Here is a 72,089-nt window from a genome sequence, read left to right as displayed (position 1 = left end):
CGAGTGAAACACCAAAAAATTAAGCCACCTTTAACAAAATTATTCTAGTGAAATCACTCATATCGAATTTTCTTAAAGGCAAACTGCACCCTACCTCCCTCCTGCCCGCCCTCAATTCGTTCTTTTCTCCCTCCCTTTCTTTCTGCCTTCCTCCGCTAGAGCAGTGTGGTTTAAACTGCATCTAGGTATTTCGTATGAGGAAGAACAGCCTAGTGCATATAAAATGCACTATATTTTTCTTTTGTTTTTAGGCGGACGTGTACATATTTGGAGAATTCACGCGAAAGGGAGCCGCTTTTCCGTAAACACTCTTTGCACATGAGAACGTCACCAAACAGACCACAACACCAAAAAAAGGAACAAAAGGTACCCTCTTATAATCTTGGTAAACAAGGCAATAGAAAGAGTCATGGTGACTTCAACTGGTACAACTTAAGAGAGGAGAGCTCGTAGGAATGCAGGTACTTTATCCTCGTCAGTAGGGAAGAAAGGCAACAGCAGTCTCGTCTCCTGATGCTGCACGTTCGACGAAGCGCTCCATCGGGGTTGGAGCGGGAACGCTGTACACACGCTACTCGAAGCTGCAGATTGCCGCTCTTCACAAAGAAACACGTGAGCCATCACAGACACGGACGGCAGCCGTAGCTGCTCTGTTTGCCTGCCGCAGGCATACTAGACGGACATGACAAATTTCACGCCGGATCCAAGATCTTCCTCACGTATCGCGCAGACGATGACTTCTTCCGTTATCTTATTTTGTTTCCGCCTCTTCTCGGCTTACATTGGGATATGTTTACGTGACGTTTTTCTCCTTACCGGGCACCGGATAATTTTCTCTGCTGTGAAGACTGTGACAGCGGACGTGCGCGTGTGCGCAAGTGTGTGAGCGGATTTGTTGGAGTGTACGCTCAGTAAATCAGGCAAGATCGACGACGGTTTGTAGACAACGCACTAAAGGAGCGGCGCCTGTTCATCTGCAATGCTTGAAGAGCCACATGTCCTTTTCTTTTTGCGGCTGTTCTAGATACAGTCCTTATGTTTGTTTATGTGTATGCTTCTCTCGGCTTACTTTTTCTCCTAATAGGAATTCTATGGGTACCTTCTCATCGCTCGTCAAGACTCCGCAACAAATTTTCGTTGAAATGCTCAAAATAACAGAAATGTCGCCATACCCTCTGCCTTGCTGGTATTTGTATTATCGCTTTCTAGCCTCTGCAGCTAGCTGCTAGGGTGCAGGTGCGAACAGTAACCAGAGGAAAAAAAACGCGTCTGGTGATGGTCCATGGTGTTGAAAAATTTCGGAACAATATTTCGTTTTTTAGAACATCTGAATGTTTTCTCCTTTGTTCACCACCGTTAAATTATTTTATATTACAGACATCTGAGGCATTAAAAGTTGTGCAGCTCTTTGAAACCGTATCGAAGGGAGTTTTTCCATAATGGGAAGAATGAAACGAGTCAAGACGCTTGAGGGTGTTGCGACCGTGAGGGCGCACCCGAGCCGAGCTCCGTCGCCTCCGACATACCAGTGGTAGCGTGGTGTAAAGTGAGCGGCCAGCCGCTGATGCAGCCGTGAAGAAGTCCAGAAGCTGTAGGCTAACGTAACTGTTTACTTCATAGCGAGAGGTGAGCCGAAGCCAAAAAACAATGCACCGACGGGCGAGGATACAATACAGGACTCGAGCAGAGTGACAGCATGGATTCGCTGCTCCAACAGGAATGGATTAGAGCGCTTGGGCGGCTCTATTTATACCCAAAAGCGGTAACGGTCAAAACAGCCTTCCCTCTACATTTTGCGCAAGCTACGCACTTCACAGACACACAAAACGCTCTTTCCATAGTTCGTGAGCAGTCGATAGCGTCGGCGCATGCTGAGTCCGAGAGAGGGGAGAGAGCAGGACTCCGCTGCGATCTCGGGGCCTCTGTGTCCTTGGGCGGGTTGCGACGTGCCTCGCCGGGCCGGCAACCGTCGAAGTTTGAAACGCGCCGAAAGCGAAGCGTCTGACCCAAGCTTGTCGGAACTTGAAAATGTGAGTCACCGACACGGTGGCGCCTGCCTGATGATGATGATGATGATCTCTATTGGTTTCCCCTTTGTAACGGGGTGATGACATGTCATCTGACCAAAAAGGACTAATATACCTATGTTTTACACTTTTGGTTCAATACTAGCGCTGCTTAGGGCAGGCACAAAAAGCTTATTAGGTCCAAAATACTTTTTTTTTCCTGTTACAGGTGGTAACTGTCCTAGGGAATATTCCGCTCTCTGCTTTTCGTCCACCAGCATTCTAATCTTCTTTTCGTCCCCTCGACAGCATTGAAGTTAACTTCCTCTGTGATACCCTTAAATCCTAGGGCTTCTGAAAGCCCAATATTCCCTTCATGTAGATTTGGATGGATACCCTCACATTCTAACACTATGTGCCGCATAGTTTCTGCTTCTTTTCCGCAGACCACGCATACCCCGTCATTTTGTGAATACTTCCCCACAAAACTCTTAGTTCGCAGGCAACCTGCTCTAGCCTCAAAAAGCAAAGCACTGCCGTGGGAATTATCGTAGAAATTTTCCTTTCTGATGTTCATCTTCTCAGCCCTGTACATCTCTAACGACGTTTTAGCTTCCATTTTTCCCTCCATTTAAATGGAGGGAAAAAATGGAAAAATGGAAGCGTGCGCCTGAAAGGCGCACGCAGTGGCTTCGCCGCACAGCCGAGGAGTGATGCGGGAAAGTACGGCGGTGGGTCGATTCGTAACAAGAGCAAGTGCGATCGTACCACGAATTGACAAGCCAATCGTTTTTGTCGATCAACTTGGATGCATGCTTGGTCATCGCGGCCCAGGCGTTCATAACGTGTTATACCCTAACGTCCTTTGCTTACTTTTTAGTGCGAAGCACTTTGGCGCCCGGTACAGGTGTTTGGCGGCGGCGGCGGTGAAGGCGAAGGTGATGTCGGCGTTATTGAATGAGCGAACGAGACACCCCAGGCAGAAAGAAAACAAACGAGGAGCAGCTGGCAAAAGTGCGAGGAAGAGGGTGGCCCGCGCGGCTATCGTGTCATCTCCCAGCGCGTCACCACGGTTCAGTATGTCTCACTGCCTCCCCCTCACATTTTTTCCAAACACTCGTCCCCCGTTTGTGGCTCATCCGAACCACGGGACATTTGCGCGGGAGGTTCAAACACGATTTGCCACAACATGCTCGGAGGCGGCGCAGCGCTGCGAGATAATGGCAGAGTAGCGCGTCGTTCACTGATCATGCGATCGCTTCCTGAGACACACAAGATATGTGCGGTGACCGAGAAGATAGCAGCTCGTGTTGCGCACAAATTTTGGATTACGGATTATAGTAATCGTGAGTTTTTATGGATAAGCTCAACACCACACAGACGAAGCATGATACCTGGTAAAAGGCCAGCAACTCCATAAACCCTTCAACAGAAGTGCCACTACGGCTCCTAAAACGAAGCTCGTCATTTTCCTGAGTAATACACTGTTCAACGCATTGTAGCAGCCCATTGGTTAGGATAGAAAAAACACCTGAGTTCTACTTTTGTAGGTTGGCAAGGGCGGACCCTCATTCAACGATCAGGTGTGTGTATCGGCTCGTGCGTCGCGCCCGTTTTGTACGAGATATTTTTAGCCAAAATTGATCGTTGTGTGCAAGAATGTCTAAATGGAGCCGTGAAGCGCATCTTTCGATACGTTGATGACTATTTGGTGCAGGTTGAACAAAGCGTTGTACTGTCTGAAGCTGTCAATCAGGTGTTAGGAGTGTTTAAGAGCAAAGGAATGGGTCTGTCTTTTACCTCTGAGGTGCCAAAACATAATTTCCTGCAGTTTCTCGACCTTAGTTTGCATTTTAACAGTAGCCACGTTTGCTTTTGTTATATGCCCCGTTCAGCAAAACCTATCCTTAATTTCAGGTCAGCCCACTCTAAAATAGTAAAAAGGGGCATCGCTTTTTCGTGTTTAAGATCTGCAGTAGAAAAATCCTGCAAACATTTATTAGGTGCTAGCTTTGCGAAGCAAGTAGCCCGTCTACAAGACGCGGGTTTTCGTTCTAGTGTACTTGTGGGTGTCACCGATAAGTTAATAAAAGTTGTTAAAGATCGTGCTAAACGTGACTCGAGTGGTGATCCTTCACAGAAGAAAAAGAAATTTGCAGTAATTCCGTACACCCACAGGATTGCCCACGGGCTTAAAAACGTAGGTTTCCGCTATGGTGTTAACGTCGTATTCAAAGCTCCAAATAAATAATGAGAAATTTGTCCATTGGTTGCCAAAAAAAGACATAGCAATATAAAGTCCGTTGTCAGCAAGTGCACTGTCAACCACAAGTATAAGTATGTTGCGTGTGCAGTAGGCGTTGTCCATCATATCCCGTTAACTTGTGGTTTTTGCTACATACCTAGGTCAAACTGGTCGTTGCGTCAATAAGCGACTGCGCGAGCATTTTGTGTCCCTCCAGAACTCTTCGCTTGCTAACTTGGCTTCTCATCGCCGCACGTGTACACGTGTACACAAGTGGGCACTGGTTTTACGTGACACAACTGTGCTTTTCAAACACCCTAATCAACATACTAGGGAAGTGTCTGAGGATTTTTTTCATATCTAAAAATTGCGATACTTGTGTTAGCCAACCTTCTGTGTCCTTGCACAAAAGCGAAATGTGTTATCTTGCAGAACGTGTGACTTGACGAGTTGCAGGCTTGCGCAGTGACTCATTCTTGAATTCAACTGTTTTGACATGCGCGGTTTTTGGTGTATATATGTTTTTCCTTTTCCAATAAAAATTCAGTTGTGATTGCCGCGCTGTGTCTGTTACTTTCCTCGTCCTCGTCCTCCTTGCGCTGGCTATTTTCTATCACCATGAACCAATACCAACTCGCCCAGCTTGCCATCTTGGTGCAGAGTAGTTGAGGCTGAGTGAGACACAGGTACTTTGAACAACTCTTCAAGGTGTGTACTTAGGAGTTGTATGGAGGGCTATTAACTGATTTTGGTTTGAAACTGACGCACAGTGAGAGAATCAGGATGTTTTTCTTTCATTTGCCCTTTCGGCATGCTTTAGAACTGCTTGAAAATGCCCAACTACTGTCCTCGTCATACAAATCTATTGGTAGACAAAAAATCACGAGCTGCACAGAATTGTAGGGCAGTACACAATGACGAGTCCAAGAGTTAAGCCAACACCCTAGATTGCCGATTGGCAATAATTATTAGACCTCACTCTTGGCTGTAACACTAGTTTATCTCTCAGTATCTTAACACAATCAGTGTGTAGCTTAGATGGTCTCAGCTGCAACCAAGTGCAAAGCTGTCGCTGTTATCTATACACGAGTAATTAGTTCCCTTTTTTAGTTGATCATTCTTATTCAAAAACGTCTAAACTCGCCCAGAGAGAACGACAAATTCACTTCAGTTTTTCATTCACAAATTCAGTCAGATTTAATGTCCGTTAATCCCTACGGCTCTTGATGTAATGTATTCATAAATCTCTATGATAACCAGCTTTATTTCATTATCCCTGTTTGATATTGGACTTTTGACGGCTTTTGTTGGAATTTTCAGACTTTTTATGGCGGCTTCGAGGAAACGCAAAGAATGCAGGCATTGCAAACACTTTTTGTTGTAAAAGGCATGTCTGCCTTATAGGAATGCTATTTCCAACGCAGAACGTACCATTATGGAAGAAACATTACTCAACGGCTCTCATACGGCCTACCATCTCTGCGTTCAGTTATTTTAGCTTTTTTGAGGGAACGTATATTTCAACCCTGGCCAGCCTGTTTCCTCTTCAGTACCCCACGCTATTCTTAGTATTAATATCCTCGTCAGTCGCGTTCTGTGTTTTTTTTGTTCTTTCTCTCTATTAAACTGCAGCCCTTGTTTTCTCTTTCTCTTGGCCGGCTCTTGCCCCTAGCGTTCCACCGTCCAGCACGGCTCTTTTAAAGTTGGATTCCGACTTCTTTTTCTCAAGCCATTCTTCTCGCTCGCTGGCATTGTCCCGATAAACGTTTTTTCTTTGTTATTTTTTTCTGCTGTCTGAGTGCACCTACTTTGTGTAAGCACTCGTACCCCGAAAGAGATCTCTCAGCTCGCTTAAAAGCAGTCCAGCAAAGCAGTCCAGTCCAGCTTTGGATTCCCTCCGACCGGTACTGTCTCTTTTGTTTCCTTTTTGTGGGAACTCTTCCTTCAGGCCTTTATTTTCATCGCCTCTCGTCCCGTCTCTTCGGTATCCTACTCTTCCGAATGCAGGTGTATTCTGGGAATGTTATCGAGTGCACCATTCTATTTCTGCCCGGATGTGCCAGCAGGCTTGACAGCCTATATAAAAGGGCTCATCCGTAAAGCTTTCGTAACGCGCGCCTCCTGGGCACATGTCACTTGACGTAAAGTATATAGCTCCCTCACAGAGAAAAAAAGGCTTTTAAATAGGAAGAGGAGGAAAAACTCTTTTGTGTGAGTGGTTCCTCAGTCCAGGAGACCGTGGGACGACCGTGCTGTCTCAGCCCTGGACGCCAGGAGTTGCTGTTCATCCAAGCCGGCGCTGGTCGTCAGGTTCTCCCACAGCTCAGGGAGGGGAAGGAAAGTGGGTAAAGGTGGGAGGGCTGGGTTGTGTGTGAAGTCTAGGATCATGTGCATGAGGATACATGGGTCAGGGCAGAATTTGCATGTGGCAGGGTATTGGGTTGGGTACATCCGATATATCTAAGTTGGGTGAGGACAGGTGTTTGTTTGAAGCCTCCGGAGTATTAATTCTTCTTTTTTAGTAAGCTGCGGGTGAGGGGGAGAAAAATGTTGGCTTGATGTGCGGTAATGTTGGGTGATGTTTTGAAATGGGACCAGGTGAACGTGACTCGGTGTTTCTTCAGAGGCTTCGGAGGGACAGTTTACAGGCTTGTGTATGGGCAAAATAATTGCCCTTTAGTGAGGAGTTTCCGGGGTCCACACATTTCGATCTTCCTGTTGTGGGCATGTTGAGCCAGGTGGTTCCACGTAGTTGAGGCCACGTAACCTGATATGAAGCTGCGACAAACGGCTTGACAGTCCGTAATTACAAGCTTTGCGGGTGTTTGAGTGACGGCGAGAGCCACAGCAAATTCTTCCGCTTCCCGGATAGATGTGGTCTTGGTTGAGGCGCAGGTGATGATCTCGTCTTTAATGGTTACCATGGATAAAAGATGGGACGGATTGGAGTAAGGGCTGGCGTCTGTGTACGAAATGTTAGGATTGTTCCCGTAGACTTGTTCTTGGGCTTGGCTACGAGCGGGGCGACGATCAGAGTGCAAAGAGGGATGCATATTTTTGGGAAGAGGGCGGATATACATGGATTGACGCCAAGTATGGAAAAGCGGTTTTCTTTCCGTGGTCTGAGGAGTTGACATTCTCAGCTCCTGTAAAAGTGCCAGTTCTGTTGGTGTTTGAGTTAGGCGGACGCGTTGACTGGAAAGATACCCTTCGATGAATTCTGAGACCGAGTTGTGAATGCCTGATTGGAGCAGTTTAGTTGTCGCGGTGGACATAGAAAGATTACGAGCTTTTTTTTTGTCGTTTTGAGGACGAGGCGATCAATGGCTTTCGTGTAACTTTTGCTGAGAGCTAGGTAGGGGGCGATGCAGATGACCCGTGATGTGAGGAAGGCGTGGATAAGGCTTTTAAAGAGAGAGCACTGGCATCGCGAAATGCTGCATGTTCACCGGAAGGTCATGATCTGTAGGACGACATTATTATAATTTTTGCGTCCTTAGGACGAAAAAAGCCCCTCGTTCTTTCACCTCCCGGAACGGCGTTCACTGCACGTGCCTTGGCTGACCGCTCGTGTTCTCTCGCACCCTCTCTCATCGGCCGCCTGTTCACCTCCGGCGCTTGATATTTTGATATAAAAGGGCGTATATAGCTTCTGAAAAAATGTTTCCCCAAAAATGCGTTTGTGTTTAGAATTAAAGCTATGTTTCGGAAGATATTGTAAGCTTGGTCTTTCTCAGCAGGAAATCACCGATGATGATCCGGCCGCGAAGCTAAGCGCCAGCGCTATGGCCGTCGGGACCTAAATGCCGCGAGGCGGAGGACGCGAAACGTCGGTGTGCTTACAACCCTGCAGAACGTGTTTCCGACGCGACGACGCGGTTTAAGCGCGAGTTTGTGGCTGATCAATTTTGGTGTCGCTTGTTCGGTGTGTGATCGTCAGTGGTTTCTTCGGTTCGCCTCATCGAACAGCCAATGATTGGAGCGATAACAAGTTTACTAGAAAATAAGAAATTTTTGAGGACAAGTGGATTTAATATAGCCGTTCGTCAACTGCGCACGAGTGTTTTCTTCTGTATATGGCACCAAGATAAATTGTTAAATACCTAAGACAAACTGCCGTTAATTCAATCAATCCGACCCGCTCCCGTGCTTTGACCGTATTTTGCTAGCGCTGTAACACTAACATGCATGCTAAGCAGTATCACACCAACTGCAGCAGACCTTTCCTAATCACTGTTTCCTGGTTACAACCAAGCGTACCGCAACCTCTGCTGACTTCGCATGACCAAAAACCGACCGTATCAACTGTCATTTTTGGCGGAATGTTTTTGCACAGTTTGGAATGTTGGCGAGCTGGCGCATTTTGGAACTGAGCCATGCACTCGTTAGTTTCTTCATTTCCTGTCTTTTTCCCACCTCCCAGCTTTCTGGCTCGCTTCCTACGCCGTGCCTAGCTGCGTTTCATCAGTGTTGTATAGCTCCCAACGATGCGGGTGTTCGCCTTATTGCCACACTACGAAGAAATTCGCTCAGTAAGCGAGCGCACCCCTTCTGAGCATCTGTCATCGTTATCGGGCAGCCTACACAAACACTGCAGGATGGATGGCCCGTAAGCAAGTCGCACACCACCTCGCCTTGGGCTCTAAGTTCATTCCAAAAGCTAGGCGCAGCACTGTGGAGGCTACATTGTTGTCAACAGCCCGCCCCCTCAGGGCGCCTAACTCACCGCGAAGGAAGCGACAGAAGGCGCCGGGGCCTTGCGGTTCCACTTGCCGAGAGGGGAGAAAGGAATGTCCTTTCAGGATCCCCTTCACGACGAGTTAGCCGCCCTCATTGAGCGCACTGTTGACAACAATGTAGCCTCCGCAGTGCTGCACCTAGCTTGTGGTATGAACTATAGATGTTGACTGAAACGCGTGGCTTCTACGACCTGCTGTACGCCTTGGTGTAACGACGGCTTCCGTTTCGGGAGTCGGCAGTTCTCGTTGAAGGGTGCGCAAGGCTTGGTTGGCGTGATGAGTTCTTAACAATATTTGTTGAGCCAGTTGGTTCCTTGATTCACTGGAAAGAAAAAAAGGGCGCTAAACGGACTAAGACGAATAAGACGCAAGAGACATATAGACGTAGACGAACATTTCTCTCCTTCGTCTACGTCCGTTTAGCGCCCATTTCTTCTTTCAAATGAAAGTGATGGGTTCGGTCGTCCTACCAACAAACAACAAATGCCCAACAAACAACAAACGCTTAACATGGTCTCAGTCATGGATGGAAGGAACGTGGCAGTACAGACTACCAAGCAATACGGTGCGAATGTTACGTTACTAAATTACTTTTTTAATCCGAAGCCGACAGGGCTCTATGATTCTTACTGCTTAATCATGCAACAAGACTTTGCGTGCGTAGCAACGCCTTAGCTGCAGTAAAGAAATTTGCCTAGAGGCAGAATAAATATCATTGATTACAATGCAAGGATTACTAGAATGCACGAAATTAGTGCTTCGAATGAATAAAATACCACGAACATATAAAACGGCGCTAACACACAATAAAAACAATAAGGACACGTGCCGCTGACGCTAACTGAAGACTTAATCTTGAGTTGCTGTCAGCACCGTAAGATGTCTTTTGTCTTTCCGTGTGTTAGCGCTGTTTTGAATAAACGTAGGAACCAACTACCCCAGATCCCCACCTTGAATCAAAATGATCAGTCTACAAGATTTTAAGCAGTTTTCTCGTGGTGCGTTTTTTATTACGTTGATTCAGTCCCAGTGTCTTTGCTCGAAACAAAATGCCCAGCCCAAGATCTAGCAGCAGCAACGGCGCCGAAAACGATCATGCGCTCAAACATTCCTTGGACTGACCGCACATTTATCGCGCCATTCGGTCCCGTTTGCAGAGCCCAGCGACTCGTAATTACTAGCCTTGAATGAAGGATATCACAGCTCCGGATTCCGCCGAGAAGCGCGGGTTGTGCAAGAACCCACAGATTACACCGGGCGAACTAAGCTTGCACAAAAGGGTCGCACAAAGTTGAAAAGAAAAATATAGACAAAAACAGGCCGTCCACGATGAGCCGTCGGTTCGAAAGAGCTAGATGGAGCCTATATGCGATGGGTTCAACGTGATCAAATGCATCTGGGGATGCGCCGTGAAGGGCACTCTGTTTTTATGACACTGCTAACTTTCTTTCTCCACCTATTCTGTTTCTGCGTCACGTGGATAACAAAAACAAAGACAAAAGACGGTGAAGGAACAAAGGGGGTGATAAGGTACGGACCAGGCATGTTATTGTTGGATCGATGCACCCCTTTTATTGGATAAATATGGAGGGGCGCTGCTCTGTCATCCTTGGAATGTCCCAACACTCTGTCAAATAACCTATATAGGGTGATTTCAGGTACAACAACTGCATAAGCACGGCATGGAATTCACAAGACCCCTGAAGCCGCTGTGCCTCAGAATTCTATCGCATCTGTTCTCTCACGTCTACCTCTTCTCTTCTTGGTCGATGAACTTATAGAGCAGCGACGAGGTATTATCAGTTAGCATGTCGAGATCTAGACGAATTGGTGGGAGCAGAAAGCTACCTGAAATAGAAATGGGCTTTTCATGCGGTTGTCGGTGCCCCTGGTCATAGGCTCAAGAATTTTCTCTACAACCTTTTTACACCGGCCTTCATATTGCCATACATTTCGCCCCTGCTTCTTTGAATATTCATATCGTCTCTTTAATCTTTTTGACGCTTATCACAATGTCCATAAAGCAGTGTCAAGAACGCGAAAAATGTTCAACACATTTTTTTAAGACGGCTTGCCGTCACACACGAGGTTCCCGAATATCATAGCCTAGGATTTTCGGATCAAGATCTTCATTTTCCACAGCACGTACCTGCTGGAAATAGAAAGCAGTCCCATGCAATGAAACCACTACTTTAAAACTTATCAGGCCACTCCAGACTAGTAAGGCGTGATTGCACTTACGTGTGCCTGAGAACGCCTGAATAAAATCATGCTTTCACCAATGCGAGCAGCGCCTTAGGAGGCGGAACATCGGTTAAGAAAGGCCGGATATTCATCACTTCTTGTTACCACCGTTGCGAGTAAGCTTTTGCGGGACGTGAAAAAATGAACGTCCCTCCTTTAAAAAGAGAGTGACGGCTACAGGAAAAATGGAATCTATAGACTCAAGCCGACTGGAGCCCGCACCAACGTGGCAACGGTACTTTCCGCTCCCGAAAAGCTCTCAAAGCTTTCCAAATACACGTGCACCTGGTGTAAACAGAAAAATAGCTGCAAAATAAACGACAAGAACAACTTCGTTGCGAAAGCCAATGATGTAGGATATGTAATCCCTTTTTCCTGTGGTCGTAAGTACGTACTCCGGACTTCGCAATGTTTCAACTTGCGATTGTGGTAGCATCTTTTGAATGTAAAAAAGTAAGAAGACAAGGCACTTCCGCTCCGATTGCCGAGATTGGGCAACCACTCCTGTTGTGACGAAACTGTTATAACAGTGAAACATGGCAAGAAGCTTACGAGGGGGGGGGATAGTTGTGGATTCTGAATTTGTACACCTGAGTAACCTCTGTGTACGGCTGCCTTCCTAGAGGTTATCGTCAAAAAAAGTTCGTATCTGACCTCTCCGCCGACGCACAGCTCAAATTGACCCAATAGGCCGTTTTATGTGTTTTGCTGTTGTTTTTTGTGGTGTATCAGGACACAAGCTGTGTCGCACAATTGTTGCCAATTGTTCGCACGTGAGTTAGCTTTGTGCGCTGCGACCTGTATTTATATGTTTGTTCTTTACCCCAAAAAATCTTAGTTTTTACTAGCGCTTATCCGTGTCATTCTTTCGGCGTCACTCGTTAAAAATAGTGTGCTTTACAGGTTGTGAATGGATGAAGAGACGGTAAGCAACACTGGATGAGATAATAAAGATGGATTCACTTAAGAGTGGTGGTAATGGTTTAGTATAAAAGCTCGCCAAATTATTCCCATAATGCTTGAAGACATTAAACCACCGCTAGGCTGAAAAAACTCCCACCTCCTCTCGCGGGAACCCCCGTGTAGATGCGACGCATAGGGGGTTCACGTTGCAGCGTTGGACAGCGGAGGAACGGCGCTGGAACGATGGAGCGGAGCGGCACAGGCACCGCGTTTTATAGCGCGCATAACGGTGAGCGGGCGCGCCGGCGCCAGGGCGTCTGCCGCGGCTATGACGCAACACAATCCAACACAATCCACTTTAATCCAATCCAATCCAAATACAATCCAATCCAAGCCAAGCCAAGCCAAGCCAAGCCAAGCCAAGCCATTCGAATCCAATCCAATGCCCCTCGCGAGAGAGGGGCATCGGGGAGGAGAGGGGGTGAGCGGCGGAGAGCGCAGCTCGCGCGGCGAGGAGAATGGGGGAGGGGCGGACGACAACAACGCCGACGACGCTGCATGGACAAGGCGAGTGAATGAGATGCAGTCGCATCGAAAAATGCAACCTAATGCTATTCAGAGCAGCAGAGTAACAAAATGGACTAGTTGGAAGATACTCATGTGAATCAGCGCAGACAAAAACCTCTGTACCCGTTCCGTATTTTTTCGTCTGCGCTGACCATCGTGCTATTACGAGCATGAGTGAGGTAAAACCCTTAAACTCTCTGTTTCTGTTTACCAAGCTGTTTTCCATCGTTGATGCAAGTCGTTTACCAAGGTATTAGTTAATCTCATAAATGACACCCTAGATTTGCTAACCAAAAGGAAGACACGGGATTTAGGAAACACTTCTCTACAATGCAGACAACATTTGTGTTATAAACCTCTTACATTGAATAAATCCTCAAACCATTACGAAACTCTTTAAATGACCTTGATAGACAACGCAAGTTTTGATTTGGTATAAACTTCCGCAGTAATAGAAGCATTGAAACAACAAGACGCGAAGGGAACGCACGCAAGGATCATGGGGTTATATACAAGGAATGTACGGGCACATTAACCATTCATGAATGCGATGGGAAGTTTGACAAATGAAGGGTACGGATATGTAGAGAATATATAAGCCACTTAAAATTTTTGGGATGCCTTCTTCTTATTCAATGAATCGTGAGAAAAACGGAAGATAGGGGTTTATAGCGCCTTTCATAGCGCCTGCCCTGTCAACTTGCTTGTGTTCGTTCATTTTTAGCGCGAAAAACATGTCGCAAAATGGTTCAGCAATTGCATCCACGAGAGATATTCCTCGTTCGGATAATCATCAATATGTATGCATTAAAAGCAGTGTAAGCCGACACTTAGAAAGTGTACCTCTGAGCCTGTCTCGAAGAAATCGGTGTCGATCCAGATTATCAAAGGAAAATATATTGGCTGTGATGCTTTCGGTAACCACTCCGAAGTAATTAACAGCAGGCTACCTGGCTACTTCTGCCACTACGAAAGATCGAAGGTATACAACCAATGCGTACCTCGGTGAAGAATCCAATTACTGGCAGAAACTTTAGAACTTACCGAACACCTCGAAAGAAAAGTTGGGGTGGTTTAATGAACCATGAATTGAGGAATGATTGGAGTAACAGTGAGGGATTGGAAACAGTCATGTAGGTGAGCTCGGGTAGAAGGTGTTAAGAGATTAAGGGCCGAATGGAGTTGCGATGCGCAGGTAATGCGGAAAAGTAATAAGAAGTGGACCACCAGCGTAACGGAATGGATACCGAAACACGGGGTTGAAAGTAAGAGACCGATTACTGGATGTTAGAGTTTTACTTACTGGAACTTGGAAAGTACCGCCACCCTTTTCTATCTGACGCCGCGCGAATCTGCGCCGTTCATTTGCTCGTTTTGGTCACGTGGTCAGTGGCGACCATTGTCCGTTCATCTTCTCGGTTCTCTCCGTGAGCGGCTGCTGTGATCGTGCGGCAATCGGATTGCATCATGCTTCCGTGCGTGTTTTTTTATTGCATTATGTGCTACAACGCAATGTAAAAGATAACAAAATTCCAGGGTGTACCGCTTTTGGCTGCAGCAACAGAAGGAAGTCTGGAAAGACACTTTTTAAATGCGGAGCATTTCTTAGGCTCGCGATGTCACTCGTCGATGTTGTCGGCGCCGTCCACACGCTCACTGCGCATGCGCGTCGCGTCGAGGCGCAGGTGCGCGTCTCTCTCCCGTACCCTCCTCGCTCTCAACAACAGGTGCGGCGGTGCGGGAGGAGCGCGTGTACCCCGTGCGCTCCGTCGCTCTCAACAACAGCTGCCGCGGTGCGGGGGGAGCGCGTCTGTGCGCGCATGCGTCGTAGCTACCCGTGCGCTGCGTCGCGCTCAACAGTAACGGCGGCAGGGCGTGTACACGTGATAACGGCGTGGTGGGTGCGTGGAAAGTTCGCGCGCTTGTGTATGGAAGTGTGCGCATGCGCGTCTCTCCCCCGTACTCCTCTCCCTCGAACGCGGGCGGTGTGTATATAAGCGGCGCAGTACGCGTTCGGAATTCAGTCAAAGGCGTCTTTGCTTGGCTTTCGCTTGACTTGACGCTTTGCTTGACGGCACCAAGCAATAAAGACAGACTTTACCTTCACACTCCTTGCCTTCGCATCTCCTTCATTCAATAAATAAGAATAATAAAGACGAAATAACAATTAAGCATTCCCAAACCATACCCAATTACGCAACATTCACGCGATACCCCCCCCCCCCCCCCACTCTGCGACGCATTTACTCGAGTTCCCCCCGTGGGAAGATGTGCGCGGGTTTATTTTTCGATTCAGGCTGACTATGACAGATATAACTTTTTAAAATTTTTGAACATTGAAATTGATTTCTAGTTTAAGTTGTTACATTTGCTGTTCTAAGTTTTCAAATTTTTGCGAGTACCCTCTCCGCCGAGAAACCCGGAAAGAAATTCAGTGTTCGCCACTGGAGCCTAATCATAACGAAAAGGATCGCTGATATGCGCCTTAAGCACCAGTGCATGTTTTAAAACTGTCCCGATAAAAGTAGTGGGACTTGGCCCCATTTGGTAAAAAAAAAAAAAACAGCTTGTGAAAAAGATTATGTTCATCCAAACAGGGCGTGGAATTCTGAGCGCTGGAGAGAGAGAGAGAGAGAGAGAGAGAGAGAGAGAGAGAGAGAGAGAGAGAGAGAGAGAGAGAGAGAGAGAGAGAGAGAGAGAGAGAGAGAACAAAACTTTATTTAAAAAAAAAAAGAAAACCGGGTAAGCGAGGGGGGGTGGCGGAGGACCAGAGGTCCGCCGCGACCGCCAGAGCTCGGCAGGTGACCAGCACTTGGCTTGACTCCTCGAAACTGCCCAGGGCCTGCTCCCAGTGGGAAGAGGAGGGGAGTGGGGAATATGGGTCAGCAGGACATTCGCAAAGAGAGTGATACAGAGTATCCAGCTGACCGTACTTGGGGCAGTGGGGTGTGTGGAATTGATGTGGATGTGTATGTATCAGTTGAGTACGATGAGGGAACATGTGCGTTTTTAGTATCCGCCACATGTGGGCAGCCTCGGGGGATAGGTGTAGATGGGGAGGGGGGGGGGTGGCAGAGTACCGCGGAGGAGGCGGTAATGACGTGTAATTTCCCTGAAACGGAGGAGAGACTCGGAGGTCTCGGTCTCGGGAGGCCCGTGTATAGGTGTGCGAGAAACAGCGGCCCGGGAAGTAAGAGCTTTGATTGATTATAGGGTTTAACGCGCCGACGCAACGCAGGCGATGAGGCGCGCCGTAGTGGAGGGGTCCTGATTAATTTTGACCACCTGGGGATTTTTAAAGTGCGCCGAAATCTCGTACACACGGGCGTTTTTGCTTTTCGGCTCCAGCAGAAAAGCGGCCGTCGCGGCCGGGAATAGAACCCGCGACCTCGTGCTCAGCAGCGCAACGCCTTAGCCACTGAGCCACCGCGGCGGGTGGAAGTAAGAGCTCGAGCGTGTGCATTCGCTGCCTCATTAGCACCTATGCCGGTGTGGGCCGGGGTCCACACCAGTTGCACGGGGTCGGTCGGGGGGCTTTGGAGAAGAATTTTGAGGGCTACGGGGGGTATAAAGCCTTTGGAGAAGTGCCGGATGGCCTGCTGCGAGTCTTATAGGACGGTGATTGGGGTGGGGCTCTGGGAGAGAGAGATGAAACGTTTATTTGAACTGAAAGGTCTTGATTGAACTAGGGTAGGTTCCCTCCTTCCAGGGCCCCTGTTTCCTCTGCCCCAGTCTTGGCCCTAAAGATCAGATACTTCTGAACCCCAGGGTCAGAGCTGGCCAGAGCTGCCTCTCATAGCTCATATAACTCGGTGTTGGTGTTTACTGAGGGCCATATAGTACGACAACCCCAGGATGCATAGAATAGGGTGGATATTTCACCGCACTTATTACATGCGTTTGTGAATTTCTCGGGGAAGATCTTCGATAGCCTGAGGATGTTGGGATAGGTGTTCGTCTGTATTTGTCTAAGAGACTGATGCTCTGCAGCCGTTAAGCTTTAGCCCAAGGGCAATGGCCGCTTTCTCCGCCGTAGTTGCACATGAGGTGGAGATGGTGGCAGTGTGTGTCGGGACATTGATGTCAGGTCCGGTAACCGCGAGGGCATAGGCCGGTTTATGTGGGTATTTGGCTGCATCTACTGGAGAAGCCAATAGCGCACAACTCTACGGCTCACGATGCTCCGATGACATTACGGCGCACGGGAAAGCGTGTTACTTGACCCTGAAATTAATATCGGTTACCGAGCAAAAAAAGAAAAGCACTGTTTTCTAGCCTGTTTCTTATCTGGTTCGGTTCGTAAATTGAACGAAGTTATCAATTAGCATACCAAAAAGGGCTAATCCGACAGCTGTAGAAAAGTTCTGCACGCGCGAACGCCGACTTCTACCCGCAGCAGACGACGCCCCTGCAGCACTGGACCTAATCTCCCGAGGTTCTCTGCGTGCCTCCCGCTGATAGCTGTACTCTCCTAGTTCCGGTGACTTTAGTGTGTGTGGGATGAAGAATAGGTTCGGACAGAACAAGATAGGAGCAGTTGGGAGCCTAGAAAAGGGGCCTTCATCCTGCCGTCCACATGAAGAGGCTGATAATGCTGGTGATGGCGATCGCTATTAATGCTATTGTGAGTATTATTACATAAAGCTGAATTTATTGTAAAATAAATAAGTGAATTTATTGATTGATTGCTTGTTTGCTTGCTTGCTAACTTGATTGATTGATTGCTTGACAGATTCATTACTACGATAAAGTTAATGATGTTGTTGACGATGACAGTGACCGCGATGATGATGGTGACGGCTACAAATACGCTTACTATGACGGCGATGACTATGATGATGAGGATGAATGTCTAATCCCTTGCTCCGCCTGGCACCACATTGATGGCGACTGGCTCAAGGTAACCCCTGGCTCCGACTCCCAGTTTTCGATAGGCCGGACATGGATCCCTTCAAATAAAGTTCTATCTCTCTCTCAATGCCACGACAAAGCTGACGCAGCACGTCGCGCCACCCAGGGGCATTTCCTGTGACGCTGTTCAGAAACGTTTCGCGACCGAAATGCTTTCCGCGGTTGATCGAAAAATGGGATTGAAAAATCAGATGAGCAGAAAACAACGCGACAAGCTTGGGGCTAAAATGAAGCTCAGTTAAAACTTAGAAGGGGCACAAACGCTGCAGGCGGAAAACGTTTTCAGTCACGTGATCGCGCAGTGCGTGCTCTTTTTTGTTGTCCTTTTGGCCAGCGATCGGCAGAACCGCCATGGTCGGCACCCTTATGCCGCTCACCTGCTTCCTTTCTCTGCTGATTGTAGCGCGACGCTGAGTGCACATTTGGCGTTATGTTAATTTTGTTTTGCTTTCTGCCTTTCTCTTTCACTAGCGGGCATCAGCTTCGAGGTAAACTTATTTTTTGCGGTCAGCCCTACATAGTAAGCCTGGAAACAAGCTCTAGCGCTTGATCTGTCTGGGATTATCGCACCCAGACTTTACACATTTTTGTCGGCTTTATCTCTCTTTGGGGGTTGCCTCTGGAAGCACTTAACTACCCACTTTCGTTGGTAATGTAATAATGGGCTCTGTCTGTAATGGTGATAAGAATGACGTTAAGAAAGGAAGCTTTTCTCTTCCAATTTCAAGACAACAGGACCTGTTGTCGTGTTGTCGAAGTTTTTTTTTCTTGAACTGCTTTCTCTTTACTAACAATTACCTCAACAGACTGTATATTGTTTTGCACGTTTGAGTTCATTCTGCGCTGACAGAACCTTACCGAGGTAGATAAAACACCAAAAGTTTGAAAAAAAGAGCCATGTTTAGTTAAACAACGTTAATGTTTAAGCGAAAGAAGACTTGGTAAACCCCAAGTAAAATCCTTCGGGTAGCTGCCACTACATACGCATGTCAATCTTCAAGAGCATTTCCAGGGAGGAGCCTCCAATCCATGCAGTAGACGACGCTTCAAACGTATTTATTTCCAAACGTGCATCGCTTTAGGCATTCAAAAACATGAGGTGCACCGAAAATGTGCAAAAAAAAACTTACCCGCTCTATCCACCCCCCCCCCCCCCACCCCCTTCCACTGAACAATAGGAAAGAAAAGTGCTTGCGTGATAATATTTAAAAGGAGGATGCAAGAAACAGTCTATGACTTCGGTATTGCTGTTTGGTGGGAGCCAGTTTAGGCGAGTCGCTTTGTTTCGCAAGCCGACAGGTAGCTCTTCGGAGTTCAAGCCAACAGAGCCAAGGGCTCTAAGGTCCTCGGGTTTCTAGTCTCTAGTTTCGCAAGGACATTTCTGTGCAGTCGCTTATATGTATATTACCTGTTTTCCCTTTTTCTTGTTCTCCTTTCTTTGTTACCACATTTGTGATTCCAAACTTCGAGCCATTTCGGCACTCAATTCAAAGGAAATCAGTCAAACAGAAAAAAGCTAGGTTGACAACTGCCTCTCTCTTAACGATTGGAGAACGAGTGCACATAACGGCGAAGAGCAAAAAAAAAAAAAAAAAGGTGCAGAATGAAGTGGGGTGGACGGACCAATCCCCAATCCCCCGACAGCTGAAACGCCAGCGCCTGACATCGGCATCGTCTCGAAAACCGAGGCTCACCCATTCTTCGCCGGAGTGTCCCCGGGGGTAAAAACCTTTCCGTCTCCCGAAATGGACTGTAAATGAGGAACAATGTACCGCTTCGACAGGTCTCTCCTTTTTTACCCGCACCCTCGTCCTCTTATTCCATTCACTGCTCGCGTCTCTCACCTTTCTCTTTAGGTGGTACACCCGCCGGCACGCGTTCTTTTTGCATCTATAACTGCAATTTGAGGGACCGGAACGGCCTTTTTATTTTTTTCTTATGCATAGCATACAACGAAAGAAGAGCACGAGTGAAATGGATAGACATTTCTATAGACCATTCCAACGAGGGCGCCGCCATCTTGCGCGCGCAGCGCCCTTTCGCAGCTGACCGATTTGCTGGCATGGGCGTGTGCTCCGAGGCGTATGAGCGCCAGCTGCGTCTCGGCGACGTTTTCGTTGTGGCGCGTTGTACGCTCCCTTCCGTAATATACTTTAAAAGGGAAAACCGCTGCATAGGGTCTATGTAAGCGATCTGGCTTAAATTGGAGGCGTTTTGGGCCACGGTGAAGCTGGAATTCGCCTCGAGGTCGCGTGGTCCACGGTGGGTAAACGATTCGGTGTCGAATATATGTCTTGCAATACTTCGTAACAAGTTCGCGTTGTTTGTGTGCGGGCCTCGGATCGCGTATAGCAGCGGTTTTGATCGCTTTGCTGCAAAAACGGATGTTTTTTTAAAACGATATAACCATGACCCGCTCGGCGCCCATGGGCAACAAGCAGAAGCTCGTGTCAGTGTAACAGACTGCTAGACTGCTGGTTTCAAACCCTTGTAACGTGAAATACAGATAGTTTTGGTTTGACTTAGTAAACATATCTCATAATATATAGTTTGTATTAAATATTATCGATATATCAACATCCCACCCTCAGCCACCACTGCGGCCAACTATGAACAAAGCTCCCTCTGTCTGAAATTTCAAGCTGCTCTGCAGCACAATTCAGCCGCGCCACTAATCTACAACATAAATGCAATAAACAACACGGTTCCGGGAGAGCGTTATATAAAAGCTTATTAAGCATCCGTCGTTCGGCGACTAGACGAGCGTTCGCTTTTGCGTTGCTTAGTTTGATGTTGCCGACAAAGAGGCATCACACTGGGGCAGCAGACCGAACTCATGGCTGGAGAGAGTGAGTAAACAGCTTTATTTTGCCCGAGTAGGGGATGGGGGAAGAAGGGAGGCGGGACCCCCTTCAGCAGCCCCCCCCCCCCCCCCCCCCCCTTCCCCTCAGATTGGCTGGGGAAAGGAACAACCAAGGGAGGTAGTAGACATTGAGAAAATCACCAAGGCCAGCCCACGTAATACTTCGAGTTGGGTATGCCGCAATGTGCCGCAAGTCTCAGTGACCCATTTCAGTTTGGAAACAAGGTACGCGTAAGGGTAGACAAACCATCGGTCTTTTCTATTCACCTTCGGCCAGGTGCCAACCACAAGCTTTCGAGCAAAGCTAGGAATTCATGGCTGCAATCTGAAGAGATATTAAAGTCAGCTATCTTTTTTGGCCACCTATTCCTCTAGACCGAAGATGCATTCGAACGGTGATAGAATGAAGCATGATCACGAAAGTTGCGTCCGCTACCGCGAAAACCGGACTTTGTACGCAACAACCCGACGGAATTTTGGCGTGGAACAATCGATTAAGTTTTTTATTATTTTACCTCCAAGCAGTGGCTGGCATGGCTGACCGGCTCCAACCTCTCCTCCAAGCGTAGCTTGGTGGAAAAGGGCCGGGGTGGCCAGTGCCGGCCAAGGTATCCCGGACTATAGAGGAAACCCCCCACCAGGCGGGTGTCCGGACCTAAGGCTCGCTTTAAGGAAGTTTACTCTTCCCTCTCCTCCCTACCCCATTGTGGCGCCAACCTGTAGCAAAGAACTGAGCTCTCACAGGCACAGACACCAATAAACAACACCAAAGTAGGTTTGCAGAAAGAGCTCAGCGGAACAAAATTGCCGAAAAACATGTGTGCTTTGAATTGCGCAACTCACGAGATGCCAGTCTGACTCATTTATTAGCAACATTTGATTCAAATAATTAGTAAATTACTGGCGAATCCGCCCGCGCGATGCCTACAAACCGCAGTCAAGGCAGATGAGCCGCCGCGCAAAGGGCGTCGTGACTGGCGCGCTCACTCTAGAGAGGGGGAAAGGTAGCCCACGCGCCGCGGCCGCTGCGTGCGAGGGTACGTTTCCCCCTTGCCCGATAGAATGGTCTACAAACAGAAAAGGGAAACCAAAGACATTACCTTTACACCAAAAGAAAATGGGTAAGGGAGGGAAAAAGGAACCTCGAAAAGTTTTGGTTCTCGTTCGTTCTCGTGGCCATTTCAATTGCGATGCAAGTAGAGCGCACTTCCTTAGGTAAATGCAACGAGGAACAAAAGGCGAGCGGAAAGGTCACGCAGCCGATCGTTTCACTCTGAGTTGGAGATAGAAGCGAGAAATAGGGGCAGGGCCGTCTTGGAAAGCGATATGAGAACAGGAATAGCACATTAAAAGTAGAGACTGCGAACAAAGGAAACACGCAAGAACACCCGGCGCACAACGTCGCTTTTATAAGTTAAAAGATCGCTGAGAGGGAGCAGTAGCGGAGAAAAAAAAAGTCAGCCATTTAGGAAATCACTGAGAAACGGGTGTCTCAAAATGGAGCTGCTGTATGCGCGTTTTGCTCTCCCTTTTACATATTGTTATCTGTAAATCAACTTTGCTCCCATGCACGTGAGAACCAAAGCATCTGCCGTAGCCACACGTTCACCGGCGGCCCTGTCTACAATACCGCGATTGTTCTTCCATGCTTCCCCTTAGGTGAGAAGCAGGCCCATGGGGTGAAGTTTGCAAGCTTAGTGAAAGACATCAGGGAAATGGTAGTTAAGAAACCCCATTCTTCTTACTGTGAAAAAACAACCAAAGAAGCAGCTCCCAGGAATCGAAGAATGAAAGGAATGAAATCGTGTGCGAGGTGCAGGAAGAGGACATTTGAAAGCTCGAACAAAAGCAAAACAAAAAATTGGGCACCTATCTCCTTACTTCGCTGCAAACGTCATAGAAAAACGAGAATCTTCTGCGACCTCTGCTACCTAAATGTCTTTCCTCTCTCTTCACCCACATCGCATGCTTTTCCCCTTAATTTGGATCCTTCGTTAATAAACACGGCGGAGATATGCTAAAGTCAATTCAACTTTCGCGTTTTCCACTGCTCGCACCATTTGCTGGAACCTTTTGCGTTGCACTTTGACTACTGCCTCGAGGTCTAGCTTCGCGCGAGCTCTCTTTATATTTTTGCGTCCAAATAGTGTTGTCAGCGCGTATTTGTTATTTTATACCGCAAATATCAAGCCCATATTAATTTTCAATTAAATAAACACTGCGAGTACAAGTTGTTCCTTGATGTTTTGCCTCAAATATTCCGTAATATTTTCTTTTTGATTAACAATTTTGACAAGTATGGAGTATGTTTCCACATTTAGTGGTTGGGAAAGGTTTTGGCTACACAAACTTGTCGTTCAAGTATTCCTTCAACTTATAGACGAAAGATTGAATCGAGGGACAGACAGACAGACAGACAGACAGACAGACAGACAGACAGACAGACAAACAGACAGACAGACAGACAGACAGACAGACAGACAGACAGACAGACAGACAGACAGACAGACAGACCTATACCATCCGGGTTTAAGCAGTCCAAAAAAGTCTATCGTCTTAATGAACAACACTCGTCTTAATGAACTACAATTACTACACTCCGTAATGCGAAATTTGTGCGCAGCGCGAACTACAGTCTTCTCGGTCACGGTGCATTGCTGCTGTGTCTCAGGGAAGTGATGGTGTGATCAGCGAACGCAAGGAGGCGGGCGCTACTCGGCCGTTATCACGCAGCCGCCGCCGCCACTTACAATGCTGTTGTAAATCGTGTTTGAACCTCCCGCGCAAGTTTCACATGGTTTGGACGAGCCACGCAATGAGCCACGCACATCCACCGGTTGCCTCACTCGTTGTTCAGCGCTCACTGCTGAGTGCTGGACCACGCTGATACAGCACTCACTCGTGTGTTCTCTCGACGGCAGCGATTATAAGCGTATGCGTCGGCGGCGCGAAATGCGTCTCGGGAAGGGACAGCGAACTGCGTCCCAGGAAGCGAGCACACATCATCGTCGAACGCATGACGGCACACCCTGCTCTGTCGTCATCTCGCAGCGCGTCGCCACCGCCCAGCATGTCTCAGTGCCTCCCCTTCACACTTTCGACATGCGGCGCAGCCGGAGAGCGTCTCGTGCGGGCATAGCATGCTGCCCTCCCCCACACGTTCGCCACACTTTGCTGCACCATTTTCTTTGTGTCTTCGTTCGCTCGGTTACGACGCCGACGCAAATGTCAAACCACAGTAGTAGCTTCCAAAGTTCTGCGCACTAAAAATATTTTCTGTTCAAGATTGGTTCGCCACGCTCAAAAACACCCTGTTTACTTCTAACAGCCCATTGCCCCACTACCTTCTCCCGCGCACTGCAGTGTCGATTTTTCGAATATGTATCGCGAACACACCCAAACACACCAAAAATGAAAGTCCGAAAACAGCTAAGCGCATCTTGTGGTTTGTGAATGTAAATGTGCAATCAATAAATAAGAAGGTTCTCGCTACAGCTCAGAAGGGCTGGGTTACTGGGCTGGGTTGGGCTGGGTTACTGGGCTGGGTTACCTGGGTACGAAGGCATGCCAGGAAATGAGAGCGGACATCACTCGCCCGAGCGTTAAACACCGGGTGCCTGAGCACGCACTGACACACTCAAGGGAACGTGGGATGCAACAAGGATATCAATTACCAGTTGACACCATGGATGTGCTGCGGACAGCCCGTCATAACAGACTGATGCATGCGCCGGGAATCCGCTGGACTACGACATATTCTGACAGACCCACTCTGTACATCTCACCCAGCGATTCCAGGGATTACTGGGGACCCCCAACTGTCCGAACTTCAGTGGCTACACCAGCATCTATCATACTCTCTGGGCTTGCATACAGAACCCCATACTTCCCCCATACCCAAATCAACCCCTACTTCATGGGAAAGGAGCTGTCCAACTCGAGCGCGGAAGTGCAAGCGGCACTGATTGAACGCGCAAAGATGGCCTTGTCGACTATCCAGTGAGCTCCGGGCTAGGGTATCCTTCTGGAAAAAAAGTTACTTTCTTCTTCCTGTGTCACCTGTAGCCTATTTAATAAAGAAGATGCAGTGGAGCAAGTGTCTTGCTGCCGAGAAAAACAAATGCGGCTCGTGACAGCGATTACCCTGGACTAGCCCTTTTCTTTCCCTAATTTTCGTATTCGTGCCTCCTTTTCGCTGCAATTTGTTAAGCTCTGAACACAAACACATTTTGAATGTCAGCATAAAGGAATAATGACCTTGAGCTTTCGGCTATATTCATTCCGCTTGGGCTTTCGGCTTTGGTTCCGGCCTTTCCCATCCGGTCCTAAAATACCCCGTTTTCACTCGCCACCCTCATAAAACCGCGGAGTTCGGTTTAATTTGGAGCCGATAAAGGGGATCTGCATTCACCTAACAAAATCTTCCCGAACTCAGTTCTAACAACTTCATTTTTTTTGGCTTGTTTTCTTTCTCGCACATTAATTCACCTAGGTAAAGATTTCGCGAAATGCCGGCCTAGCCACCATTCAAACGTACGGCAGCCGGTCGAATGAAAGTGGTGGTGCCGTTCTTATTAGAAGTATTTGTAATTATAATTGATTGAGCGGCCTGTTCAGATCATTTCTCATCTCTGGCTCTGGCGTATGCGGTATTAACTGGTCCCTTTATTAACCCTGAAGTTCTCTACGAAGTTCAAGGAAAACTTTCTCTCCACATAGGCCAGGCGGGAAGAATCTAGAAAACCAGGGCGCGGGCATTGCCAACACCCCGATTATTTATCCGCTTGAGTTCGAGTTAGGAACGCCTAATTTCCTTGGCCCCTGTACCCGAGCTCAGGAATTTATCCTGGCGCCACTTCTCTGTGCACCATAACACCAGCTGGCATAGGTAACTGAATTAACAAAATTATTGCGCTTGCTGTATTCCCTCAGTTGATACGTAGCATACTGCTTCCCACATAATGGGGTAATCATCAGTTTGATTTAAAAGCAATGAGAATACTTTGAACTGTAGCGCTCTTAATAAAAACGTAAGGGAAACGCTAAAATAGCTGCAATTTCTGGCCACCTTTAATTTTTCTTTCTGATCTGACCGAGAAGGCACTGCAGCTTGAAGCCATACGACAACCCAGGATTGCAACGTCTCTTCATAATACACAGTATTGCTCGGTGTGCTTCATAACAAATCCGTGGTATTCCGTCACATCAGCAGTGGTATAAACTCGACTCTTGAAAACTAAGGCAACGAATTAAGTATATTTGAAGCGTGGTCTCGAACAGGAACCGGAACCGAACCAAAAACCGGATCCGAACCGATATTTTTCCCGTAGCTGAACCCAAACCCGAACCGTTATTTTTTAGCACACTGAACCAGAACCGGAACTGAACCGAATCGATTTCATTGGATTGATTATGGGGTTTAACACGCCGACCCTACACAGGCAATGCGGCGAGCCGTAGGGGACCATTTTCCGTAGTCGACTTCGCAGCGGACTTCGGGTTAGTTTTGACCACGTGGCGATCCTTAACGTGCGTCGAAATCTCGAACACACGGGCGTTTTCGCCTCTATCAGAAAAGCGGCCGCCGCGGCCGGGAATATAACCCGCGTCCCTGATCAAAGCAGTACAACACCTCAACCACTCAGCTACCGCGGTGGGTGACCGCAACTGAACCAAAAAATTAGAGACTTTTAGCAGGCCGTCTGCTCCGTCATACACGTAGTTACCGTGTTGACCGGGACCGGACTGCGCCTGCGGTCGGCGGAAGCGCGAGGAGGAAGGGCGACGACGCGCACCCCACCGTGACGAATGCGCGGACATGGCAAAGGCCGGCCCGCGGAACAAAACGAATGCACAAGTGCTCAGACGGGTCCCATTCAACACGGTAACTACGTACAACACGGAGCATACGGAATGCTAAAAGTCTCTATTAATTACGGATACCGGTTCACGACGAAACGGTCCGAAACTGCGTTGTTGATATAGCGCATTGACTGAGATTCGGGGAGTTTTCTTTTTTGCGTACCATCAGCTTCGCGATCGTGCCCACGTGGTTCGGGCCCTCCGCATCCGTGGTCGTAACTTCAGGAAAGAAATGCGCACTGATATTGAAATCGTATGTTGCTGCTTGTCGTGCGCAGATGAAACATCACACTGTCTCAGCATGTAGACGATATGAAAGATACGCTTCGCGCTTCCAGTTGCAGGGGCGACTATGCAAACATTGCACATCAACAGAAACGAAACGTTAAAATAACGGAAAGAAGATTTTTGATAATTATCTTGCTTTATGTTTTATTTTACTTGGATACATAGCACAATAACTGATTTATTTTTCTGTTTTAGCACTGGGCACTAATACACAAAGCTCACTTAGTCAGAAAGGGGGTTAGGGATGGTGGGTTATTGGTCACGGGAGTGGTGACAAAACCATACCTTCCAGCCCCATCCAGTGCTTTTGTCACGGCCCAAACTAGCGTCGACGGATCGGTGCTAAGCATTGCGCCCTTCCACTGCTCTGAACTAGGTAATTGCAGAACGCTAGGAGGGGGCGTCCTTGGGGCAGCCATTCGATATGTCAGCTAAATCTGCTCCTTTGGGCTTACACAGCCAGCACTACGGTCGGTAAGCTCATGGATAAATCAATGATAGTTTTAGGGGGTATAGATTTTAATAAATTAATTTGGGCCTACCCCCAGGCGGCTTGTGAATATTGTTGAGAGATTTATCAGGTGGAGGATATTTATGCCTGTCTAGGCGGTAATGCAATAACTCTGTATGGTACCTTTTCATGCGTTCTCTGGCCGATCTGAGAGAGAAGTCACCCACTGTCCGGTAGACTAAAAAGCCACTGTAATAAAAAAACAATTTGGAAGTGCACACCCTAAAAGTGCCTATACTTGTTGCATTTGATAATTTCTGCGTAATACAGACGGGTACATGGCGCCTTCATACTCTGATGTAAAACTGCTTGCATTACTCTTGGTGAAATGTCGTCCCACCAAATGATGTCTCTATGGAGGTGACGCCGACTCTATGGCGGCCCGTTGCATAAAAGAGCACCTACAAAGAATATTAATATTTACGCATTAGTGAACAACAGTCAGGATTTTCGTACCACTTTGTTAGATTGTTAATGGTACAAAAATACACGAAGAATTTTCTTTTGCCGGGTGTAGGATTCTTTTTTGCTGCACGTAGAATTCCTTTTTTTTATTTGATCTCGACTGAAAGGCAGCGCCACACCGAAGTAGCCAAAGTTTCTGGACAGAGCTACTCCCCTGCTGCGTCTATACTTGCACGCTCTGCATGGAACGCCAAAACAACCATGAATTCAAACAAAGCCGTGATCTTAATTTATTTGAAATAAATAGCTTGTTGTTAATCACTCTTCGGTATTCTTGATATTTTTAACTGCGGACGCGAAAAATTACGATTCGCTAAACAGCTTCGCAGTTAAAAAGTAGAAATCGGCGTTTCCGAAAGCTGGTGTTGGAGGCGTGCGATAGTGCAGCACTAGGGGACACTTTCATATGCACCGAAATCATCACGTGACTAGAAGACTTGGGAAAAAACAAGACCTCATATCAAGTGATGACTGATGAGCGCTGGCTCAAGGTGTACATTTGGCAATAACGGTCTAAATAAACCGAACACATCTAAGGAATATTGCGCACGGTGTTAGGGTTACTAATATTGGGGCCAATATTTTAATACCAAAAATTACAATATAAATGATTGACATATATCAATCCATACGCAAAAAAAAAATTCTTAAAAGAAAGGTATCCGAAAACAGCGAAATCGCGGGAAAGATGCGTCAACATACATATGCAGGTTCTGTCTTGCACATAATGCACGAACGAGACAATGTTCAGTGAAAAAAACTGCAGATTAGGTTCGCGCGAAGGCCAGTTAAACAAAATAAACGCTGGAAGTGACAGTGAAAGCAGCAAAAAAGCGAAACCCCACTTTCGATAAAACGGACAGAGTTTGTTCGATAAAATTGGATTCGATAAAACAGCGCTCGATAAAATTGGCGTTCGATAAACGATCTGGCTACCAAAGAGGCTTGTAATTTGAGCCTTGTACGGCAAAGAAAAACTGCAGTACAAGGACTGCAAACTGTCTGCCTCTGAATGACAACTATACAACGTCATTCGCAGCCACAATGCGGAACACAAACGCGAGTTTTTTACTTCAGCGAACTCAAGCTACGTCGCATACTCCAAGCCCCAGAATCGATCACCGTACGTGCTAACAAAAAATGGCTGTTTATTCGGCGGCATGCCCTGTTTGCGAAAAACTGAACGTTTAGAAATCGAAACATTGGCTTTACGTGAGCAGGCCAAGAATACGACTCATTGTATAAATTGCAAGTGTACACTATAGAAACGCCCAGGCATTTATGTTTTGTTTAACTGGTTGCGTGAACACCAGGAAGTTGTATTTCCTGATATAGTCATCACGTCCCTATCCAAAAGCACGGTTGAGCAAATGCAATCACGAATCATCGTCAACTCGAGCTAATGGCAGCTACTCACGCAACCTTAAGCCCGGTTTCAGTTCGCCCACGTTTCAAACCGAATATCGGTCGAAACTGTTCAGCACGCTATCCGATTTCTCTTGAGTAAACGTAAAAAATTGGGAACTGTGCTCCTAGATAAGGCCGAGGAAAGTAAATCAATTGTATCATGTCGTGTGCGGTTCCCAAATCGCGCTGGTTTAACGAGCCGCTGGCGTGCGCTCTGCGCAGGACGAGCGTCGTGTCGCCCGGCTGGTTTTTCTTTGCACCTCGTTTATATTCTGCAGCACATTACGGCGGCACCGAAAGGCCTTCGCTTCCTGTCCACAAATGTATACATCTTAAAAAACAGGAATGACTTATGCAGTTCATTAGTATGGATCCGCAATTCACTTTTCGTGTCAGGGCCTATACCAGGAAACGGTAAGTTCCCATGTCGACATTACCGCACAATGTTTCCGGTACACATTACACGCCCAAAGTGATCGTCGTATCCCTGAGATCTCCGTTGTTTATAAGTGTGGACGCGATTTTCGTTGTTTGGCGTTTGAATGCTGCTGCTTTATTTGTTCGGTCGGCATTGAGAATAAGGCAGGTGCGTGATCAATAACGAAAGCACCTTTGTCTGTTTTCTGTTGCAGTGCACAAAACCCTTCTTTTAAAATGCGTTACTGACTCAGTGTTACTTGGGATATTGTATAAATAAAAAATCGAGATTCATTTCTCTTTCACAGGAATCGCTCAGGACATCTAAATTCGTTATTTCATTGTGGTGTTTTTTTTTTACGTGGGGTATTAGGCGCGCCGTAGCGGAGGGCTCCGGATTAATCTTGACCACCTGGGGAGCTTGAACGTGCTCCGAAACCTCAACACACAGGGGTTTTTGCTTTTCGCCTCCATTAGAAAAGCTGGCTAAGGCGTTGCGCTGCTGAGCACGAGGTCGCGGGTTCGATTCCCGGCCGCGGCGGTCGCTTTTCTGATGGAGGCGAAAAGCAAAAATGCCCGTGTGTACGAGATTTCGGCGCACGTTAAAGACCCCCAGGTGGTCAAAATTAATCCGGAGCCCTCCACTACGGCGCGCCTCATCGCCTGCGTTGCGTCGGCGCGTTAAATCCTACAATCAATCAATCATCCATTAGAAAAGCAGCCACCGCAGCCGGCACCAAACCCGCGTCCTGGGGCTCAGCAGCACAACGCCTTAGCCACTGAGCCACTCAATTTTGTTATTGTGTTCTGCGCTGGGAGTGACGCGCGCATGCGCGCAGCGTGACGAGCAAGAGCACCAGCAGCCAGCTCCGGAACAGGAAAGGATTTATTAGGAGACAGCGTCCTCTTTTTATACGCGCTGGCGTTGTTTATCCATATGATAACAGTACAGAGCATAACGGCGCTTGTCGTCGCTGTCACCGTTATCAGCCTGTGTTTTCGTACACATTGATATGCGCCTGTTCTAATGTGAAAGCAATAAATGGCGCAGTGAGCGAGAAAAGGTAGCCTTGGCGTTGCTGTTGGCGTCGGCATTTGTAACAGCCAGACGGCTCCTAGACCACGTACCTTTGAAGCATTTTATTGCGCCGGGCCTAGAACATACACAACTTGCGTGTGATGTCACCACAGCCCTTCCTGGGTACTGCTGTCAACATTTTCAATGGGTTCCAGATAAGAGCGGCAGATAAGTCCACAGCCTTTCACTGTGCAGCTAGAGATCCCGGTATTCAATAGCGAGTTTAGAAAAAAAAGCCACAAAGCAAAGGAGAAACGGAAGGTGGCCACTTCTGCGACGACGGAATCCTGCAGCGCCGCTCCGTACTGTGGATAACTGTAGCTTTGACAACGCTTTTAGACGTGAAGGAAAGAGTGAAAGCGCTTATCGGAAGTGTTGCAGAGTCCCTTTAAGTGGGCAGTAGCTAAACGTGGCCATCCACAATATTTCACCGAAGACGAACTAAGGGAGCGGAAAGGAGCAGCCCCGCCAATGAACAGACAGGAAGCGAAATCCAACATTGACAACTCTTTCAATACATTGCGGAAGTCATGAGTAGTGGCGCAAGGACTAAGCAACATTGAGTAAATGAGATAAAAGAATCTAAATCAACTGCCTCGAGCGGCACCAACGAAATACAAACGGTTTATGCGCAATAGTAAAATAAATGGCGCGATTATTTGAATATGGGGTTTAACGCGCCGAAACTACACAGGTTATGAGGCGAGCCGTAGTGGAGGGCTCCGAATTAATTTTGACCACGTTGGGATCTTCACAGTGCGCCCAAATATCTAACACACGGGCGTTTTTGCTTTTCGCCTCCATCAGAAAAGCGGCCGCCGTGGCCGGGAATTCAACCCGCGTCCTCATGCTCAGCAGCGCAAAGCCTTAGCCACTGAGTCACCACGGCGGGTAAAATAAATGAATTGGCCAAATGGCAAGTTGAAATTTGACCCCCCGAGAATGGAGATAAAATAGGGGGAAAAGCTACTCAGCGACCCCCACACAGGAGTACGGGCCCGGGGCGACTTCTCTGAACTCCACTGGGAAGGAGCCCAAGGGGTTGGGTTGAAGGGAATAGGAAGAAGGAAAAGGGATTGGGTTATGGGAGTTGGGAAGGGAATGGCGACTGCGAGTTTTTGTTCAGATCCAAAGATGCCTGAGTCATTTCCAGGCCTGATCTCTCACCTGAGGGAGGGCATCAGACTGCCAATTCAGAAATGTTGCGGCCCCTGCAACGGATGCCATGATTTGAAGCGCAGAAAAACACACGGACGAAGAACAGAGTAGGCGAGACAGGCGCTATCACGCCTACTCTGTTCTTCGTCCGGCACAGACAGGCGCCTGTCTCGTCTAATCTGTCCTTCGTCCGTGCGTTTTTGTTGCGCTTGAAATCATGGCATCTATTCACCAACTAGCCCAGCAAGAAGTTCTCCTCCCTGCAACGAAGTAGCCGCTCACCTACAAGTGCTGCTTTTGGTATCCGAACGTCGGAGACCGAGAACACCTAGCATATGTCGCAGCACTGGCCCCTTCTGCCCCCCCAGTTTCACAGCACGCGTGCCTCCGGCGGGCCACCATCGGTGGTACTGGCGATTCATGGAGGCTCTGCTGCGTCTACCTTTCGTGGGTTCCGGGTATCGGTAGTCTGTCTGGCGAACTCCGCTCAATTTTCCGGATCACCTCGGTCCTGTCTACCGGTTTCATACCTTCCGTAAGCCTACTCTTTCGCTTCCAGCGACAACAGCCTTCGGGCCGCTCACCGAAATCCCAGCGGAGGAGATCAGTCCGGCTCCTAACCGGTACCCAGGAAGGAGAGTTTCCCCGGTCGGTGTGCCAACTCCCTTGTTTTTTGTTTCCCGCGAAAGATCGAGACCACGCTTTCGGCGCCAATCTGAACAAACCCTGAGTGTCAGTTCGAGATCTGGCCCCCATTGAGCCCCCGGTGTAGGACCTGATTTTTCGTGACGAGGAACCTCCATGTGGCAGCCAGGCGCTTTTTCCCCGTGCTGGAGGGTGGCAGCTTCCTCGAATTTTTAGGGGATTTTTTAACACATATTGTCTAATTCCAAGAGGCAATAGCCTCGGTGGCAGGCCGAGGCTGTCCGGGCCTGCCTCCGCATCGAGTATCGGTCTCTTGGAGGGAACTTGCCTCCACTGTTCAGTGAACTGCTGCAAGCTCCCTTGAGGCGTTGGATACACTGAACGATGGACCTGGTAACCCACTCACCGCTGTCGTTGCAACTCATAGAGTTTCATACTAATATATACAAGCGAGAAATTTGGCTACACTGTCTGGGGGAGCCGCGCTTCAGCGAGCGTTCCGTCATGTACCGCGAAGGCACGTTCCACTTGCCGTTGGCATGGCTCACGAACAGGCTGGCAGGTTGGCTCTGGCTGCAGAAAAGCAAGAATATTACTGTAAAAGATAATTAAAATTTGTTTTGTTATCTTTTGTTATCCTAAAATTGAAGGTCGAGAAAGATTTATTCGTCAGGGATTATTTAGAATCTTTAGGCATGATGAACAAGAAAAAATTTTACCCTTTTGGCTTCGAGACAAAAAGGAAGCCACATGGGTAGCTAAGCCAAGTAGGCGAGGAACGTCCCTAGCTGCAATGGCGCAACCGAGGAGTAGTGGCTCTGCGCTACTCACGCCTGCAGCCTTGTTGCTTGAGTAGTACATCGTCCAGGCTCTGCGATCGAGGAAACCTAAGCCCAGGCTACATGGCCTGTGCCGTACCTGTTGGCGTGCGTGGCGCGCCGTTCTCCGCTATGCAGCGTTCTACCTTTCCCATGCGCCCTTCTTCCATTGGTACCCGGAAGCCTCGACATAAGCTGAAGCTCGTGAACATGAAGTGATGACATCAATAGGAGATAAACAATCTATCACGCAGAATGTCTTTATGCGATTGAATTATCCTATGCTCCGCACCACGCGAGCAACCCCTAAAAAGATCCTTTTCAGATCTTTTCTCGTACGAAGGCAACGCTTGAAACCTTCGGTCATTTTTGAAACAATTTCAAATGACACTGTAAAAAGTGGAGAAAAAATAATTGAAGATCTGTTGCTGAATATTGAAATCAAATCATTTCCAACCATTCATTTTTCTAGGTTCGAGAAGGCACTAAAGGGAACGGAGTCAAAAAAGCCGTTAGGGCTTGACAAGGAATGCCACAATGCGTGAGCATCTCATTCGTCTCCCTCTCGACCTTGGCGCTCGGGCCGATAGGGACGCCGTGCTCCGACTTCGGACGCTCCACACGCGGCGACTCCCGCGCTCCCCTGGCACACCGTGCCAAATATGCTGTGTGTTCCAATCGTCCCAACGGTCAAATGTAATCGTTTTAACAGCGACATTGGTAGCCGGTCGCTCCCGTGGTTATCCACCAGTATCGGCATTTCGCCACCGTCATTTCTGCTCGGCCCTTTCCTGCGTCGACTAGGCTCCATTTTAAGTTGGGATGCACAAGGCGACGGGCGTGTCGGGCAGCAAGAGGGGATGAAGAACCGCTGCTGCTGCAGCAACGCCGCCGGTAGTTGCGCGAGGGCAGCGCCACAACTGCATGCTCTGCTTGACGCCACCTTTCCAAGCGCCTGCTCTGCCGCTCCCTGTTCTTCGGCCGCTCTCTGTCCTCGGATCAACGTCGAAAATTTCTACCGACACGGACAATTTATTACTCACGCAATGAAGGTTCTCTAATGGCATAAGGTGTTTCAATAAAAATTCTAATAAGTTCGTTACGTGCGACGTTCTGACACCAGCACTGCCATGAAATACCCGACTGTAGGTTGCTGGTCAGTCGTTACACGAGGAAAGTGCGTCGAACAGAACAGTATAAAGCAAGACGGGGGTAAAAGGGGGATTGAACACTGTCTAGATTTGTTTTGCATTCGTAAGCTCTCAGGCGGAGACGTGCACATACCGACGCATTCCGGTTACTGGTATGTCACGATCAAAGTAAGACGTTTATTTAAGGGGTCCCTTTTTTTCTTTTGCCTCTTGGCTTGGTATTGCCAACAACCGGAAGCCAGTACTACAACCGCGATATAACAAGCGTTCTTGAGTTGCATTCGAGTGAACACACTTGGAGGAGGTGATGGGCCAGCACCGTTCGCAAGGGATGCTCTACTCAGTAAAGGTAAGGAAAAAAAATCCCGGGGCATCTTCACTGACGTGAAACCTGCGGATGGGGAAGTATGCAGTGTATAAGTATTCTTGGCTCCTTGGAATTTTTGCCAACAGAGATGAAACCGTTGAAGGGTAGAGGTATACAGCTTTGCTGTAAAAGTCTCGTGTCTTTGAAGCCCAGAGCGTTCTGGCGCGAGGCGTAAACGAGTGTCCGTGTGCTTTTTTTACTACGCGTTACGAAGCGTTCCTGCGCGAGTCGTAAACGGATGTCCTGGTACGCGTGCTTTTTTTTAGTACGCGTTACGTTCTAACCCGAGGCGTAAACGAGCGTTCCTGTGTTTTAGTACCGTGACTACATGAGACGGCGGTTACGACAACGGCATGAGACGCCGAGAGCCTGAGCCCCTAAGGGGCTTCGCCCCTCAAAAGGCCTATGTCTAAATTAGAGCCTACACTCACAACAGACACGCCCTTTCGAGTTCCTGAACAGACAGGAAAATATTAACAGAAAAACATCACACAAAAACAAACACGCACAAATAAGGTGGCTCGATGTATGGCTGATGTACTCGGATTCGTGGAATTAGGTTTCTACATCCTGAGCGGCCGCTTCAGCTTCCCTGTTACTCGCGCTTTGCCGTAGGGCTAATGGCGACCATTGTCCCGCGCTAACCTCCTTACCTGAGTATCGATTCGGCAGCAAGCCGTCCGGTCACCTAACGTTCCCGGGCTACTTACGTTCCCTTCTCGGGAACAAATGGTCCTTAGTGCCCTGAGGGCACGTGCGGCACCATTACTGCGTCAGCGCAGGTCGAGGAATATCGGAAAACCGTTCCCCCTGTTTTCTAGATTGCCTACCGAGGGCTGTACGGCTACCCGGAGCCATAGCAGGCTAGAAGAACAAGAATAGAAAAATATGAATAAATCAGAAAGGAAGAACATAGAGTGCACAATTCAGTAACAACCTGACTGGTCTTGGCTTGATTTGTTTTCCTCCTTCGTAACATTTCTTCGAGTCATTATATTTCTATGTAATAGGATATTGATTTCGCGTCGTTCAATTTCAATTTTCCGACCGCTACCATCCGCCTCTTCATCTTATTTCAGAACGCTTCTTTATTTCAGTTTTTTTTGGGTAAGCCCTTTTTCCACGCGGTTTTGTCCAGTGAAACGGTATAACTTACCAGTGGTTCACTCTAACAGCAACTTATGCGAAAACTCTTAACCTTCTCACTGTGCAGCTTTCGCATCTTCTCGCGATTCTTTGCTCAGTGCTCTGGCCCCCAACTCGTCCCCTGATGATCCCCCGTACGAAGACCCAAATTTTGTGCATGCTCTAAGCGTGTTTTCTATTAAGAGTGGCCTGGCAAGGGTAGTGTGAGATGGGGTCTACATTCCCCCCCCCCCCCCCACCCTAAAGAAATCACCGATCATCTATATCCAACGAGTCATCTCTAACGATTGAGTGATCACCTTCCCCTCTCCTTCATTCTTCCAGTTCCCCAACTACGGCAATGTGGCCTCCCCAATCTTAATAAATGTCATTCAATTCAATTCCCCCCCCCCCCCAGCCGTCCCTCGATGTCATCAGTGATATATAGTCCCCGGCCCTGAATAATTGCTGCTCCAAGTACATGTCTGTAGAAGAACGTAGATATGGTGAGCGAAAGCCTAAAAAAGAAGTTAAGTCTTGTGGGGAACTCTACAAAAATGCTACTGATTTGTAGTACCTACACAAAAAAATCTTCCCAAGGTTGATCAAACAAGAAAAGACACCTTCATAATGCAGACGCCACGACTTCCCTCTAGGTCAAAGATACTGAAAAAGCTTCTTGAAAAACACCGGGTGATCTCAAAACAGAGCACGACTGGCCTTATAGTCACTTTACGAAGCGTCTTCAAATGAGCGGGGCGATTTTTGGAATGAAGGGTACGAAATGCTGAAACAACCATATAGAAGCCTACTTATGTAGAAGGTTGCTTACTAACGACTGAACAAAACCTAAAGAAAGGTATGTACCCCCGACCGCAAATCGACAACGGCCTGGACCATTTCCGCAGTGCCAAGTACATTTCTTGGACCAACTTGATACCCGACTATTTTAAAATTTGAGTGGACGAAAGAGAATGCACCAAGACGCAGGTTACGATGTTGGACGGGTAATTTGACTTGAAGTTGATGACTTTGGAGCTATGAACGACACAAGCAATCTTCCAAAAGGTCTTGGAGACTGCTGTCCAACCTAAGTACCTACACTTCCCCCGTCTAACTCGATGACTTTGTTGTTTTTGTGTAGAGTTACTTCAACATCTCGGAAGACTGCTGTCTCTACCGAAGTGAATTTGAACGTCAGGGCTGACACCGTGCGTTGTGCGTCCGTCCAATGCCTGGCCCGGTCGTCTCTATAAAACATTACACGGCCCTTTCTGCAAAAACCCAGCGTCGGCATGGACGGCGAGACTGCGATCGCACCTAGAATGCCACTGGCTGAGATGTCAATATACCATCCTCTTCATCCTCATAATTCTTATTCTCTTGGTTGCGAACGCGCATGCCAGCCTAACTGCACCGTTATCTGTGACATGATATTTCATGTAACCGCAACACATGTATGCAATGTCTGATAACGCCGCCATGCACCGGATGAAGTCTTATTCGCAACAATGGGTCATGCTGCTGCGAACGCGAGTATCTGGCAGAGTGACGACGTCCCCATTGGGTAAGAGATGGCCGAACATGAACCCTAACGCTACACTTCGACGTCTAACGTCGTCAACCGGTGCCCGCTGCTTGGCGTATAATGAATTTGCCATTGCTTGGCAGGACGTTTAGGCTCAAAGCTAAGCTTACCAGCATTGGGGCTGATTGTACACGCTTAATAACATATACCACTCAGGTAGATTGTCCACTGACGGTTTCAGATGCCGTCAGATGCTCCCGAAGTGGTTCGCTCATTTCAATTTGGCTGCGAGCTTAACATACCTAACTACAATTCTCACATACCCACTCACAATAGTTGGCCAGTGTCGATAACAGCTGCGAGGGTTTTGTAGGAAGCAGCTAGTGGTTTCTGTTGTAATTTTTGGCGTCAAACTTGCGTTGCGTGAGGATGAAAACTTCGTCGCTCAAACACAAGCTATTTCTACTTCAAAGGTACAAAATGCGATTTTGATGGTGCCCACTTAGGAAACAACATTTCAAAGGCATTTCATGTTGGGTGCACATGAACCATGCACGAATCTCTTGTGTTTGGTGTAGGGCTTCCACGAATATACAGCGACGCCGCCGTGGGGCTACGGACCGTTCGTCGAAACACAATTCGTAACAGGGCATTTTGTAATAAGGCGATTTGGAACAGGACAATTGGCCACGTATGGCACTTCTTCTAAGGGCTTTTCGTAGCTCGTACATCTACTAATTTAGAAAAAAAAACTTGTATTAACGTTTCAGGATGATGTAAAGCACAACGCCTTATTCGAAAAAGGGGGCATCGATTGTGTATGTACGAAAGATAAAACTTAAGACGCATTTGAGGATCTTTTCGATGCTATGTGTTCTTGACAGAAACAAGAGCACACGCCCCGGCATTCAATTTGTCGATGCTCTATGCGTGTTTACTTCTTCTTATGTTGGCCGCACCGGATATTTTGTTTTGATATAAAAAGGGCGTTGCTTTGCGGTGGTTGCATGTCCTGGAATATTATTGTTTAATTTGAAGTATTCTCGATCTGAATTGACGTTTCCAGTAACGAGTAACCAGTAACAAATGCGTGCGGAGGAAACATCGTGGCATTCGATTCGCAGACGATCGTCTGTGGGCGTTATTCTACTGACTGCTTCTTCGACGCTTGCATGTTCTTTGAGTTGTTTGCATACCACAAGTTCGCTCCCATAAATGTTCTTCCTTGAAGAAACCCCGCATAGTCCTTGACTACGTGGCAATATGCTCAATAACAGGAAGAACGCTGGTCTTCATTTCGGATGAGAGGAATACAGTACCCCATAGTGTACTTGCGTCGGAGCATGTGTAATACCGTTTGCATAATTTTGCACGTTTTTTTTAGTGTACAATGCGTTAATTCTGCCCAGGACGGGAGGAATTAGACTTTTATTATACATTGCTTGCTTCCTGAATATAATTCTGTTGCTAGTCTGCACTGTGCCAGTGTTGTGTTTTTGCATCAGCCTGTTGTTTTGTGCAGTAGCAGAATGAACCAGTACCAACTAGCCCAGTGCAGAGTTATTAAAACAAAAGCTTTCTGGGTGGGATCGCTGGCGTCCTGTCAAAGACCCTAATGCATTTCTCCATAGACTGGTTGATCAACGGAAAAGCTCTGATAAGATCTTCGGACACGTGACGCGGTTGTGAAACAGGGCTTCAATTGTGTCAAAACGGTTACTTGAAAATTGCGAAAAGGGAGACGTTCTAGAAAAGACAATACGCGCATCGATCATGAAAAATGAGTACAATACCTTTATCTCATAAACCACGCATCGGTAAACATTTAGATCGTTCGTAGATGCGTTTACCTTGTGCGCAAACAATTGACGCGTGGGTTCGTTCTTCGTCGGCGATTTGGGTCTTTGAAGGTTTGACTATTTGACTTTGAATTTGAAGGTTTCACTTTATTTAGTCAGCATTAATCATTGAGTTTTATTAATTACGGGCTTTTTCTTGACTCCGTGAAGTGGCCAGAAGACCTTGCTTCATGGCGACTTCCAAAGCCAGGTCCATGGCCTGTATTTAGGTCTCAGGCTCGGAGCTGGTCACCGCAGTTTCCTACTCTATTTCGTTAGAGAGATGCCATTCGGCTTTAGGTTGGAGCTCAGGGAATTCATATAGGATGTGGGCTAAATCGGCTTTTTCGGTCTCACACATTCTGCATTTTGGGGTGTACAGACCTAGGTACATTAGGGCCAATTTATAAGGGTTCAGAAAGGTATGAGAATGGAGTTGCCTCCATGTCGCTTGCTGGATTTTCGTTAGGGAATAATGAGGGGTAGGGTAAACTAGTATTTCTTTCTGTAGTGAGATACAGTCTCTTCAAAAGTAACCACACCCTGGATCGTTAGACCCTCGGAGGAACGATTGGTATACCACCTTGTTGACGAATTCGCGGACAAAACTGTGGGCTGCTTCGTTCCCTGGATGGGACGAGTGCGCAGGAATCCAGATGATCTGGATCTGGCGGGGTTTGAACTGATTTCTTAATAGGATTTGAGATGCCGCTTCGTGAATTTTGTTTTTCGCAAAATTACGCACAGCCGTTTTGGAGGCGCTGAAGATAAATTTTCCTTTGGTACTAATAATCGCAACAGAAATTGCAGCCTCTTCCGCTTCTTCCGGCCGCCTGCCATAAACAGTGGCTGCGGTGATGTGCTTGAGTTTGTTATCGACAGCTACAACTGCAAAGACATCCTCCAGTTTGTATTCGGCTGCATCCACGTAGACTACCGCCTCGCGGTGTTTACACAGTTTTTCGAGTGCTTTGGCTCTAGCGTTTCTCCTTTCCATGTGATAAAGAGGGTGCATATTTTTAGGAATGGAGTTAAATGTGAGGTGCTTAAATATATCTCTAGGGACCGGGTTCTCCCTTGTTTGTGTTCCTTCATAAGATACACTGAGATAATTTAAGATGTACTGTCCTGTCGGGGTCTTCGATAATCTTTCATATTGAGCGATTCTATGGGCCTCTATTAATTCTTCCAGGGTATTGTGTAAGCCCATTTTCAGGAGTTTATCAGTCAGAGTACACCTCGGTACGTGCAAAGATGCTTTGTACGATTGCCTAATCAAACAGCTTACTTTCTCCTTCTCCGCCTTGTGTAAACTGAGGTATGGAAGGGAGTAGAAAAAGCGACTCAGAACAAAGGCTTGAACTAGCCTCGTGAGGCCGGTTTCCTTCATCCCCCTATGTTTGTTCGCTATGAGGCGAATTATACGGTTCGTCTGATGCACACAAGCTGTCAGTTGACTGAGCGTGGTGGCGTTCTTGCCATTGCCTTGTAAGTACATTCCTAGTATCCTGATCGTTTGGACTTCGGGTACTAGTGCGTTATTCATGCAGATTTATATTGGTACTGGTGTATTCCTAGCTTGTCTCCCAGTCGCGTAACGCATTACCAGGAGCTGTGACGTTTTAGGAGAGCAAGACAAGCCTATAGCTCTAGCCTGTTCCGAGACTATGTCAGCTCCGGTTTGCAACGTGTACTCTATTTCTCCGTCGCTGCCCTTCGTTGTCCACAACGTAATATCGTCAGCGTACATGGAGTGGGACAAATTAGGTACTGTCGCTAGCGGCTTGGTCATGGGTATGAGTGTGATGTTAAATAACAAGGGGAGAGAACTAAGCCCTGTGGTGTCCCCTTGCTGCCTAAGGTGAAAGGGTCGGAACTGAGCTGCCCGAAATGAATCTCAGCTGTCCTGTGGGACGGGAAAGCCTTGATGTTGCTATGGGTTCGCTCACCGACCTGTAGGGCTGACAATGCTGCCGTAATCGCCTCATGCTCGATATTATCAAATGCTTTGGTTAAATCCAAAGCGAGGATTGGTGTTTATTATGTAATGTATGAACCACCTCTTCCTCTAATCTGAGCATGATATCTTGTGTTGATAGGTGTGGTCTGAAACCTATCAGTGTCCGGGAAGAGATGGTGGTTCTCCATGTGTGTTTGAAGCCTGTTAAGGATAACATGCTCAAAAAGCTTCCCTAAACAAGACGTTAAGGAGATAGGTCTCAGATTTTGAATGTCCAGGCTTTTACTTGGCTTAGGAATAAAGGTGGCTTTGGCATGTCTCGAAGCAGGCGGGAGTTCTCCTCTTTTTCGAGCAATGATTGAAAAGCTTAGTTATTGCTGTAATTGAGCTATCATCTAAGTTTTTTATAGTTTTATTTGTGACTCTGTCTGCCCCAGGGGAAGAGGAGGTGCGGAGTTTGTGCATTGCAGCCCTAACTTCCGCTGTCGAGATCTCCTCATCCATTTCTGGATTTGAGGAACCCGTGTACCCTGGAAGTTCTACAGGACTAGATGTGTTTAAGTATATGTCTTTGAGCACCTGTAGGAGTTCCTTATTTCCCAGCGGATGGCCATGGATTATTCGCTCAATGTTCTTACTGTGCGCCGGCTGTTGCGACCGAGTGGGGGCACGCGATCCGAGCTCTGTGGTCTCCGACATACGAGTGGTAGCGTGTATGATGCGAGCGGCCAGCCGCTGTTGCAGCCGTGAAGAAGTCCAGAAGCCGAAGGCTAACGTAACTGTTTACTTCATAGCGAGAGGTGAGCCGAAGCCAAAGAACAATGCCCCGACGGGCGAGGTTACAATACAGGACTCGAGCAGAGTGACAGCATGGATTCGCTGCTCAAACAGGAATGAATTACAGCGCTGGGCAGCTCTATTTATACCCAAAAGCGGTAAGGGTCAAAACGCCAACAAGTGGCAACACGCCACGAACGTCACAGACACACACAACGCTCTTTCCAGAGTTCGTAAGCCGTTCATAGCCTCGGCGCATGTTGAGTCCGAGAGAGGGGAGAGAGGAGGACTTCGCTGAGATCGCGAGCCTCTGTGTCCTTGAACGGGCTGCTACGCGCCTCGCCGGGCCGGCAACCGTTGAAGCTTGAAATGCGTCGATAGCGAAGCGTCTGAGCCGGCTTGTTGAAACCTGAATAATGAGTCACCGACATGGTGGCGCCTGACGGCTGAAAGGTGCACGCAGTGGCTTCGCCGCACAGCCGAGGAGTGATGCGGGAAAGTACGGCGGCGCTGGCCGATTCGTAACACGGCTTACAGTTTTCCGGGTATAGTAAGCAAGTGCCATGTGTCTTTAAGATGTAGGTTGCCGTTCAACTGATCACAGGTTTGTCCTCATCGCTGCTGTACTAGTTTTTGCGCAAATGCTTCCCGTATTTTACCGGAGGTGCGATTTTGATTTTGAGTTTCTTATTGTGTTTTTGTTTGAGCCATCTTTTCTGGAGACTCTCGTGGGCCTGCCACATATGTAATAGTCTGTTCTCAATAGACTGCATCTCTGTTGTAACCGGGACTGACTCGATTGCTGCTTCGACATCGTTCTCTAGCTGGTTAATCCGGTCGTCGAGATTTTTAATTTCCTCTGCAGTCTGTGAGCGTAGTGTGCTAAATTTGTCCCAGTCAGTTATCTTATTTTTTTCCTTCCCTTTCTCTTAAGGGACGAAACCGGAACAACGGTTTCAATTATCTGGTGGTTACTACCCAGGCTTTGCGCTGTGTTTTTCCACTTTCCATGTCCAATATTTTTACATAAAGTGAGATCCGGGATTGTGTCCGCCTGTACACTGTTTCCTATCCGGGTGGGTTGCAGCGTGTCATTAAGCAGGGAGAGACCCTCATCTTGGATATAATTGCACAATGCGGTTCCCTTCTTGTTGTTCTTTCGGTATCCTCAACTCATGTTGCACGCGTGGAAATTTCCCACTACTACTAGAGGTTTGGTTCCGCAGAGTCGGAGAGTCCTGCTTATCACCTCGAGGATTGGGGAGTGGGGCTCTTTTGTGGAGCTATATACATTAAGCAGGAATAAACTACAGCTCCCTCTAGTTTGTGGTATTATCTCGACGAGGAGGCAGTCTGCACCTACTATATCAATCTTGTGCTCAATAGCTGTGAGATTCCTGTGAACCAAGACGGCTACGCGTGGGTTTTGCATTCCCGATATTGCATGAGATTTATAATTTCTAAGTTTAACTCTGGCTAGATTTTCCTGCAGAGCAGTAATGTCTGGGGAGCTGCAGGCTCTCCCGCTTAGGGCGGAAACCTCTGCAGTTCCACTACCATATTTTGACTTCTTTATGGTCCCCCTTCAGGATGAATCACTCTCTGTATTTGAGTATTTGTGGCGGTGGGGTTGAGGGAACTGCGAGGGTCTCGGCGGGTTTTGCATTCGGCTTGGTCGCCATGCTAGCCTCCGTGTGGCTTTGTCTAGCTTCCATTTGGCTTTGCCTGGCCCCAATAGCCTCTATGCGTGTGGACAACGCACTCATCAACTTCTGAGTTTCGGCTCTGTTCCAGTCTCGCCTTAAGCTTTTGAATAAAAGTCAATAAATCCTTTAACGTGGGGGTCTCGTCTGCCTCCATTAGTTCAGTTGTGTTCCTTTTGATTGGGGTACTGCGCTTCGGTGACGGGGCTCGCGAGGATGTCGCAGAAGGGGGTTGCGAAATATTTTGCCTTGGTGCAAGCGAGGTTTGAATTACAGTGGGAGGCGACCTGTCCTTTACGGAGAGTAAATTTTGTAACATTTCTTTAATTTCTGTCATTTGCTTCTCCTGCCGTCGTAGTTGTGCCCTAGGTTCCGCGTTTTCTCTCTCTAACTACGAGTCTTGTGACTTCCAGCTCACCTGGTTTGGACGTTCCTTGCTCTCGGACCTCCGGTATGGTGGGAAGGAGTTGGAGCGGCTTCTTCTGTGCCTTCTTCCTGTCCTGAAGTTCGATCTGAATTGACTTCTGGACTGGCGATGCTCTCCGCTCTCCTGTCCTTGCTGCTGCTGTCCGCGTTGCCGCGGGTTCTCCGTACTGGTAGCAGTGGCGGTCCCAAGGGGGGGGGGGGGGGGGGGCGAAGGGGGTGGTCGCCCCCCCCCCCCCCCCCCAAAGAGGTCCTCAGTTTCTTATTTTCAGTTTTTTTAAGCATTCCACTTGCGCGAAGTTAAATCCCAGTAGGTTGCAGCGCATACGCGCACACGCCTCCATGGTTATCACCACTTCAGCAGAATTGGCGCAAGGAGGGGAGTGATTCGATTCTTTATTCGCCTCGCCCCCCCCCCCCCCCCAAAAAAAAAAAGATCGCCCCCCCCCCCAAAACCAATCTCTGGGACCGCTACTGCGCGCGACTGACATCGTTCCGGACGCGAATCAAAGATAACGCGTGTAACGGTATTTCGGTGGCAGAAGTGTGTCCGAAGATGCCGTTTTGCTGCATCTTTGGCAGCGTTGTTAACAAACCACCCGGTCGAAGTTAGCGGCGAGGCCGTATAGGAACGGCAATCTTGCAACACTGATAAACACCAAAATGGCCGCCGTTGCTGGCTTGCGTGCCTCAGTGGCACTACTCTAATACCTTATCTGATACCTGATACCTTATCACCGTAGCCGGATGTTTCTCCGCGCGGCGCAAGTAGGGCGTTACTGGGAATATTTTGAACATGGCGTGAGCCGTTCCCGTGATTTTTTGGACTTAATATGCTTATAAACGATTCCAGTGACGACAAACAAACTGCGTGAGACAAGGCAGACGATATCACGCATTCATAGCAAACCCCTTTCAAAACGCGCGCGCACTGACGTCACGGGTCCGGCGCTTTGGCGGAGTGATACACTACATGAGGTGGTGCCGTTCTTGAGTTGTAACCGAGTATAGTTGTCCTTTGCCACGAGCTTGGTGGCGGGCTGACGGGACCTCCGTACGCACTGCACCGTACTTAGTTTCCGTCTGGACAATGTTTGCGCTGTAGACTTTGCGCTGTAGACTTGGGTCACATGCTGATCAAGAACAAGCCAGGGGAGGGAACGATACTTCCCAGCGATCATTGCGGTGAAACAGCGCGCAAAAGCGGGACACCAGAGAAGAAGACAACCACCCGAGCGCTGACTATCAACTGGCTATCAACGGCTCGAGTCGTCTTCTTCTCTTGTGTCCCGATTTTGCGCGCTGTTTCACCGCAATGAATCTCTTCCAACTGGACCCGTTCTCGACTCTTTTGTTCCTAGCGAAACCCGCGCAGCCGCCGCGATAGGCATTTCACTGCGCAGCCACGGATTGAATTTTTTGCCGCTGTCATTTCGTCCATCAGGTGCCTTTGCCCTCTCCTTCGCCGTAACAGCTGCGAAGGTTTGCAGTCGGCCTCGGTTATCAGTGTGACATTATCTGATCGCTCGTCCGCGCTTGCCGAATTGGGGCGTTTCCCCGCCTATATATGTTCTTGCTCAGTGGTCGTTGCGTGCAGTCGGTCCTGGGTACGTTTAAGTTTCGTGGTAGTGCCGGCGGCGTTTCCTCTACCCTGCGCATCCTGCGCCATGGCCGTCGACCTGACCCTCAACACCGTCCTGCTGCATCGAACCGACCTCGCCATGGACCTGCAGGAAAACCGACTGGCGTCTTTTGCGCAGTGGCCATTGACGGGCAACTGCAAGTGCACGCCGGAAAAGATGGCGGAGGCAGGCTTCTACCACTGCCCGACCGAGAACGAGCCGGACCTCGCCCGCTGCTACGTGTGCTTCAAGGAAATGGACGGCTGGGCGCCCGACGACGACCCGGTCGAGGAGCATTCGCGTTCCACCGGCTGCGCCTTCGTTCAACTGGGCAAGAAGGAGTGCGACATGACGCGCCTCGATTACATGAAGCTGGAGCGCGAGCGCGCCAAGAACAGAGCACGCAAGCTGTACGAAGTGTGTGAGGCTCAAATCCAGAGATCGCTGCGTGAGGTGAGGCACGAACTGGACAAGGTGCGGAAGAACGTGCGCTGATGGCCGCGCACAACGAACCCTAAGCTACGCTCGTTCAGTGGCTCTAGGGTCTTTTATTCAGTTTTATCTAGTGACGCTAACGGACCAATGACATTTCAGTGTTGCGTGCTTTTCGTGACCTACCGTTGGAACTTCGCCGCTTTCATGTCACTGGCTACTTTATAATTACTCTCTTGTTTCTGCCGAAATTGCGCGTGTTTACAATAAAAAGTTGGAAAAAACTCGAACTGTCTATTCAGTTTGAATTGTGGTATGTTGCCCACCTGGGCAACAGCTATTATTACCATGCCACATAAGATGTCCATTATTGTGCTCAAGAATGTGGCCTCTTAGGCGGTCACATGCTGATAATATAGTTCCGTGTTACATTCATTAACTCACTGCAACTCGTCCGTGCTCGTGATGAGCATGCAGAGTGTGATGCTTAGCATAATAAAAATCGGAACATGTCTACTCAGTTGGACTTAGAATATGTCTACTCGTGAATGCCTAAATAAATAATCAAACCGTTAACTTAAAACAAGCTGAAAGAAAAAAAGCACCCCTCCCCCCACCGTAAAATAAAAAGACAAGATGACTCTGGTAACTATTTTACATGGTTTGCAGGTTATTCAAAAGTAAGTTTGAATGCAAAAGGTCGAAGACAGGCTGCTGTTTCTTACACTTGCAAGAAGACATCAATAAATGGTATTGTTTTACAATATAAAGTGAGTTGTTATTACACCACGTCCTCAGCTTCAGTTGGTGTTGTCCTTTCTGTGTTACCTGCAAAACCAAAGCACAAAAAATGTACAGGGCAAAACTCGGTACTTTTGTTCTTTTTATTTTCATTTTGTGTCAATTTTTTGTCCTATGGCACATTTCAATTCTCGTAATCAACTTTCCTGAAAAACTTATTCAGCACAATTTTCTATACCAGGCATTATTACACGAAATGGCTGCACAATACTTCTTTGCGTGAATATAAATGTGGCTAACAAAGTTATTCACTGCTCTGAAGCCGGCTGTTTTCAGTGCCAGTCAGAAGCAATGGGGCCAGATGCCGCTGGTGCAGAACTTCGCACGACCACACTATGTGAAGTGTTGTCCAATTTTCTTGCAAATCGCTTGAAGCCGCACAGGAGCCACAGCACATGTGGTGACTTTAATAATCTTTGCCTCAGCTTTATGAATGGACGTGAACTTTCTCCTCCTTAGTTAAAACTGATTTCTTTTTCCTTCTTTTGCGAGGTGCTTGTACAGGTGCCATCAAAAGTAATTGAAGCACGGGAGCTGTGACCGAGCCGCATAGGAGCGCCGTGGAGCTGCACCGGCTATAAACAAAAGGAGCAGAACACGCATGCGCGCCTGCCGACGGTGTTGCCCATCTATACTTCTCAACCCACTTATTTTAAAGCTGCTTCAAGCGTTATTCGCGCCATACTGGTCTCAGCGATGGCGCTGATATCAGAGGCGGTATCTAGCAGCGTCGCTCACACTTTCAGCGCAGAAGAGCTGCTGGAGAGGCACCGCAATCGCAGGGATCTGAAGTGATGATTTTAGGGGCGAAGCTCCTAAAGCCGTGGGTCTGTCCATCCCTTGTGTCTCGTGGTACGTGACCGCTTAGTTCGATGACTCACTCGCAGGTGGCGCTACGTGACCGCCTAGTTAGATGACTCACTCGCAGGTGGCGCTACGTGACCGCCTAGTTCGATGATTCACTCGCAGGTAGCGCTGGTGTCAGTGACGTCATGATGACGTCACTCGCACGTGACTGACACTATAAAAGGCAATCGCTGTTGACGCGCTTCCTCTTTCGCAACGAGTCACCGGATGGAGGAGGTGGTTGTTGACAAGGCTGCGGAGCGGAGGGCGCGCAGGGCGGCGGCAGCGCGCGCTCGCCGACAGGATCCCGCCGTGCGCGAAAGAGAGGCCGAAGCATCTCGTCTAGGAAGTCGCGCTTAAACCGCGCGTCGGCAGCTTCGGGCTGAGCTCGCTTGATGCGTTTTGCAGCCGCCTCGCGAGCTCTCACTGCATCGGGGTTTGCCTGCCGATACGAGCGCTTGCTTGCAGCCTCACGAACCCTACAACAACAACAACAAACGAACAAGAACAAAATAAAAGTTGATTTGTACAATGTACGCACACAGTCTTACGTCTTTCTTAATGATGTAATGGGCGAACTTTCACGGGAGAGTTACGGTTACCGATGATCTCCCCCTCTCGAGCTTCGCCCCACTTATCATCATTCATTCCGTGGATATGGCGTGATTTTTTTTTCTTCTCTAATATTTTTAGGTAGGTCTGCTATCAGCGCCATCGCCGAGACCAATATTCTGCGAACAGCGCTCGAAACCGCGTTAAAAGAAGTGGGTTAAGAAGTATAGAGCATAGAGTTTCTTACAGTATACACTAGAGAGGAATCTGGCGCTAGCGTCTATGCGGCTCACATCAAGGTCGTCTGTGTCGTCATGGACCGCCATTATTATACATGGCGCTCGCCTTAGTTTCATCGTTGGCTCGGATAGAAACGTTTTGGTGACCGCAAATTTAGACAAAGTGGCACAAAATCGTAAAGAATAGTGTGCCATTATGTAAGTGGAAAATAAAAACAGGCTGTTTTAAAACTAAGAAAAAAAGAAGTAAAGGGTATTTTTGCCGGAACGGTTGTGCCTGCTATTACACAGGCCAAGGTTGTAGTTACGAACAATGTTAATATTTGGGGGGTAACTCATTAGAGACCGTGATTTTATTAATTTTACCATTATCTCAAATAATAAGTTGTTTGAAGAGTTTCGAAAGTTTTTTGAGCGTGCCTATGAAAACGTTGCCTCGTGGTGAACCGGTGCACCGCGACCGCCAGCTAGTTTAACAAGAAAAAAAACGTGGCGTTAAACAGTCGTGGACGAGGACAAGATAGGACGCATACAAGCGCCCGTATCTGCCGTATCTCGTCTTCGTCGAAGTACGTTTTGTTTCTTCTTTTCGTCGGCTACAAATTTCGCGGCGGCAAATTACCCGCTCAGTCATACGTCCTTCGACTGCGGCATGAGCAACGTCAGGTGCGATCACGCATTTCCTGCTGTTTCACTGAACACGGCTACCACAAAAACGGGAGGATTTCGGCTTCCTTGTAACTCGTAAACGTGTTAATGCATAGTGAAGAAAGCAAACCCCAAAAACCGCTTAAGAATCCAATGGTCATGCCAAGCCCAAGCCAAAAAGGGGGTCTTCCCATCAACCGCCATGACGACATGGCTTACGAGGCGCAGTTTCCTCTCTAGTATACTTACTAAGAAACTCTATGGTATAGAGGGGCTATCGGCGTCGGTAGGCACGCATGCGTGTTCTGCTCCTGTAGTTTACCGCCTGTGCAGCTGCACGGCGCTCCTATGCAGTTCGGCCACAGCTTCCGTGCTCCAATTACTTCTGACGGCACCTGTACAGTGGCGTTGAGACTAAGGTCGCTGTGCAACGCCACCCCGTTACAAAGGGGGAGCCGCTAAGCATCATCATCGCATAGCGATTTCCGGTGGGACTTCACATCGTAGTTCATATATATCATCGTACAATTATTTTTTGGGAATTTTCCCAAGTAAATTTCCCTCCGCGGTATAATCGGGGGCGCGTCAGAATCGTGCAAACACGGTATATATAGCATGAAAAACAGTAGTGGGAAAAAAACAAGTATTTAGATATGGTATCCCGTTTTAGGGCATCGAGCAAAACGATTACTGAAGGTTACTGGTGAACGGCTGCAATGTTATAGCTATGGCAATGTCCTCGAGGTACGCGCTTAGAGGAGGGTGAGTGTCGTGATCCATTAGGCTTAGTGTGAATGATCCACAGTGGAGACCTTCAGCCTTCTGCTGAAAACGGCGCTTTGGTCTGGTAAAAGCGGATCACTCTAGTAATATAGGTTCAAAGGTTTCCGAGCAACAACTGTGGCAATATAGGCTTGAAGTCTATTCGACGTAAGTATGAGTTTGCGAACGCTGCGTGAAAGGCGCTGTGTATGGAACAAAACTTACGAATAATGCAATGTGACCCGTTTAATCGAAGAAATATAACGAGATTCACATCAACCATGTAATGTAACTGATAGCGTGGAGTACGCTTCGTGGAATGCGGTGGGTAACGGGGTAGTACAGTTTGATGTATCTGGTTGAATTGAACAGAAAAGAGAAAACAACATGTAACGTAAATACATTTGTAAAGATCTTCAAAGTAATGTACTCTAGTGGCAATGAAACGAATCCACGCAGTACATGTGATGTAGCGCATGCGCGCACGTTTGGTGCCTTCCTTTTCAGGTACTGGGCCCACGAGCAGGCGCTGGACAGGCTTCTCTGGAAGGTCGACTTCCACGAGATACAGATGGGCGGAGGAGGCACGCACGCGGTCGCCGTCAAGGTGCCCAGCTCTGCCGTACGTGCGTTCCTTACAGCTCGGCGATCTTGACACCAAAAAGCTAGAAGAGAACGTCCGTAAACTATGTGTACAGTACAATCAAACCATTACATTACCCCCCTTAACGACAAAGGTGTGAGGCAGAAGTTAGGTGCAAAGGTACAAGGTAATTTTGTTTTTTTAAGGCGTTGACAGCTGTTATCCGAATGAAAGACATTTATTAGGTGCGGAGTATACCTCAGGACCGCACAATGTCCGTCCGCGCCCGTGCGCATAGCATTTGCAATCGCAAAAAATCACACACGCACCGGCAGGATTCGAGCCTGTGTCAGGTGGACCAGACATGAGTTAGTGTCAGTCGCCTTACCTATTGGGCTCCGACCGTGAGTTAGTAACCGGGAGTCAAACGGCTTACTCCCTCGCCTGTAACGGTGCGGGGCACCTTAGGACCTCCCAATGTCCGTCCGCGTACAGCCGGTAAAACGCTTGTCTATAACAGCGATTTCAACTTCAACCAGCTGCATCCGAAAACTGCCGAAACATACTCGTTCCAAACATGTCGGAGGCAAAAGCGAAGGGCTAAGACTTCAGAATCCCGCAGTAGTTTTATTCACATCCCGCTCCGGCGGGGCAGGATAGGGCTGAGAGTACGAACGCTGTGTTATAGACAAGCCTTTTACCGGCTGTACATCCGTGCGCACACAACCATCAAGCGAAAATCAAGCGAAATTCGATTTGAGCCGGGAGTTGCAGTTTCATTTAGGGAATAATTTAGGTGCAACTCACGGCTCAAATCGAATGACAGTCGGGGCGCAAATCGGATGTCACTCAAGGCGCAACTTGCATGTCATTTCGAGTCCCCGTACTCCGCACCCTCGCCATCATCCACGGAGTGGAGGTGCTGCCATTTTTTTTTTGACTCCGCTGTTCTTGAAAATGGCGCCCATTCATAACTAGAATCCACTCAAAACGCATATGCGTATAAGCTTCAGGTCTAAATTATGCTTGGATATTGCTAATGGTACCCATTAAAGCGAAGCAGTCTATGTCTCACTGACGGTGTATGTCGCGTCAAAAATACGCTGCAGGAAAGCCAACTACCTCTGAAAATTATCATGATCGTGGGTGAAGTAAAGTGAAAAAAAGCACTTCCCGTGGTGGGAATCGAACCTCGGTCCATCGCGTTATGAAGCCGACGTCTCTCCGATCGCGACATCCCGACACAACCGATCGACGCAGTTCGGATTTAGAGAGGAGTGCATGCACTTGTAAAATTAGACAGAAAATTACGCCCACCTCCCATCGCGGGAACCCTGGTGTGACGCGACGCTGAAGGGGGTTCCATTGGCGTCGCATCAAGCAATCGTCGGGTACGGCAAGAGAGCAAGCGCAAGCGCAAGCGCGGACGACCGTCGACTGAGAGACCGGCCGGAGTACGGCACTCCGCTTTTATGCGCAGCGCGCCCGAAGGAGAGGAGACCGCGGAGAGAGAGAGTACTGCACCTGCGCAGCCGCGCGCAGCGCGACTGCAGATGTTGGGAGAGAGTGTTCGCTATCGGAGAGAGGAGAAGAGGCGAGCGGAGGAGAGACGCAGCTGTGCGGACGCGGACGACTGACGCACGCAGGACAGGGCCGCCGGCAAGAGATGCTCCTCTCAGCGTCGCATCTAAAAACTTAGCACCCCTGCCTCTAACAGCGATGGTTGTTGAACGCGAATCTTTCTTCGTGCGAAATCAAATGGTGAAAGGTCAAAGCAAAATCCGCTTCAATCAAAAGTCCAAACTGGGTGCGAGTCAAAGCCAAAGTTCAACAAGTCAAAGTCCAACTTATAACTGCGAGTCAAATTCCAAACCCAGATGACAACCAAATAATCCCGCACGAGAAAGCTTCGCGTTCAACCGTCGTCGTCGTTAGACGGAGGAGTGCATGATTTTACAAGCTAACCTGTTCAAGATGCGCATCTAAGTGATAAGATGTATATAAGTATGGGGTCTAAACTAATGTTTTGAAGAACGTGTGACTTTGGTGGTGACGGCGCACTAATATGACACACCCCGGGGCGTTTTCTTGCCAACGCATCGCGCTATAGGACACATCACACTTCAAAATACGTGCAGCCTCGAGAGTGTTTTGTTCGTAGACAAAAAATACACGGGACCCTGGCCATATACGCTTCGCTTAGCATATCGAGGAGCCATCCTGTCCTACAGGTGCGGATAGCCAGCGAAGATGTGAGGTGCCGAGCTGCTCGTTCTACACCCTCCGTCTCTCGTTCTTGGGACGGCCACCAGGGGGCCAGACGAGTCTAGCGGACCTCGCATGGGCTCTCCAACAAACCTGCCGTGTCTGCGCGACAAGCCAAGTCTATCGTCCCAGTTTGGTATCACCGTGATCGGCAAGTCAAGCGGCATCGACTGATACCATTTTCATCGCCTTTGGGTCACCCGAACTCTCAAAATCAGCGATAGAAGATCTCCGCAGGTGGTTCGCCTGGCTAAGCCTAACGCGTCTCGCCTCGCCATCGGCCCAACCCGGCGTAGCGACGGACGCCGCCGCAGCCGCCACAGACGCGCAGCGGCGGACGCCGCCGCCGCGATGCTCGCCGACCCGACCACTGACGCCACGCAGAATGCTGCAGGTTATACGATTCCAGCGATGTCTACCCAACAAACTACGAGTGACACTGCCTTAACCATGCCGAACGCCCCGACGTCAAATACCATACCGGAGCCCTCCATGGACGAAATGCACGTCGCCGTCGATGAAGACGAAGATTGTTCCACTGAGTCACCCCCTAACTCCAACCGCTGGATCGTAGTGCGCCGTAGACACCGCGCCTTCGCGTCTGCGGTACCACCGAATCAAGGCCCCGCAACCGGCAATATCCGAAAAAGCCCGAGCCCACCAGGCCGACAGTTCGTTCCCCCCCAATCGCCCCTCCCGCCCTCGGACATCAAGATTGTCCTGAGGCCACGAGGCGGCCTGAATCTCTCCCGCATTTGTCCCCTGGAACTCGCAGCTCTCCTGCAGCTACAAGCGCAGCTACCACCCAACCGTGAAGACCAACTTCGCTTGCATTACCAGTCTAATTGCATCGTAGTGAGTACTCCTCATGAGGACCGCGCCCTGCGATACGCTTCACTCACTACGCTCAGCATCGAAGGGAAGACCTATGCCCTGGCCACACATGTGCCAGCACCGACGAACACCTGCGCCGGAGTCATCTCAGGGCTGCCACTAGACCTTCCACCAGAAGACATCATCAACAGGCTCATTGAGCACAACCCGCATTTACAGATCATCGACGCAAGAAGAATGGGATCTACTCCTCTATTCCAAATTACATTTAACGGAACAAGAGTGCCCTACTGGATCCGTTATCAGATGGTTACATTTCGCTGTCGCCCCGCCAAGCGCAAGACTGAGGCATGTCATCTCTGCTGGGCCACCGGGCACAGACCGGATGTCTGCCCCAACCCCAATGCTCCTCCAGGCTGCCCAACATGTGGCCTCAGCTCCCCACAAGATCAGCATATTTGTCACCCCCTCTGCATCATCTGCTCCGGCCCACACCCCACGGGATCCCCTGCCTGTCCCAAACGCTACCGACCCAGACCGCCCCCAAGAAAGGACACCCGAGCTTTTGGGGAAGACGTCCAGAACTTCAACCAACTCAAATCAGTCTCACGTAACACCACCGCCCCCAACAACGCATCCCAGAAGGACTTTCCTCCCCTCGCGACTGAACAGCATCATCCTGTGAACCACCCCAAGCAACACCACCAGCAGTCTCTACAAAACGGATGTGGTGGAAGCGACGCCAACAGGCCGCACGCAGGACCTCCCAAGGGGCCAAAAGCAACCTACGCCCAGGTGAGCTCCCATCACCTACCAGCCACTCCTCCCTCCCACAAACCTTCCTTCCCTGCCAACCCTCCCGATCACATCCTCCACGAGTTACAACTACTGAGACAAGAAGTTGCCCGCCTGAGAGCCGAAAATGCACAACTGCGAGCTCACCCTGTGCAACATACACAACCACTACAACTCTCTCAAAGTCCGCTCAACCAGAACAAAAAGCGAGCTTCCGAATCCCCCGACCCATCCCCCCGAGACCGCGTTACCCATCTGGAAGAACAACTCAAAGAACAAACTTCGAATATAAGTGTCCTCCTCGACACAGTCCGCGCCCTCACCGAGCAAACATCCCGCATGCAATCCCACCTTGAAGCACTAACCCGTCTCCTCCCTGCCTCCACCTCCCATCAACCTATTCCAAATGGCCCACCCAACCACCTGCTCTAATACTCTGCGCGTATGGCAATGGAATTGTCGAGGATTCCGCCGTAAACGCGCAGCGCTGCAAGCCCTTATCGACGGCACACCCGAACCCCCCGACATTATATCCCTCCAAGAACCAGGGCCAGAATGCAAATGTATTCACTTCCGCACAATTCAAAAGGACTCTTACACCGCCATACTAGTCAGTAAAAAGCTCACAGCACAATACCTAGAACTGCCACCCGACCTCCCCCCTCACACATTCATACGCCTCTTACCCAAGACCCACACCACCCAGCCCACCTACATACTGAACGTGTACAGCTCTCCTCGACTGCAACACACCTTCCACGAACTGTTCAAACTAGCTATAAGACAGGCGAACAAAGCCCCCTTAATAATTACCGGAGATTTCAATGCCCCTCACCCAGCTTGGGGTTATTCAACTCAGAACAAAAAAGGCAGACTCTTATGGGAAACTATACAGCATCACCGCCTCACCATTGAAAACGAAACATACATTCCCACCCGGGACGGCACCAGCACACAGCGAGACACATCTCCAGTCCTCTCCATTACCAAACATACCCACCGCACCACGTGGCAACGTTTAGACCATACCCTCGGCAGTGACCATTACATTCTTAACGTGACCACTACTACAGCACCCCTTACAGCGAAAAAAACCCGACCGCACACAATAATCAATTGGCACCAATTCCGAACTACCCGCATGCAAGCACTTCCAATCAACCCAACACCTCAATCATTTAACCTAACGGAGTGGATACGCGGAATACACACCGATGTGCAGAAACATAGCTCTACGATTACAGCCTCAACGCCCTCCGTAACTTTAGACCCCAGACTCGCACACCTCCTTCAGGCGCACCAGGGCCTCAAAAAGAGGTGGAAAACGCAACGCCACAATAGGAAGCTACGCCGCAGAATTGCCCTCCTAGAACGCGAAATCGAGCATCATAGCATGCAACTGCAAACCACCGCTTGGGGACGCATGTGCGACAGCCTCTCTAAAGGCCTGCATGAAAAGAACATGGCGTATACTCAGGCACCTACTCGACCCCTCTACATCCAAAACAGAATCCCAAGCACGCCTCAACCTATTAGCCCACAATATCACGGGAGACGACCATACGTGGCCGCAAATTCTTACCGACACTTACATTTCGCCGCCGGAACCACAAGCACCTTCTGTAACATACTCTGGCACACCAAACCCCCAACTAGACACCGCATTCACATTCGCCGAGCTACAATCTGCGCTACATACTCTCACCCGCACCACGACACCTGGACCAGACGGCATAACATACACTACCCTCCGAAACCTAGAACCTCACTCACACCAACAACTCCTCGACTACTGCAACCACTGCTGGGAAACCGGGCACCTACCAACGGAATTTAAACATGCCACCATAACACTGATCCCCAAGCCTCACAAACCTCTCTCAGCGCTCAATTTACGTCCCATTTCACTCACTTCATGCATCTGCAAACTCTTTGAACACATGATAGTATCACGCCTTAATCAGCACCTCGATCAACAGCGTCTTCTCCCCGATAACATGTTCGGATTTCGCGCACATCTCGCAACGAACGACATTCACCTCCAAATTTATCATCAACTACTCAAAGCACTCCCGGATCAAGACACGTCGGCAATCCTTACCATAGATCTAACGAAAGCTTTTGATCGGATCTCCCACTCAGCTATTTTGTCCTCATTAAATAACTTGAATGTAGGCGCAAATCTCTTCAATCTTGTAAAATACTTTTTGTCTGACCGTACAGCCACCCTTAAACTCGGCAATAGACAATCCCCAACCCTGCACCTCCCCAACCGTGGCACCCCCCAAGGTTCAATCTTATCTCCCACACTGTTTAACATAGGTCTCATCACTCTCGCTACCGCGCTCATCAATATTCCCTCACTCCACAGCAGTCTATACGCCGACGATATAACAGTGTGGGTAACTCACGGCAGTGACGCCCACATTGAATCCACCCTTCAAATCGCAACGGACACCATAAACAAGTTCGCCCACTCAGCAGGCCTATCATGCGCCCCTGAAAAGTCCCACATGCTCATCCTAACTCCGCGCCGCTGGCCCACCCCTTGGCCTCCCCCCATACAAATCCATTTAAATGGCCAACCAATAACACCTACGCCATCCCTCACCATACTTGGACTGACCCTACAGCAAAATCGAGGCAACTCTTCCACAATACAAACACTCAGCCGACACGCGACACAAATAGTAGGACTTATCCGTCGAATCACCGCCCGCGGCCATGGTCCTTCCGAAAAAGAGAGATTACAACTCGTTACAGCTCTCTTCACCTCACGACTCACATACTCCCTTCCTTACTTATCGCTTACAAAAGCGGAACTCGACAAATTGGAAGCCTTGCAGCGCAGGGTATACAGAGCAGCACTTCTCCTTCCACCCAACACCTCTACCTTCCGCCTCCTTTCAACTGGGACATTTAACACAATCCCCGAGCTCCTCGAAGCCCACCGCCTTAGCCAGCTTGCTCGTCTATCCACAACTCCCACAGGTTCGATCGTCCTGCAACAACTCAACCTCACTGCTCCAGGCCCCCCCGCCCACCTTCACCCCCTACCCCTATCTCACCGCGAAAACCTCGAAATCCTTCCCCTTCCCCGTCACATGCATCCTAACCACCACGCAGCCCGACGAAGGGCCCGCGCCTTGGCACACTTACGCCTATTCCCCCCATCTCCTGACTCCATTTACGTAGACGCCGCGGAATATAGACACCGACCTGCTTTTGCGGCTGCTATTATCACAGAAGACAGACCGATCCCAGCAGCGGCAGCCACCATCCGCACAGCCCACCCCCGCGAGGCCGAGGAAGCGGCAATAGCTCTGGCCATAACACACCAACCACCCCCATCTCACATATTCTCCGATTCTAAGACGGCCGTACGAAATTTCGCGCGGGGACACATCTCCTTCCCTGCTCGCCAAATTCTCCTATCCCGCCCTCCTCCCAACAAAATCATAATCCTGCACTGGACCCCCGGCCACGTGGGCTTTGGCGGTGCGGAAACGGCCCACCTGGCCGCTCGAGGACTCATTTACCGAGCACCAGACGTGGACGTCTCACAGCACGGCGCACGAAACGCTCGCGAACCCCTGCTTACTTTTAGCGACATTACCACACATTACCGCCTAGAGCGGCTAGAACTACCGCCCCCTCACACGTCTCTTCCTTCACCCTTGGACAGATTATGGCGACAATTACAGACCCATTCCCTCCCCACCAGGCACGTCCTCCACCCCATCTATCCCACATTATATCCCCGCCCAGACTGCCCGGCATGTGGCGCTCGAGATACCACGCCACACGCCATTTGGGAATGCCCCTCTTTACCCCCGCTCCGTTTACCCAACCCTCCCACTACCTGGCTGGAGGTGACCGGGAGCTCCTCGCCCGAGCTACAGCTCCTGACCGCCACTAGGGCTCAGGATTACCTGGCGCGCCTCCCTCACCTGAGGGACACTCGCTAGGACTGAGCCTCGTCAGAAATAAAGTTATTCTCTCTCTCTCTCTCTCTCTCGTTCTTGCTTCGTGCTAAACCTACGGCGCCTTGTTGGCCGGCGATGTCCACGTGGTCGCCGGTTGACTGTGCACGTGTTCGTGGCGGGCCTTCGAGCTTTCGTTTTTCATATGTTCACGTGGTCATCTGCATAAAAGTCGGTAGGGTGACGCACCCTCTGATGTTGAGTGAAACGTTATCGGCTGTGTAGCGTTCATTTTATTGTTGGCTGGTGTTTCTTTCCTGTAGCTTTCGGCTTGCTCCCACCTCCTCCCTGCGCACAGACACCACAAAAAATACGAACAGCTTCCCTGCAAAAATATTTTAGTAGACGTGCAACCCTTTGAGAAAGTAGTCAAGCACTTGAAGTGCGATTTTAAATATTTCGAGATAGCAGGCAAGGAAGTTGGATAGGAGGCAAACGAGCCGGCGTTCGTGGCACGTTACACGTACAGTCTACGTATGGTCCATCTCCTACTTCCCCCGCCAGCATGGACATGATCCACGCGTGAAAACGCGTGCAAAACGTAGGTACGGGCCCGGGACAGATGGCCACAAAATTCTACCTAGCAATTCACTGGTCCTGTTATTTTGGTCAATCACTCGCAACTGAATTTTTCCAGTGACGCCTAAAAGTACAAACCGAGATGAATTTGTCTCCCGTGTGTCTTGGACCTTTTAAAAAACCGTAAAGATATCTGCTCGATTTATACAGCGGGCATGCAGAACAAAATCGAAGATGGGTTTGGTACCTGCAACAGATGTAATGCTTACAGAAATGTAATGCTAACATAAAATGCTAAAGGCATTTTATGGCTAAAAATTTTGGGCCGTCTCCACTAACGTAAAATCTGGCGAGGGGCGAATGTATCCAAAGATTGTAGGTCCCTCTCTTGCCACACGGCGCGCGCTGATTGGGCGCCGAAAAAGTGCCGGTGGAAGGAGCAATCGCGCGCTTGCTGAGGCGGTGACGCCCTCTCTTGCGTTTAACGGGATTTAAAGGAGCCATGAAGAGAAAATGCAAGTTGGTTTTATTCGAAAGATTTCGTGTTTTATAGTGCCCCCAGCGCTTGTCCGGATACAAACGGTGCTTTATTCACTGAGAAATTAAACAAATTAGGTTAAAATTTTGATTTTCCCGCTCAATCGTGCGTTTTCGTGGTCCCAAGTGACATCACGGGAACCGACCGCTCTGCAGCCTAGAGTGCCTTCATTCACGCATCCGCCGTGCAGGGTAGAGACACGTAACGCTGGCGCCGCCATGTTCGGTTGCTCGCTCGCCGCCGAAGCAAGTCATTGTGTCAAAACCGCGCTAAAATTATCGCCGCAACGCGGTTTACTGAAGAAGTTTGAATCATATTGTCTGTTTCGCGTTGCTAGGTCTCGTGGGAAACGAAACGAATAACGCGTTGAGCCCGTTGGCCCAATTGCGGCGGCACGGGACCGTTCAAAGGTTGTCTCCACCCTGTAGCGGTGTTGGTTTGTTCCCGCGTTTCTTTACGTTCCGTAACCTAGATGGCGCCACCATACCGTGGCAAGCGTTTGGTTTGTTTTTGCCCGCATTTAAACCTGGCTTGTTTTTGTTCTGGGAGAAAATATTCGTTCCCTGAAACAGTGCTCGCTCGACAAATGGGGTCACGTAAGACACCGTTGCTTGCGTCAATCGGCCAGTGTCGTCTGAGACAACCCCAAGCCCCATAGTGCTGTGCAGCTAAACCAAAGCATGCTGTGCGCAGTACGAACAGCAGAACGCATCAGTACTTCTATGTTTACATGTGCTTTCGTAACTTCCACTGTTTGTCCCATCATTCCTATTGCTTTGTAAAGAATGTGCCCTAAATTTAAGCGCAAATCGCTCGTTCGTCTAGTTTGTAAGCTCTACCTAATTTGCGTCTGCTTCTGCCAGCCTCCGCCAATCGCAGAGCTTAGCCCATGTGACATCACAGGTTCTGTTGCGGGAAATGAGCTGGTGGGTCGCATGACCATTCCCGTTTTTCCTAATTATGTAGCTTATTTGAGCGAAGTTTACGTTAAAAGTGGTGTCAGTATGATTCTAACGAGACAATCTTTTGAATGAACCAAACTTGTGTTTTCTCTTCATGGCTCCTTTAAGCAATTGCATAAAGAACTAGCCGTAAGTTGTTTTCGTGTCACACGCCGCAGCATGCTAAGAAGTATGCTTTACAGGAGAAAACCTGGCGTTTGAAACCAATTTTGAGACGACATATAACAAACTTCTGTTATTAATGCAATTAAATCCTGATTACTCCTGTATTCCAAATTAGTTTAAATCATGTTAGTTCATTTTTAACCTGCTTTATCCATTATACACTTGTTTTTGACCATCGTTTGACAGCTCCATTTACCTTGAAGACATAAGACGACGTCAGGAAACGCCGACTGCCCGAGCCCCTAAGTGCTTCGTCCCTTAAAAAAAAGTAAACCGCTTGGCCCTCTGGGCCTACACCTTCTGTTCTCCCTGTGACATATGTACCCAATCGCACAAAATCGGTTAGGAATATGCATATGGCTTTTAGGCGTTATTTAATGATTGCGACAGTGGAATATCACGTCCTATGTCTACCCATTTCTCTCCAGAGCTATGGTGCGGGAAATTGTGGACAGGCAGAAAGCAGCAATGGCGACGGCACCTCGCAGACCGGTGGTCTGGCGCCGGTGCCGACGGCGTCATCCCAGCTGTCCCTGTCATTGCAGCCCGAATTCCGCTACTCGCATCAGCTGTACGCTCCCGTCGGCGTCTACCGGGGACGCCTGTGCGCCGTCAAGAGGATTCGTCGGCGCTCGCCCCTGGTTATCACGCGCGGGATCAAGATGCAGCTGAACATGGTGCGTAATGTCGGTGGCAGACCCTGCATGCTGCTCGCTCTAGAGTCACACATACTCCCTCTTGATTCTTGGTTTAACTCCTCGCGAGACTTAAAAAGAGTCGGGGGAATCTTTTTTGGAGTCACAGAGTATTCGACTGTACTCTGCTCACAAATTTGGAGCCTCAGCGACAACGTCCTACAGAGTCCCTGGATACTCTCTCTTGACTCTTGATGCGATGGCGTCCCGGGGCTCTAAAAAAAGAGTACTTTGACCCTCTCTGCAAGAGTCAATAGGAGTAAATTTTGTGCAAGTGAATGACTCCGTTAAACGAGCCCTCGGGCACATTTATCTCTTCACGGGAAGTTTGCTAGAGCATGTTGCGGTGGCATGTTGAATCAATCAATCGCTCCAACTGATCGGTCCGTCCATTTAACGATTTACCAGCCAATGTCTCTTAAAATCGCCAGTATGTGACCTTTGCGGTCTGCTCGGTCGAGATTAATTTCTTTTGCGTGTATAGAGCTCAGATATTGGGTCACTCGCCGTTGTTTTCGTGATCGCTTGCTTCGTAAGCCACTAACTGGGGCACACGGTCTACTATTAACTTACTAAGGCGTGAAGCATCTTAATCGTGCTATTTACCAATGAACGTAGCTCGGTAAAAACCAGACCTGTTCAGTAGACATCGTTTCATTTCGCCATTAATTGAGCCTCGCGTGTGAGGAAGCCATTACGATCTCGATAACACAATACGCTACAACAGCAAAAAACTGGATCTCCGAACATCCCTACCGCACATCCCTACCTACATCCCTACCTACATCCCTATCTGTAGTAATACTTGCGGTTACGCAATTTATTTAGTATCGCCTATATTATTGTCGGATGGTTTCAACCATTGCTCACTTACATTCCATCACGGAAGCTTGCCTATAGCATCGCCTCTTTCTACGACTTTATCCCACTCGGTGCTCTCGGTTCCTCCAGCAGCTCCGGGAACTGCGGCACGACAACCTGTGCTCCCTCGTGGGCGTGTGCGTGGAGCCGCCCAACGTGTGCGTGGTCAGCGAGTACTGCAGCCGAGGCAGCCTGCGCGACCTGCTGGAGAACGAGTACATCAAGCTGGACGCCATGTTCGTCGCCTCGCTGGTCGCCGACCTCGTGCGGGTGAGCATGGGAACGTGACGTTGTTCTCGAAATCGTGCACCGAGTCTGCGAAACGAGATGTGCGTAAACTCAGGAGGGGTGTGATGTCGCGGAAGCCTTTTAACGATCGAAACAACGTGGACGTTATCGAAAACAATAGAGAGTTTTAGCCATCCGTCCGTTCCGTCGCGTACGTAGCTAGCGTGTTTACCGGGACCCGTCTGGGCACTTGGGCATTCGTCACGGTAGGGGGATTAGTTCCGCGCGCCTGCCTTCGCCATGTCCGCGCCTCCTCGCCCTTCCGCGCAGTTTTAGCAGTCCGCCCGTTTCGTTCGTTACGTTGTTACCGGGTTTACCGGGACCAGTCTGCGCCTGCGCGCGCGCGGAAGTGTGAGGAGGGAGGGCGAGGAGGCGCGGACATGGCGAAGGCAGGCCCGTGGAACTAATCCCCCTACCGTGACGAATGCCCAAGTGCCCAGACGGGTCTCGCTAAACACGCTAGCTACGTACGCGACGGAACGGACGGACTGCTAAAACTCTCTATTAACTTGAAGTTTCGGCTCCCAATTCAACTTTCTCCGTCACCAACGCGTTACGTCGTATCGCAGTTTCGGTCACTCCTCGCTACCGGAAGTGTGTCCGTCTTACACCAGTTTTGTTTGTCTCTCCGTGTTGCAAAAACGGACTCTAACGAAAGGGGTTCCGCGTAAAAAATGCTTCTGTGGTGAATACGGAAGGAACCGGTTTTTGGTAAAACGGAATTTTAACTGTTTTCCCTCGAACTCGCTCCAGCAGCGACTGGGGTTCTGTTCTCTCAAAAACCGGTTCCTCCCAAATTAGCTCCAGGGGCGACTTTTTACGGGACCCGCTCCGTCAGAACCGGTTTTTGCGCCTCCGAAATACCGGGAAGGCATTCCACTGCGTGTTCCAGGCAAGCATGTTCACTGCCAGGAGGGCATTTAGTGGGGCACCGGATTTTCTCATGTTCGTGCGTTGATGAACTTTACAGTTCCGGTGGCTTCAGCGACGATCTCGGACATGGCATGTTGAACCTTCACAAGAACTTCCGTTTACACCGCACATATCGAAAAGGAGAGAGTTTCTTTTCTTCGGGCATGTTAAGGTACATCTACCACAATCGCCTTTTTGAGTTCATGACTAAATATATTTGTACGAACTTCCGGTTTTAAGCCCTAGAGCTCGTGCAACACAGGCAACGGTTTTCCTCGGCACGCCTCAGGGTATGGTGTACTTGCACGAGAGCCCCGTTCGCTCCCACGGCGACCTGCGGTCGGCCAACTGCCTCGTCGACAGCCGCTGGGTCCTCAAGGTGGCCGACTTCGGACTGGCACAGCTGAAGCACAACGCTGACGACGAAACGCTGCACCGGCCGGGAGACCGCCCGAAACCCTGCAGGGACCACAGCTGAGTGTCGTTTCGATTTCAGATGGGGCGCGTTGAAATGCGAATGGGTTGTTTCAGGCTACACCCCTTGGCGGAAAAAAAAAATGCAAATACGTCCAAAGAGTCAAAGGGTCAAAGAAGTTTGTTGAAGTGCATTAGACGAATAATAAAAAAGTAGAAACATTAAGTGACAAGGTTCACAATGTCAATGACTGCACCGGGACCCTCGGTGAGTTCACAACAGTGGTAATAACTGCAAAATATCCCGGGCCATCTCCACTAACGTGAAACGTGGGGTGGGGTGAAGCATGCAGCGTATAAGTGTATTTTTGCAGCCTTGACGTTTTTGCCAACGTAGATGAAACCATTGGGAGGTAGAGGTATGCAGCTTTGCTGCAAAAGTCTCTTGTCTTTGAAGCACGGAGCTCTCTAGCACGAGGCGTAAACGAGTGTCCCGGTGTTTGAGTACCGTGACTACATGAGACAAGGACGACGACGACAGGTGACGCCAACAGCCCCAACACCTAAGGGGCTTCGCCCCTAAAACTTAGGCAGCAATAAATAACAGTACAGCAAGTTCTTTAGAAAATATAAGGCACCACAGTATAAAAAGCATGAATTCATTTCAAGTAAACAGCAGAAACAGGGAAAAGCTCATCAGTGTAAAGCCTCCTTTCTTCGCTATCCGTGTTGCCCCGCCCTGCAAAACGCGTCCTGGGCGGATTCGGTCTCACTTCCGCAAAGCCGGTTTTAGCAGGAACAGAATCGGTCCCATTTTTGCAGAAGGGAGCGAGAAGAAAACAGTCTTATGGAACCCGCTGCTCGTTCCACCACGTCCACGCGCAGGACTCCTGTGGCGCGCTCCAGAGCTCCTCCGGGATCCGGACGGCCCGCCGGAAGGCACGCCCTCTGGCGACGTCTACTCCTTCGCAATAGTGCTCTTCGAGACGCTGGCCAGGGCGGGACCCTTCGGAAAGACCAATCTCAACCCAACCGGTGAGCCTGTATATGTCCTGCTAAATGTGATGGCATATTTGAACAAATACCGTGCTCCGGTTGCAGGCAGTGTCTGCCAGCTGAAACAGCATTCACTAGCCCAGTCCTGCTTTCTTGGTGCCGTTTTGTACAAAAAAAAAATGAAGGAAGCTCACACTAACGCGCAAGACGTGGAGAAATATCGAAGCTGTACGCAACCTTCACGACCATCGCGACGGTTTAAGTGCATAATTGCAGCCGATTTGCTTCTACTTCGCTGCCGCAATGACCTTTACTCCATCGCTGTTGCTAAAAGTGTGAGCTTCTTTCACTTTTTTTTTTTTTTGGAAGTGATAATCATTGGGCACCATCTTGGAGGGGCGTACGCTATGACGTATCTTTCTTTTCCCAGCAAGTGTCGCCACGATTACGACGAACGCTGGAGTTTTTTTTGGGGGAAGCTAGTCTTGGCCAATCTCCATAAGTGGGTATGCCTGGCTTGACGAACGTGCGCAGGGGACGCTGGGTGGTTGTCGCGAGGCACGCACGCACGAGCGGTGGGCATTTTCCTGGTTTTGTTAACTGCCGGGCGGACGCTGCGAGGCCCGCGTTCAGGTACACGTGCTCACGTGCGCGCGATCGGCAATTTTCTTGGCATTTTTAACTGCGGACACGAAAAATTACGATTTGCTAAACAGCATCGCTATTAAAAGGGGAAGCGTGAGGGAGTACGGCGAAGATGAGGGCGAGCTGTGGTCATGTATTCCTCGTTATCCTGCTGTTGCTTATTATTGCGTCCACAGAACCACTTTGAAGTTGCCGAGCATACGACCAACCTTCGATAACATATATGGGCTGAACAATTACGTGGGAGGCGAAATGATAGCTCATGATGCGTTACGTTCACATCCAAAATACCAGCATGCTGATTCAGACTGATTCTTGCAGAGTTTGTGGAACGGGCCGATTCTTGCAGGCTGATTCATGCAGAGATGGTTCTTGCAGAGATTGTGGAACGTGTGCGCCATCCTCCGCCGGTAGAGAGCCGCAAGTGTCCGTTCCGGCCCCCGCTGTCGCAGCTTCCCGAACCGTGGGACGCAGACTACGTGCGAGCGCTGCTCAGCGACTGCTGGGCCGAGGCGCCCGAACAGCGGCCCGATTTCAAGGCTGTTCGCGCACGGCTCAGACCCATGCGTCGGGGCCTGTAAGCTTGCGAAGCTCGCGTTTTGTCGCGCGAAATACGTTTAAGAGCGCGACCCTTAGATTCCCGCTCATCCATAACCATGACACTAGAACGAGCGAACAGAGCCCAGAGTAGAGGGGGAGACGAAACGGTCGTAGCGGAGACGTTTCGACGAGGAATGTCAAGGAAGGAGTGGTGGCGTGAGGAGAAAAGGGGGGAGGGGAAATGGCGGGAAAATGAGGAGGTGAGCGGTGGGCGTAGTATAAGTATAGTGAACTAGAATATTCTAGTTCACTATAGGGACCGGGCAGCTGGACGGGTGGCGCCACCACTCGGCGCTCCCCTCGTCAGTGAAATGAGCCGGTGTATTGGACTACACAGCCCCCCGTTGTTTTTGTAGTGTTTGCTTCGGTGCTTTGTATGTTTTGGTGGCGTTGTGAGCAGACATGTGAGATGAAACGAAGTCTAAACAGATGTGTTGGGTTCTTAGATAATGACTACGTAAACTTGTCGGACGCGTCTAAATTTGGGTATCGGCTACATTGACATGAGCGCTTTTTTCAGCGCTCTGCGCCTGGCTCCACGCGATCTGAGTAGGAATAAAACTATTAGCAATATTAGAATTAATTTCTACCACTTTAAATTATCTTCATTGGTTTCAATGACTACGGTTTCCACGCCAGCCTTAGCGATGGGATACCTCGATACGTGTGCTTTAAATAGAAAAACACCTGCATACGAGATGGATTACCGTGTAGCCGTAGAAATGTTCCGGTAGTTTCCACTTTCTGTAACCGTGAGCTTTGTACCTTCGGTTTTGGTGAGCGACACTGTGACAGCATGGGAGCCTGAAAGCCGAAGTGGAAATCCCACGTTTGTGGTGGTCATTTTATCAAGAGCCAAAGTTATTCACCAACTCAACAGCCAAAGCTACAAACCATCCCTCCTCCCCTTCCCGTTTTACCACCTGCGTAGAATAAAGGCTGGCACCGATAGTCAAAAAATGTGGCAGTGTTAACGTCAGCAGGTGTTTTTTAATGCTTAATTATTCTTTACAGAGTACCTGAAAAATCGTGTAAAAAAATACGGGTGCATGAGCCCGAGTCATCCACCACAGACACATTTCCGACACTCTGGAAAAAGTTTAGATTTGGAGAGGGGGCATGGAAGTTCAAAATTAAACAGCAAAATCATCTAGCCCTCCGTCTAATGATTATGATGGTTGAACACAAAGCTTTCTTCGTGCGAAATCGAATGGGAAATGGTCAAAGTCAAAGACGCTGCGATCAAAAGACCAAACTGGGTGCTGGTCAAATTCGACGCTTAACTAGTCAAAGTTTAAATCCAGAAGGCAACCAAGGAATTCTTGTAAAGCAATGCTTCTACACGACAAGCAATAACATTATACTATCATGCGGTATTTATTCTATCAACGATTCCCGATGACTGTAGTAAGAGCATTTCTGTGAAATTAAGCACGTTTCAGTCGTAGGTAATGAAGATACGGAAGCGTCGTCCGTCACAATTTCTGTTTTGAGGTAAATCTTCGAAGACATCCTCCAACTTTGTCTTTGGCTTGTGCACGACGTCGGCGCTGTTTCGTCATCCATAGTGCCAAAGGCCAGCGCCGCAGCATTCCTAGATCGGTCGCACACACCGGCTTTGTGGGAGCATTTAGCGGCAATATACTCCTCGATTCGCGAAACTGCACGCAGGCATGAAAAAATTGCATGAAGCAACGAACTTTCACTTCCAGCTTGACTTCAAGCTTGGCGCATTGAGCGTCGTCTGCTATTTGTAAATACTGAGTATGGGCGTAAATAACACACATGGCATGCCTCGTAAACGTCACATCCACATTCAAGATTTACCGATCTGAAAAATGCACGTGGGGTTACGTTCGCTTTGCAAGCCGCACCGCAGAAAAACGACAGAAAGCCATGCACAACTACGCTGCGCTGACCGCCACCGGCATTCCACTGACGATCGGTTCGCCACGGGCGGCGCTGTTCGCTGAAACGACGGTGGTGCCATACAACGGCCGCCCGGTCCCTATATAGTATGGCCGTATGGCGCTGTCCACGGCGGCTGCTGTGAAACGCGCCGCCCGAGACGAGGCTTAGCGGCGGCGGCGCGAACAGCTGTGTCCCGAGATCTCCTTATTGCGTTGCAGTCATGCAACGTACATGCTTTTGGCCATTATCTAAACCTTCTACCCTGCGCAATTCTTTGTAGAGCGATGCAACCAGAACAAGTGTCTCGTCCGCCGCCGCTACTTAACGCGCTGACGCTGAGGGCCAGCACCCAGCGGTTTGTGCCGCCAATGGTTGCGTACATACGAATGTCTCTTATAACATTGTATGCCGAAATGAAATTATCCCAGCTTCTGTGCTCAAAATACGGATTAAGAGAAGCGTAGTAGTCGGACAAATTTTTTTTATTTTTTTTATTTTTTTTACCGAGCGCCTGTTTAGAGTGCTCTACACTAGCACTTCTCAAGTTATCGGTGGAGGTGAATATACAGCTCACGAAGTCTATTTTGGTATGACCATTCCCATCTAGCTGACCAAATCGTGCCATTCGTTTCATCTTTTCGGATTATTCACGTCATACCGGCCACCATCACGACTCTCAAACTTCGCGCACCAATCCTATCACATCGGCGCAAACTATCACTCTTATTATTGTTTCATAAAAACTGTACCATACCTCTTAACTTCACGCTGATTTCTTTTCTTCGTCACCAGCCCTTTTCCCCGACGTGACCATGCCTTAAAGGTGACCCGTGTAAAATGCCACTATTGCAGCTATTCGCAATTATTCATACCTCGCACAATTGTTTATTGGGATGCCCTTCCATCTCGTATTGCAACTGTCACCGATCCAAACAAATTTCAAAAACGTGTACACATTAGCCTAGTATTTTTCACTTCATAAAAGTGTATTTTTGGGTGTGTATATGTGTCTTTCTCGGTTTTTAGGGTTTTTTGCTATGCGTTTATTTTCCTTTGCACCAACTTGTATTTATTTCTTTTGCCTATAACGTGTTGTTAGCTTTATATTCAATTGTTTTTTTTTTTTTGCAATATGTCCCGCCCCCTGTGTAATCCCCTCCTAGTGATGACCTCATGAGTATTTTAAATAAATAAATAAATAAATAAATAAATAAATAAATAAATAAATAAATTATAACGATCGCGCCCCTCCCCCCCTCCCAAAGAGGTCCTCAGCTTCTTATTTTTTGTTCTTTTTAAGCATTCCACTTGCGCGAGGTTAAATCCCACTTGTGCGAGGCCGATTGTCAGAAATGCGGGCTTGAGCCAGCCATTGCACCGCCTAAGGAGCGCCAGAAACCGCTGTGTCGCTAAGTGATTTGTGCGCAAGCGGGTTACACAGCATACGCGCACACACCTGCATGGTTATGACTTCCTCCGCAGAATTTGCGCGAGAAGAGAACACCGCCCCCCCCCCCCTTCCCAAAAAAAGCGCCCCCCCTAAAACCAATCTCTGGGATCGCCACTGACTGGTAGACGTCTTTCCCTTGAAATTGCCGGGTCTCTCGAAACGCTGCTTGTATTTCCTGGTGCTGGTGAAATGATCTCCATTGCACAGGATGCACTTGGGTGTGCAGTCCGGTTGTTCTTTCGCGGTGTGCTGCCCTCCGCACCTGCGGCACAAGCCTGTCTTCTCCTTTGGGCACACTTCCGCCCTGTGTCCTGGTCGTCGGCAGTAGAAACAGGTCTCCACTTTCGCCTTGAAGGGGTAGCAGGTGTAGATCGAACCGAAGAAGATCGTTTTTCTGGGTACCTTCTTCATCCGGATGAAAGTTATCAGGAGCGACTTGGTTTTGCCTAGTTGCCTGGCATCGGAAATTGTGTAGTTCCTGCTCTTGTTCAGGTTTATGATGCCTTCGGAGATTTCGTCTAGGGTTTGGTCATAGACCGCATTGTAGATGATGCCCTTGATTGCGTCGTCAGGGGCTGCCACGTATGCCCTGAGTGGGCGTTGCTGGTCCTTGATTTGCAGTTCTTGGAGTTTGACATAGCGCTTCATCCATTCTTCCGACGGAGTGCTGATGGTAAAAGAGTTGTTGAAGGGGTTGATACGCAAGTAGTCCTGTGTGCGAGCAATGGCGAAATTCACATCAGCACACCGGCAGACCGTCTGCAGGAGCATGCTGCCATTAACAGGGCGCAAGTCCAGGCCTCTTCCCGGTCGGTAAATTATCTAATAATCGGACATCGGAAGGCGCGGTAATGGTTGTCTTCTCTTGATTGGGTAGTTGACTCTTTTCTGGGTTTCTTTCTTGGCATTTTTGCTCTGGCCGTTCTCGGTTCCGCCGGGTGATGATGCGTTGGTGTCCACCGAATTCTTCTTCGCGAACAAGTGGTCGTGAGCCTTGACGGCGCCAGACTACAGCTTCTGGTCATTACATTCCTCCAGAGAAATATCTTCCCCTTCCACGGTATACTCGATCTTGCGTGGCACCGAGCTCCGGTGGGGCGGCGGTAGGAAACCCGACCGGTGGCGCTAGGCCTGCTCGGCGGCAGCTGAGAAGCCCTATCGTGGTAGGCGACGTTAGGCTCAGCTCGCCCAAGCACAGTTCACGGTCAGAAATGAGAAAAACACGATCGGATCCTCCACAAAAACGGAGCGGTTGGGTGCCAAGCACCTTCACTGACCTCGGTTAGTGATTTCTAGGTCTCCTCGGTCCGAAATTCCGCTGGCAGGATTCAAAACTCGGGAGCCCATGTGGAACCAGTATTGCTTGTTCAGCCCCCTGGGGAAAAGAAAGGCAAAAAAACAGGTGAACTTGCACTAATTGCGGAAGGCTTGAACCATAGCGAAGCCGCAGGATTTATTTCTACGTAACCACTGAAGAATACATCACCACGCATTTGTACAATTTTGAAATAGTTTATTTACACGTTCCGTCGTTGCTTTGAACTATGGTAGTAGTAGTAGTCATCGTCACATACATCGATGTCGTCGTTGCTTATGCCAAGCATTACATGCGCGATAGAACTTGATGACAGCTAGGGCGCAACGGCGTCGCGTACATGCACGACGCATGTGCGGCGTTCCGGGAGTCGCGTCGAGGTTCCGTGGAGCAGGGGTTGCGCTAGCTGTGGCATCGTTGGTTGATAGGCAACGCAAGGCGCTCCTAGAGGTTTAGCTAGTTTATTTCTTTCTTTTTATTTGATTATTTTTTGCTAGAGCCATTGTGCGAGGCGGAAACATTCGGCGTTGCCGCGATGCACGTGCCCACGAGCGCTCTGCATTGTCTCCCGCCTCGGAGTTTTCGTCTTTTTTTTTTTGTTAAAAACCATTGCACGTGCCCAGGATGGTCAGCGGTCACCGCGAGGCTCTCGGCATCATGGGCTCTCGGCATTTTCTTCGTACTTTCGACGCGTTACGCATTACGCGCCACACATTGCGGCCAGGTACAACAGCTCCGCTGTTAAAAGTCATTGTGGGGAACACAAATTCGCAGAGAAAATCGGAGAACAAGCCGGGAAAAGCAAACCGCAACGTCGGAAAAGAATAGGCCGCTGCTGAACGAGCAATACTAGCAGCCTTGAGAAGGGAAGAAACCGGCGGGGGTGAACAGGAGGCCTCTGGTGGTGGCGAGTGATCAAAACGAGCTTTATGGAGTGCTGTCAAGGGGACTGGTCATGTGGTGACGGGCGTGGCCGCAAACTTCAACAGCAAGTACAATAGCAGAGCAACAGAGGGTCTAACTAAGCTTTCACATTCACATTCTCGGAGAGTTCTAAGAATGCCCTTATTGTTTCTTGCTTACAGTGAAGAGATGCGTACAAGCAATTATAATATTCACATAGCCGCCCTTATGTATTCGTCGTTCTCGACATTTTCTTGAAAGAATGAACTACTGAGCGAAATATAGGCATTCACAAAGATTTGGCAACTCATCAAATTATTTTTTTCTCCAGAAAAAAAAAGAGAAAAGTAACTTTTTGTTTTCTAGGAGCATAACACCGGCAAAAATATTGTCAGAGTCAAATTTTAGGGTTTCCCACACAGAAGCTGCAGCTTATATAAGTTGTACGGTATAGTGGAGGGCCACGGATTAGCCAGACCACAGAGGCTCTTTAACGCACACTCAAATATCTGTGTCCCAACAGAAAAACGGCCAGCGAGATCAGCATTAAACCC

The 72,089-nt window shown here is 48.9% G+C and overlaps 1 protein-coding gene and 1 pseudogene across 1 annotated transcript; both read left to right on the top strand.

Annotated features, from left to right (window-relative positions):
- The first annotated feature begins 45,572 nt into the window (after nt 1-45,572).
- On the top strand, nt 45,573-46,304 carry LOC144167619 (baculoviral IAP repeat-containing protein 5 pseudogene; annotated as a pseudogene).
- A 3,568-nt stretch (nt 46,305-49,872) lies between these two features.
- On the top strand, nt 49,873-65,937 carry LOC144168487 (resact receptor-like). The gene is made up of 8 exons (XM_077697458.1): nt 49,873-49,883; nt 50,409-50,523; nt 54,256-54,378; nt 60,974-61,222; nt 62,195-62,371; nt 63,591-63,750; nt 64,601-64,750; nt 65,720-65,937. Exons 1-8 carry the CDS (start codon nt 49,873-49,875, stop codon nt 65,935-65,937), a joined length of 1,203 nt encoding a protein of 400 aa, XP_077553584.1.
- The last annotated feature ends 6,152 nt before the right edge of the window (nt 65,938-72,089 follow it).

Source organism: Haemaphysalis longicornis, unplaced genomic scaffold, assembly GCF_048455015.1.
Source record: "Haemaphysalis longicornis isolate Haplotype H1 unplaced genomic scaffold, Haemaphysalis longicornis Haplotype H1 scaffold_2, whole genome shotgun sequence".
In the NCBI taxonomy this organism is placed as follows: Eukaryota; Metazoa; Arthropoda; class Arachnida; order Ixodida; family Ixodidae; genus Haemaphysalis; species Haemaphysalis longicornis.
Note: the sequence above shows the minus strand (reverse complement) of the source record. Positions and strands in the feature narration are given on the sequence as shown.

What these genes read in the sequence shown, in the direction of transcription:
- LOC144168487 (XM_077697458.1), top strand. An exon ending in CAAAAGCAACCTACGCCCAG is followed by an intron (nt 54,379 to 60,973) that starts GTGAGCTCCCAT and finishes ATTTCTCTCCAG; the next exon opens with AGCTATGGTGCGGGAAATTG. An exon ending in GCTGCACCGGCCGGGAGACC is followed by an intron (nt 63,751 to 64,600) that starts GCCCGAAACCCT and finishes GTCCACGCGCAG; the next exon opens with GACTCCTGTGGCGCGCTCCA.